The sequence below is a fragment of the Dipteris shenzhenensis genome, chromosome 15 (genome assembly GCF_047967505.1).
Source record: "Dipteris shenzhenensis isolate YYH24624 ecotype China chromosome 15, Dip_SZ_1.0, whole genome shotgun sequence".
Lineage (NCBI taxonomy): Eukaryota > Viridiplantae > Streptophyta > Polypodiopsida > Gleicheniales > Dipteridaceae > Dipteris > Dipteris shenzhenensis.
This window is the reverse complement of record NC_141610.1, coordinates 48,793,084-48,864,673: the sequence shown is the minus strand read 5'-3', so window position 1 is coordinate 48,864,673 and position 71,590 is coordinate 48,793,084. Positions and strand designations below refer to the sequence as shown.

The following is a 71,590-nucleotide window of genomic DNA, read 5'->3' as shown; positions in this document are numbered from 1 at the left end:
ACTCAGCCTACCCTAACCTCTCACAGGGCGGCCACGCCCACAAGCAAGGCCCTTTCTATCTACAGTGACATCAGGAGATGTTGACTTCTAACAACTACTCCCAAATTAAAGGTACAATATAAAAACACAAGAATATCCCCCCTGACTGGCTGCTCTGAGGGGGGTTACCTCGTACAAAGGTCTGCACAAATAGCCACTCCTGTGGTTTATAATGCCATATTATACTACCATTTGTGAACTCAAGGAAATGGCCTAGCGCCCATATACTGATAAAAGCCTCCCTCCTACGTCTAAGCTGCCTCCTCCTAAATCTATAAAAGACACACTCCCCCACCCTCATTTTGCACAGTTTTCTCCCCTCTTGCTGGATCGTACTCCCTGCAGCCTCTCCTTCTGCAGCAGCTCCCATAGCACCCCCTTCGTCTGCCTCTGAAGCAGCGGCAGCCCCGGGGGACGGAGGGGGGGGGGGGGATCTCTTCGTCCCTTAATCACACATTCATCTTTTCTCAAGCGATATTGTTCATGTCAATTTTCGTCTTGCATATCTATGAGTAAAGCAATATTCCAGCAATCTTAGACAAAACAATCTTTCCCTTCCCCTTTAGGAAGCACTAAGAGGTTTCATAATCCCACCTTGCCATTTGCCAGATGGAATCTCTAAGAATGTCACAGTTTGAGGCACTCAGCTTTATTGATCTAGCCCTTTATTCTATAGTTTTGGGCGCCTTATGCATTATAAATCCGTCACATAAGTACTCTCAAGTCAAAGACGTCCTGCACTTGGATCATGGAATACATAAAGAATTTGGAGCCATAAAAAATAACTAGCCTTGACACACAGTCTAGACTTGCAAAGTAGAGAACATCTATATTGTAGTTCTTCCATTTATTTTCTTCACCAATATTTATTGTTTCCATGTGACTCCTTTGTGAAAGCTTCTTAATTAATTGGATCCCTCTTTAACTTCCTTCCACATTCCGAAATACGGAAGCATCATGATAGAGCCTAGGAATTCATTTTTGAGATCAATTGAAACTTAATTCATTAACCATTGGCATTAAACTAAGGGAATCTGCTACCACATCAAATTTCGCTTTCTAATGCCTCAACTAAAAATTACATTGTTTCAACCCATGGAGCTTTATTTCCTTACTCCCTGGCTGGTTATGAATCCAATTGACACTTTTCTCATCAAATGGATTTTGTTTGGCACCATATATATAATGTTGACTAAAGCATATATCTCCTTGTCATATATTGAGTAATTTTACTTTGCAAGATCTAATTTTTAACCCTCAAAAGCAATTGGTCCACCACTTTGTAAAAGCGCTACACCTACTTTAAAGTTAGTAGCATCCGTCTCAATCACAAATGGTTCATTGAGATCCTCACTTCTAAGATTCTTAAGCCTTTTTCTTTAGGCTGCTTTCTAAATAAAGGTCTCATTAGAACCCAGTTTGGCATAGTCCTTCATGAATCGATACTAGAATCATGTAATCCTAGATTTTATATACTCACTCTCAATTCGTGGGATGTGGCTATTCTAATATGGCCTTGACTTCAACTATTCAAGTGCGAAGCAAGGCATTGGGTATCTCTTCTTTATTGTGACTTAATTAATGTCAAGTCAAGTCTGCATAGGCACATAGTACCATCCTTTTTCTTCACATAAGACTCATGAGGCCCGTGGAGAATTAACAGATTGAATTTACTATTTTTTTAGATATTTCGTTAATTGTTTTCCAAACTCCTCTTCTTCAGTTTTACTAAGCCTATAATCCACAATTTTTTCTATATTATGCTCTACATACAATTTTTTCTATATTATGCTCTACATACAATTTTTTCTATATTATGCTCTACATCTAACTCTCAAGGCAAACCATCAAGCAAATCACAAAACATCTTTAAATTCAACCAATAATTTTATAAAAGAAAACCTTGAAAAACTTGAAACTTGAATATTTACTTTTAAGTGCATGATCAACAAATTACCGAAAAAATATCACAAGGAAATACCTGGCATTCATCTTGTCGCAAAAATCGTTCTAATTCCATCAAATAAGTAAGTGGAGAGATTCGTAAATTATATTTTCCTTGAATTTAGAAGACCGAGATGACTCCTCTGTAAAGTATGCCACAAGCTATAAAGCATGCTCTTCCCAACTGAACATGTCATGTCCTTATGCATAATTTGGATATCTCTACCCTTGAATTTCCACCTCAACCCCATATGTCAATGTACAAAAAAAAATTGTCCTTGCCCTTAGCTAAAGATACAACCTACTTGTCTGCACTTGGGCTTTCTGACAAGTTTAATTTCTTAGCTAATGAATAGTTCAAGAAATTATGGATTGCACTGTCATCAAACATCACACGTACTTTATATATTTTCAATGCATCCTCACTAAATCACATGGTCTAAGGTGATCTTCCACATTGCAATGACATGCAACAAGTGGGGTATTATCTTCATGATCTTATATCTTTTAGTGTCTAATAACAATAACACCTAAACAATATGCTCTTTGGTGGCACTAAAGCCAAATACTTTCAAAACCTTTTACTGTAAAAGTAGAAGCGAGCATCTTTTTCTGATCCTAGAAACATTGTTCACTCCATTATAAAGAAGCAAGAGCATTTCCTTCTCTTTTTGGAGCTAGAAAAAGGATACTCCTGTCATTTGACCTCCATTTAAAGCTCCATTTGCAACAATCTATCTCGCCACCGTTTCTCTTTCGCATTGGTGCTCTAACTCGGAGCTCATTCTATCCTTTGCATCCCTATTCCAAATCGTTATCTGAGTAGGAAAGGTCATTGATGGATGGGTGAGAAACGACAGTGTCAGGCTCCCCTTCTTAGGTGGTCCTCCCATGAGAGTGTATTTGAAGTGGAACAATGTTGAGATAAATATTTGGTACTCGAGCTATAAAAGACAGAAAGTCACTTTGTAAGAGAAACTTAGCTTGCCATAAAATGCTATGATCAATAACAACAAAAAACCTTTCAAAAGCTAGCAGGCGATTGATCTTGTGCAGAGAAAAGAGAATTGTTTTCTAATCCAAATTCTCATTGCTGAAATGCTGCTGTACAAGGGATGCTAGGATTACTCACTCGCAGATCCATACTTAAACTAATATATACCTAGATGAATCCAGGAACATTCCCAAACTCATCCTCTAAAAACACAACATGGTGCAGTTTCAATCTCACAATAGTCACTCATAAGATTGAAAACCATAAACTCCATCACGCATAGCAAGGACTAGCTACTATGACATACCCACTAATGTCATCAGCGCCCAACAGTGGGTGTAGATCATAGTATAAAAATATGCTCACACATACAATCCACACACTCACAGATACTTCAGCATCCTTTTATACAAAATCTTCATACTGAGTTTCTGTCGGCACTCCGGAGGTGAAGGCCAAACTCAGCCATGATGAAGGCTAGCACTAAAGGAGAAGGCTAATCAAAAAGTAGTCCAAAATCTCTTCAGTCAAGCTACAACTGCTTGTGCATCTAAATCTAGCTGATAGGGCAACGCACCACTTAAAATAAAACGATAAACATGAAAGGAAAGTGAGTAAGAAAGAGGGAACAAGAGAAGACATTGGGTCCAAATGCACCCTTTTTTTGAGACTTGAAATACAGCTGAATGCTCTGATTCAATGCTGACAGACAGGCGCTCTTAAGCATTCCTGAATTCCCAAGCAATATCACTATTTGAATGACTGGAAACAAGTGATTGAGGGTATTATATTCGTCTGAATAGCTCAGAAGTAAATATGATTCTTCATTTCAGAAAGTGTTTCACAGGGAACAAAATTCAAGTGAAATTGCATTCACTAAATTATACCATGCTCTTGTTTGGATGAAAATTCCACTGCCAGCTGCCATTTGTTTGTTTCTAGGAGCACTCTTGAGAGTTCGACAGGTGGAGGTCTGGATTCCCATAATGAAAAAGCTTTTTCCACTTCATCAAATGTTCCCCCCAGACCACAATGGGGCAACCTTTGTACTGACCTAGCCAAATTAAATGAAACAAATGCAAAGTTTAATGACAAAAGCAGACTCCTACAAAGTCTTCAGGCGTTCCCTCCCATGGCAACAAAAAGGCTCCACAAGGAAAGCATTCTTGTTTAACATTTATCCAATATTATACAATGACGCCAACACATTGATCTTGTGTGTTGGAAAAGGTCTCCCGCTTCTCCGGGTTGTGACTAAGTCTCAAACCCAGACCCCTGTACCGTTTTGAGGTGATTATTGAGGCTATATCCACCATCTGACAGTTACTGGTAAGTGGTCTCTCTATGTCTGAACTTGTCAGCCTTTGCATCATCCAGCTGCTGCTTTTTCCAATCTTTGAATCTCTTCATTTCGTCTGGCTTCCTCTTCTTTTAGCTCTCTCTCTTTCCTTGCTTTCTCCTCTTTTTGCTCGTCTTCTTCTTCCTTCTCATCTTGGGCTTCAAACTCCTTCTGTGCAGCCATGGCCTTCAAAATTGGATCCCTTAGCTGAGAAATCAATCCACCACCAACTTTGTACTCCACTTCATCCCCGATCAGAAATACTCGTTGATCTGCTCCAGGATTGGCCACATCAATGGCCAATAGCTTGAAATCATACTGCAAGAATGAGACAATCGTCATCGGCTACAAGAAAAAATTCAGCACCAGAAATTCAGTATTCTTGTGAACATAACCGATGCTGAAGAAGGGAAAATGCATCATGATTCTTCTGTACGAAGACAGGTGTATACCTGTCCGTTCTTTTTCTTTACTTCAGCACTGACCAATCCTCGTCTTTCAGATCCTTGAATTGGAAAAATGAGGAAGCACCTTTTTTTACTTAACCTAGGCTTGAAATTTTTCAACCGTAAACCCCCACTAGACATTACATATGCCCTCAAATCTGTGCCAGTTAAAGGGGGCCCCAAGACCTCCAATGCAGCAGCTGACGTATTCAGATGGCGCATAGCGATTCTGTAGACTTTGTCAGGATTGATAGTGAATCTCGCCTTCAGATACATTCCCTGAACGCATAACGTAAAATTCCTCAGCCAACAAGATATGAGGTAAAGTACAATGAAAAGAACAAGTCTCCAATGAGGTTGCATCATGTTTGAAAATTGAAACACATGGATTTCCAGCACCAACCGTGAAGGCAACAGTTGCAGCCGCCATTGCAAGAAACCCAAACTTGGCCATTCCCTCCGAGAATGTGACAAAGATATTGGCTACCCCATACATAATGCGCCATAACAGAAAGCAGGCAAGTATCCCAACAGCGCCTACTAATATCAGAAAGTTCCGCTTCCAAAAGGCTTCCAATTGAATACCAACGGCCTCTTTGTACTGAGTCGCAGTTTTCTTGATCCCGTCTAGAGGCTGCTTTAATATATCTGTAGATAACTTCGCGTTTTTTGGAGGGATATCCGTAGATATGCATTGCCTTTGAATTTTCAAGTTCCGTGGAATTTGCTGTCGCAAAAGCACGAGAGATCTAGGCATCATCGGCAATAGACCAAGTTCGCTGGCAGCTTCTGTGGCTGCATTGCAGAGCCCCCTGCTCTGGGAAAAGAGAGATGTCTCGAGTAGCCAGCAGGCACTGGAGCTTCTCCCGGGGATACCAAGAGAGGAAGAAGAAATCAATTGTGCAAAAGGCCACTTGTGCTGAGAAAAGGCAGCAGAAAGGACGTCGCTGGGCGCGGAGATCGGATGTGGAAGGGGGGTGGTAGATTCCGAGAGAAAGCTGGAAGGAGGAGAGGAAAGGCGAGAACGTACCAGAGGAGAATGAGGAAGAAGGCGACGAGCTCCAAATCTGAGAAAGGCCATGATGCAGGGCAAGAAGAATGAAGCAGGAAATTCACAGAGAGCAGAGAGATGAGGAACTCAAAAGGGCACCATCAATTCCGCCATCCCCAAAAGCTTTCAAAGTCCACACAGCAAGAACACTTCCCTACGCCATTTACTTATTCACATTGCCGGTTAACCTTTCACTCATTAACTTGACCGCACTCTTTTACCCCCGGTTTCAACCCACACCCCCTCTCCCATCTCCACCTCCACCCACTTTGAATTGACCCATGTTCAATGAAGCCATAGAATGATGGCATGAAATGCTCGAGGACGAAGAGCTTGTTCCCACGCCTGCCATACCCTGTACCCATGTTAGGGACTTGTATGGCCCCATAAATCTTGGTGCTGCAAGTGAGCCCCTACAATGCCCTGTTGCAGACAAGGAAAATCCCTCTTCCCTCGGGCATTATGGGGTCCAAGCTAAAAGGTCCAAGCTAAAAATAATGATACTTCTACTAAAAACAACAATAGCAGCAAGAGCTTGTACATCCATCCAAGCTAAACTATTGCATGCATAGGCTCATGGAATAATTGGTGGGCTCTGTCAATGATTGCCAAGATGCTGGCATATTTGCTAGCCCGGTGGCCCATGGGAAAGCACTGACTCATTGCATACCTCCATCTGCCAAAATTCTCTGAAAGACAAAGGGTATGTGTTTCTTTCGCAGCGTTGTGGTTGTACTCCCAAGCTAAGATGCAGAGAAAAAGGTATGTGTTTCTTTCATGGAATTGTGTCTGGAGAAGAATATGTTTGCCACCCATGGACACTCTAGTAGGAAGATTTTATGTCCTCATTTACATTTTTTAATCCTTCTTAAGGTTCGCATGGACATGAAATCCCATCACTAAAAGCAATTCTTTAGCTTTTGCAATGCCGCATGTGGACACTTATTTCAGCCTCAATTTCCAAGCATAAACAAAAGGCACAAGTGGTGTAGAATCTTAAAATTTTAGCTCATAATTGTGCCCCCGTCCACCAAATAAGTCCCCTCGACATTGGAAAATTCGCATTACTATTAGCGTGCCTGGGTCCTTAAAAAATTAACATATGGCCTTTTATCAAAGGTTCCTCCTGGAAACTTCGAACCGCCTACTGCTCGAAATTTCAAGCCGCCTCTCCATCTTGTATATTAGCAACTCCTTCCTCCAGATGCTGAAGCTTTTGCTCCTCTTTCCTGCAACACATAAAACTCAGCTAAATCCCCTCTCCCCCTCCACTCAAATGCTCCCCTTTCTCTCAGGTAAGTCCCCCTTCTTTCCCCGCTCTGCCCTGCCTCCTTTCTCCCTCTCCCCTCAGTGTCTCTCCCTCACTATCTCACTCGTTGTATCTCTCCCTTACTATCTCTTTCACTAGCAGGAGACATACCTCATGTCTAGCCTTTTTTGTATATGTGATTGTCATATATAGAGAAGGTGTGGTGCCCTCTTGCCAACAAAGCAACCAAACCCCACATGTACAGTGTCTTATCATAATGTCCTCGCACTTGCACACTTACCTTGGGTTCAGATTTATTGGTTTCTAGTTTGTTGGTTTTGAGATCCGTTCTAAGCTTGCACATGTCAGATTTTAGATTCAATTGGTCTGGGTTCCAAGTTTAGTTGTTCTACGTTCTAGGTTCTAGGTTCAATTGATCCAGGTCCAATTATTGACTGGGGTTCAAGTTCACTTATTTTAGGTTCACTTGTTCTAGGCTCTTGATTCATTCGTGTTGGTATCTATTTTTTAGGTTTTGTGTTTTACTTGATTTTAGTTGTTTCGAGTTCAAGTTCACTCATTCTATGCTCTAGTTCACTTCTCCTAGGCTTTGGGTTCAATTATTAAAGGTTTGGGGTATTTCGGGTCGCTAGTTATGTTAAGCCAAGCTCAAGAGGTTTTGTTTTTCTGGGTTCCTCGTGCTTTGGTCTAGGTCCATTACTACTAGTTTCACTTGTCTTGAATAATGAGATTAAGAGTAATGGCTCTCACCTCATTCCTCCATTAGTTTTCTCTACACTTCTATTCTAAATGCCCTTAATTTTAATAAATAATTTCATACATTTAACTTAGAAAGAGAATAGGTTGTTTATTTCTTTCTTTCCTTTTTTTTAATAAATGCTGACTATATTATACTGTGGGTGATCAACCTTTTTCTGACTATATTATAAGGTGGGTGTTTTTTTCTTTCTTTCCTTTTTTTAAATAAATGTTGACTAGCGCTGAGCTGGCGCTGCATGGGGCAACCATCCTTCATGCTATAAACACTCTCTTATCTGTCTAAGACTACTACCAATCACCATATCTTTCTTGAAAGCAGCCCAACTAAAATCACGTATATTCGCCCTAATGAGAGAAATGACCATAGAATCCCTCCACCTAGCCGCTGCTATTTGACAACAAAACACTACCTAATTGTGGCATTCCCACACCGCAAGCATTACTGCCGGCGGCAGATATAGGGCCACACAGGCAAATAGAGTGGAAGGCATTCTGAATGTATCGCCCAGAATGGCAACTTGCCATTTGCACCCCAAGCTGAATTTGGACATCAGATCGGCCTTTCTAATCACCCCCATTGGTTTTTTCCACACATCCCTGGTGATCGCACATGACCACATAAGGTGTCGCACGTTTTCGAATGTAGCGTCGCATAGGGGGCATACCAGACTCATTTCCATGAACTTTGCTAGCCTCCCCCTTACTGGGAGCCATTGTTCCAGGACTTTCCAAAGGAGGAAACTGGATCTTCCCGAGGCCCCTTCTTTCCATATTGCTTGTAACCTGTGCCTCCACCTTGAAGGCAACCTCCTTAATTTCCACTTCCTATTGATGTCATTTGTGACAGAAAAACCACTCGCTAACCTTCGGTACACCCCTCCTCTCACAAAAATTTTGAGAAGCACCTTCTTTTCGAGGACCTAGTTCTTGCCTCTCATCTTGTAGGAACTTGCCATATTAGACGGCCATTTCTGCAGAATTCCAACTATCACTACTTGCATTAGGCTGACCTCACCTTCAGTCATCCTGAATTTGAGGCGCATATTCTCAAACGACATCAAATCTGCTACACGGCTATCCCACATGTCTTTCCACTTCCTAAGGCCTTTTCTATGTAGGCTCCTAGCTCTGTTCAAATCATTCCAAGCAAAAGCATCCTCCGGCCTCAGAAAGTAGTGCAACACTAGACCCTTTCCTCGAGACTTCCATCTCCCCTCATCCTGCTTATGGCCATTCCAACTCAGCATCTGAATCCCCTTCTTCCATGCCACGACTAGTCCTGCAATCAAATCCGAACCTACTATCCAAATCGAGAGCCTTGAGAAAAGCCTACACAATTGTCCACTTCCTAAGGCCTTTTCTATGTGGTCTTTTCTATGTAGGCTCCTAGCTGAAACAACACACCTAAATGTGGTCATCCTAGAACTGGGGGCAAAGGTTTCATTATAAGCTATCCCCTTTTGCTGAGAATAGCCCTTGGCAACCAATCTTGCCTTGTACCTCTCAATGGTACCATCAGGTCTTCTTTTAGTCTTGTACACCCACTTTGTCCCAATAGCTTTCTTCCCCATGGGCAAATCCACCAATTCCCATTTATTCTTCTTCATTGTGATTCCAATTCTACCTGCATGGCCTTCATCCAATGCTCATTGTCTTCAGCATCCTCGAAATTTATTGGCTCTTAGTGAACTCATACAAGCTGAATCAACAAAGTTTTCTCCACCTATCCTTCTTGAGCTAGCTCTATTCAAATCATGCCAGGCAAAAGCATCCTCCGGTCTTCGGAAAGCGGTGCACCACCAAACCCCTTCCTCGAGACTTCCATCTCCCCTCAGCCCACTACAGCCCTTCCAACTCAGCATCTGAATCTCCTTCTTCCATGCCGCAAGACTAGTCCTGCAATCAGATCCAAACCTACTATTCGAATCGAGGTGAAATGGTAGACTTTTAGAGCCTTCCTATGGGCAAAAAACAAAGGAAGGAGGAAGATGCATCTGACCCTAGGATGGCTTTCGAGATATTCAAATAATCCAACCCCATGGATAGGAAATCATGGTGGAATAGGGTCGTAGCAAGGGGGAAGGCTATTGTTTTTAAATAAAGAATTTCAATTGATTGTTTTGGTGAAAAGTTGGACAAAATAGCAATTAAAAGGATTCTTTTGAAAAGACTCCCCAAAATATGTCAAAATACAAGTCATCTTATAGATTGACCCTTTTTTTGCACATTATGCCTCCAAAAAACAAATGAACTTAAAAAGAAATTATGTATACAACAACTTAGAAAAAAACTAGCACTTTGAAAAACACTAAGGTGTGCCAATGGTATCGAAATCCTCACTTTAAATTGAGGCAAACAAGGTAGTATGTCCAATTTCTTAAAAACTCATGAAGTTTTGTACAACTTTGGTATAATTCAAATTTTTTCATACTTTTGCCTTGTCATCGTATATAGTGAAACTACATTATCTATTTTGAAATTACACCCTATAGTTTGTTACTATAGTGTGAAATTACACCCTATAGTTTGATATTGCTGGTCATTTGGAACTTCTGGAACTATTTATGTATTTTGAAACTACATTATCTAGTTTGAAATTAAACCCTATAGTAATGGTTATTTGGAACTTCTTCTTGTAAGTAGTTTTGGATAAATGCAACAGGTTGGGTGATGCTACCATTGACCCACTAGTTCGAAATTATGCTATAGAATGCCAAATTTCTAGCATTACACGATAGTAGTAAGTAGCATTAACTAATTTTATGTAGAGCATGATTTTTACTACCTTGTACTCTCTTAGGTAGCACTAGAGTACAAGTCGGTCAAGCAAACAATGGGAAAAAATAATCTTTAAGAGCTATTTTTGCACTTCATCGATGCTAGATGGGTGGGTGCCTTGTACTTGCTTGTCGATGCTAGCATCGACAAAGTGCAAAAATAACTCTTGAAAAACATTCTCTTCATTGTTCTTTTGACCCATGGTCTTTTTCCTCTTCTTTTTGGGTTTTGACTCTCTTGGCAATAGCATCGCCCAAGAGAGTACAAGCAGTAAAAATCATGCCCTACATAACAAAGGTGATGCTAGCATCGCCTAAGAGAGTATAAGGTGATTAAAGTTGTACTCTATTAGAAACAATAGTATTGGAGGGGGATGAGGATTTTGAGGGCTCTTACTCCTTGATTGATGCTAGCATCGACCTAGAAATTGCACAACCCTTTGTTTTTTGCTAGCATCGATCTTGTGATTTGAAGTTTCTTCTTCTTTAGGAAGGGAATGCTAGCATCACCCAAATGATTGCATCTATATAATTTAGGTGATATTAAAATCACACAGTGGATTGCATAAGCAAGAATTTATAACGTTAGGATCGTTTTTTCATTATTTTGATTCATTATATGATGCTAGCATAGTCCAAGCGGTTACATGCGTGCAAGTATATGTACCATTCTAAGTGTTGTTTCTTGTGTGGCCTAGGTATGCAATGCCATTATTAGCCAAAAGCCATGGATGGTGCTTGTATACATACAAGTAACCTACACTAAATACTTATGTTCATTTCATGCAAAACGCACAAGTAATCTACATTAAATGCTAACGTTCATTTCATGCACTAAGATGAAGCGAATGGTGCAAAGATGTTCTTAATTACTTATTCCCTTAGACATGAAGATACGAATGACTCTTCATGGACTCTATGCACACTAATCGCACTGGCAACATGATAACCCACTCCCTGACATCTATGCTCTTATATATAAGCCATTTGACAAGGTGGGATGGGTACCAAACATTCGCATTTACATGTATTCACACCTACTCGGTCAGAATGGTAGGTGCCATCAGGCCAACACCAAAATCCTGCAACACTCTTCTCATACAACCAACAAATCTTTGACATTGGGGGCCCTTATCTGCTTACCTTGGTGCACTATAATAATGGCTATCTCAATTTTGGGTAGTTGAAGACTATGTTCACTTGCATGAAGGGATCACCTCTTGCTTCACGTAGCTCTCCTTCTTCGTTCTTATCCCAAATATGTAAGTTTTAAATGAAAATTAACGAGTATTTTTAAAATTCTTTGCTAGCGATAATGCAATTTTTTCCTAGATTATAGATTTTTTCTCTTTCCAAGTATACAAAAGTTAAGAATTAACTTTTTAAAAAGTTTTAGGCGTAAAAATGCTTATATAAAGTTATCTTATTGCAAAGGACTTGTTTCACTCATAGATCATGGCACCTCCAAATCTTCATTTAGAAAGGGTTAGATGGCTCATTATGGACATCCCCCCCCAAATAAAACGATGCTTAAGTCCTTGCCACACTAGATGACAATCCTCATTTGGATGTCATGTTTTTTGAAGTGCACAAGAATCTTTGAAACCTTTATCTACACATAGGCTCAGTGCATTTGTGGCTCCTACACCATTGGTTGTTGCTTCACTGGATGAACCATTCCATTGTTGGATTAGGTATAAGTAACTTAAGAAGATGCCAAGGTATTCGGTAAATTGAGCATTTATTTGACCACTCATTGACTTGTGGGTGTGGCTGCCTACGAGGTGCAGGTGTGCTACTGACATTTGAGTGACTCATAAAGTTCATTATGATGAGTTGACCTCATGTAGTCTTGGATTAAACCTAAGCAAAAGAGATTCCTTGAAGGTTGAAACCTCCTTGAAGGTATTACTACTTTGTGGGAGGTTGTGACTATGCAAGGAGAATACATCGACATAATGCTTCCTAGAGATAGATCTTGATAGATTGACTTGATTGGGAATTTTTGATTCATGCTCTTCATGATATGGGCCTTGGTCTCATACCTATCAAATTCCTAAAAGTTGCTACCTGCTAATGCTAGTGCTTAGGTCTACATCAATGGAGCCATAGTCTAGCAAATAAAGATGTCCCATTACTCTTCTCCTTTTTGCAATTGCAATTGATTCACTAGGTTGGCTTATTCAACATCAAGTTCATACACATATACTTAGAGGGATAGAGCTATTAAATGGGTAATTTTTTAGCCAAAAAAAAATTTGTTGCTATACAAAGTTTACTACTAGGAACTCTCCTTAGCATATTGCATTGGTTTTTGGCTACGTGGAATACTTTTTGTCTTGTATATGGATTAGTTACCGATCATTCCAAGATAGAATGCAACCCTCCCTTGACAATGACAAGTCATCATTAGCACAAAAAGGATGCTTTTAATTCGTTAAAGGTAAGGGACAGTGATGGGCTTTGAAGCTTAAATAGAATATTGATGGAGTTAGATTCAAGGTTAAAAATAGAAACCTGGAGAGGCTTCCCGGTTAACCTTCAATAGAAGAAGATGGTACTAAATAATTGTATTTCTTTTGCCATCTACTTTTTGCTTTGCTAGCACCCCTTCAAAAGAATCTTGGTCAATTCATCAAAATGTGAAACTCTTTCCTTTAGGATATATTTTTTAATATTAGAAAGCTTTTCCTAGTTAAATCATCTTTTTGTACTAGACCCAAGTAGGAAAGTGGGGTTGTTGGGAGGACATTTCAGAAAAATAAATATGTACAGTCAATTGGTCTTTTTGTACTAGACCTAAGCTGGTTGGTGGCTAATCATTATTGGTATTCAATAATTAAACTTTAAGCTAAATTACCCTCATTGATATTTTATTGCAATTCTCCACCCTAAAGAATACTAGGTTAAACTCTTGTTACAAAATCTAGACTCAATCAGACCTTTAAAAGTGCCAAGATGGAGCATCATCATATGTCCTTTGCCCTTTGCAACCTTGAGCCTTGCAATACCAATGGTAGTCCTCTTTGGAGAGCACAGTGAATTTCCTTTGAAGCTTCAAGTATTCATTTGAGGTAAGGGTTCTTTATGAATATGTATTTAATTTTGGTCTCTTTTATTTTCAATCATGCTTATTTTATTAATTATCTACTTATAAGATGATCCATTTTTAGAGGTCTGGTAGATGTTTAAGAAAGGAAGAATTAAAAATGGAAGTCCTACTTGAGATTAGGAGCGAGTACAAACTTACAAATTATGACAAAGAGCTACTAATGCTTAGAGTTTCCCTATGGCAAGTTTAGTGTAATGCAAGTGAGATAATTTCTTATTTTATAAAAATGAATTTTGTTGGATAGAGAACTCTAATCACACCCCTCAAATTGACTCTTCAGAGATCACTTGTGTTCTCAACTAAAGGTGGAAGAGGGCTGTCAACATTTTCATTTTAAAAAATAGGTTTGACAATGACTGGCAAAAATTGTACACTTGAAAAAATTTGATGTGGATTATTGTGCATAAGGTAGTGTGGATTATTACTATAGGGGCTAGAGGAAAGGAAAACTGAACAATTAATGGTGCCATCCACCTGTTTGTTGCAACCAAGCTAATAGAGAAATCTAGAAATTATGCAAAGGAGAATTCTGGGACATGTAAATTGGGTTTCCATAACACTAGGTGAAGCATTAAAGATGAGTCTTGAGAGCACATGCCTTAGAGTTCATTTGGACAGTAAATCAACTTAACAATATTTCTATGAATACATAATTTTTATTTCTTCATTGGTTGGAGAAGAAAGGACTAAAATAACGGAGCAAATTCATAACTTGAATGGATAGCTTGCCCAACTCATGGAGTAACATCTCTGACTCATGGATAGCTTGCCCAACTCATGTAGTAACATCTCTGACTCATGGATAGCTTCCCCAACTCATGCAGTAAGATCTCTGACTACACTAACAAATCAACATGCTCTTAGCCAAGGTAGCTCAGGAAGGGGTCTTGATGCCACGATAATTTCATGTTTTTTACATAATGTATTCAAGTTCATTGGATGTTGTGTTAATCTTTATCCCTCCTTAGAGGTGGTCCTTTCTTGTCGTAGCATGAAAATTGCTGTACAAATTCCTTGATATAAATATAATACTATCCTTTTTGCCCAAGAAAGAAAAAGTTCCCACGAGCTCCTCTTGTCCTTACCATTGACTATGCTCAACTTAGGGTGATGGAGAACTATCATTTGCATGCCACCCCCTCTCTGCTTCCCTTCCAAGTAGGTCGAGCAAGGCTCTTGATTGTTTTCAAACATTGAAATATATTTCAATAGCTATTGCTACTTGAGATGTTTGGATTGGCTTCCAAGGGGGGAAACTCCAATGGAGTAGAGTTTTCATCTAATGACTCGTGGCTCGATGGTATTTCGCCATGGCTTGTTGATGCAAAGAATGTGTCCATAGTAGGGGTGGGGTGTCTCTGCCTCCTTTTTTGCAATTGCTTTTAGCTGCTTCAAAGTGGGTGGTTGGTTTGTTCATGGGATTTGGATGATTCTTATAACTTCTACAAATGATACAATCTAATAATGTGGTTATTAGTTGACATTGTAACTTTATTAAGAAATCATTATGTCCCCCTGCACATTGAAAAATGGGAAATTCCCAATAATTAGTTGTTGGGAAGAGAAGAGGGGTGAAAAGGAAGAGGGAAAGGGCATGATTAAACTAAGGGTTAAAGGGGGGGAGGGACCAAGACAATAGCACATAGATACAAGACATGTATAACTCTGCAGACAAGTATCGTTTTAGCTTATCAATGAGTTTGAACTGAGAGAGCTCCGTGGTGAACTGTGAATGAGGGACCATTTATAATATTTTAGTTAGCACTAGCTATGCTCTTCCACTCTATAGCTTAGTGGTAGGGCTCACATGTGGGATATACAAGATTGTGGGTTCTAATCCGCTCTTAAATAATGTGCACTCTTCTTAGACATAGCTAAAAATAAATTAATTAACCCAAATAAATCAATTGATCCTTGGACAAACATAGGATAATTAACCTCTATGGTCCAAAACAAATAGGAATTAATTAAGACATCAGATTGGATGGGTGAGTGTGTTTTCTTCTTCTCCCTTCAATTAGACTCTTCGGTGGAACAACATGGCCAATATTTTGCATGGTATATGGGCCTTGTTGTTTTTGAAAGCAATGCATGGAATGAGCTTTGTACTCATACGAAATCATGAGGCTTGGATGGGAGATGGGCCACAAGGTGAGAAAGCCATGATTGTGAAATTTTATACTCATTATAGCTTGCATGTCTTAATTGAATTGGATGCAGACTTCATTTAACCTAATTAAAGCAATAAGAGTGAAAAACTAAAGCTTTGGATCCTTGGCCTACCATCTTGCTTGTGATGTGGATTTGGTGCACTTGTTTGAGATGATAGAGGCAACAATGACATGGTGTGTTTCATTCAATTTTGCGAGGGACCAAAACAATGGTCTTATTATATTACACCATCTGATGTGAATGTTGTGGCATTTTACATAGTCAAAGGTCTACACAATGGGTTGATGAGTTCCTGATTGAACCACATCCGTACTCAGTTTTACACCCACACCTACACCCCACTGATTGAATATAAACTTTACTCTCAACAAGCCTATTCTAGGGGGGTCCTTGAGGTAAAAGGGGATGTCTAGCACCTAGTCCTGGTTATGGACATGTCGATTTGGGATTATTTAATAAGGCCCCCTTTGAGTTTGTAATATAGATGGTGGGGGGTTAACGATGAGGTTGAGGCAATGTTGGGTTGAGGTGCAAGATGAAGATTTTTTTCCCCCCATACTCAGGCTCTTTATAGCCCACTTGCCCACCCGCCAACCCCAAAGACAGGAGCACTTTTCCACATGGCAATTAGTGTCGAAATTCATGTTGCTTGCCCAAACTTGGGCAGCCAAGACCCCTTGCCTAAGGGCTTAGGCGGGCCCGCAGGGGGTGTAAGCACCCCTTGCTCTCCCAAGGGCCTTATCATTCAAGCTTGGGTGGGTGGGGCAGTGGAGTGTAAACACTCTCATACACCCACACACACATGCGTGACCAACTAGGATCACAAGGTTCAAACGAACTCCCTAGTGCCTGAGCATGTGGGAAAGGTGAAGAGGGAAGTTGAGGTCAAGTTAATATAAGAAGGTGAGGTGAAGAGGGATGTTGTGGTCAAGTTTGTGGTCACTCCTCCCTCTTCCTACTTGACACACAACAAGCCTCCCCACAAAAAAAAAACACACACACACAGAGACAGCATTTGTTGTTGCTATTCTTGAGGGACAGACAGACACAGAGACAAGACACTCACTCTACAAGCTCTATGATATTAAAGGGTGATGGTGGAGCTTCTCAGACGATGACCTCCTAAACCCTCTCTTGGTTTTTCCAGCGCTTCCCTAACTTTTCCTCTCAATCGGACTCCATCGCATTCAGCCATGGGTTCAGGTACTCCTCCCCTTCTTTCCCTCATCCCTTTTTCATCCATCATCCTTCTTTCTCGATCGCTTCGCCTTCTCGTTTCCCTCACCTCCTGCTATACAATCGTTACCTGTATATACCTCGCTTTCGGCTTTTTTGGCCCTGTCAATTGAGCGTAGTTGCGCGGCCTGTATGGTTGCCCTCAGAACAAGAACGATCACGGATAATTGTGGCTGCCTCGTCCTCCCCTAATCCATGTTAGTCGCCACCGCCAGTTATCATGCAGTTGCAGGTGGTTAATCTGACTAGTTCCGTGTTCGAGACTGTACAAGACGCCACACGCTGGCTGCTTGCCATCTAGCTTTGTATTATTTCTCTGAAGCAAATCTCGAACCTCATATTCCTATTCTCGCCATAATTTGCATGGCACCCTAAAGCAGAAGAATGCACTAATAGTAATGCTATTGTCTAGAAAATCCGAAAAGGAACAGACAATCTCGAAGCTTTGAACATGTACTTGTCGAACCCACATAAACCGGATGGCTGCTATTGACAGCTAGATTTCATGAAGTTAATAACGTAATGACTTCAGCTTTCTCTTATTGGTTCTCCTATTGGTGCTTTCCTGATCTTTGTAGAATGCTATCGGTCATCTCAGTGATTTGAAGCTTACGTTTTTTTTGTTATAATTTACGACCTGGCAGATGCAGATATGGAGGATTATGGATTTGAGTACTCTGATGAAGAACCGGAAGAGCAGGATGTTGACATCGAGAACCAGTACTACAATTCAAAAGGTACGTACTCTTTGCAGGAGTCCGCCAAGGATGAAGGATTTATCACAACCTTATTTGTATATTTGTTTATGGGGAGATACGGGCTAGAGTTTGCAAAAAGATGTAGATGTTAAATCTTATGTTATGATCAAGGATCAAGTAAATAGATTGACGTCTTTCTTTGTGCTGATAACTGTATGTTGAAAGGACCTATGGAGTCTTGATCCTTCTATGCGACAGTTTCGTTAAGGAAACCCTAGTTTTATTGCAAGCTGAAACCGTTATAGAAAGGAAGAAAGCTGTTGAAGACAGAATATCAACATATTCTGATATTGATAAGCTTTCACTGCAGGCTTGGTGGAGACAGATCCTGAAGGCGCATTGTCTGGCTTTGATGAGGTGGTTAGGATGGAAGGGGAAAAGGGGGAATGGTAATAGTTTATACATAAATCCTCGTTTTAGATATGCCTAAATTAGTTTCTTTGGCATTGAATTCAAATGATGTGCTTATCACTGTCATTGTCCAGTGATTTGGAGATCATCTGTTGAATTCCTTTAGTTTTACCTTACATTGTTCCCTTACGTTCTTCTCATCATTGCACGTCAAAACTTCTGGTAAATCTAAAGGAGCAAAAATGCCTGCTGGTTGGCAGGGGTTTCAAAGCCTTAAAGCAAACAGTCAAGCTGCACTACCGTTTGGCAAATTACAAAGAAATGATGGATGCTTATAGAGTGATGCTGACGTATATAAAATCAGCTGTCACTCGAAATTACAGTGAAAAATGCATCAACAACATTCTAGATTTTGTGTCTGGAAGTGCTAGTCAGAATTTGGAACTGCTTCAGGAATTTTATCAGACTACCCTTAAAGCACTAGAGGATGCAAAAAATGAAGTGAGAACTTGTTTGCAAATTCTCTCTCATATTCAAATTTTAAAGCGTTTTGATTTGTTTTGTGCATGACGAATAAACTCTTGTCATGGTTTCATTCTTATCATTACAGAGGCTTTGGTTTAAAACAAACTTAAAGCTATGCAAACTCTGGTTTGATATGGGGGAGTATGGCCGCATGAATAAGGTTGGCGTTCATTTTCATTAAAATTTTTGTCTTTTACTGTAGGTACCTGCTTGTTTACGTTCAGTTTCAAATGTAATTGGAAATGCATCAAACTTTTTTGCTGGCAGATATTGAAAGAGCTTCACAAATCTTGTCGGAGGGAGGATGGCTCAGATGATCAGAAGAAGGGCACACAGTTGTTAGAGGTGTATGCCATTGAAATACAGATGTACACAGAAACAAAAAACAACAAGAAATTGAAGGTCTTCATTGGAACTCTTCCTTCAAATTTCAATACATTTCGTTGGCTTCCCGGTCCTCCCATGTCTGCCCTTCCTCCCTTTTTGCATGTCTTCTCTCCTGGTTTATTGGTTTTTCAGTGCTCTCAATTTGTAGAAAGGGGTTGTATTCGAGTATTAGAGGTCTTCACATGTGTCTATTCTCTGATGCATTTTATTGATTTCAGAAGTAATTTTTTGGTGGCTTCATAGATCCTCTTCTTAAACTTATCCACCAAAGAGCTGTGCATGTTGCTTATTAAGCATCAGTTCTGGTGTTTGGAAATTGAACTTTTTTTTAAAAATGGCAATATTGTCATAATAATGGAATTACATTTTACACATACACTATGCTAGCATTTATTGGCCAAAATCCTATAATGGGATTTCGTATTCATTTCTATGTGCTTCTTAGATATACATAGATCCTGTCCCTATGTCAAACATATAAGTGTACTAGAGTTTGGTAGCAGCTCCAACTCGTATGCGAATGGTCTTGTATGTATTATAATACCTGTCGGCAAGGAGGCACAGCGACAAATCTCTAAATCAAAATTAGCTTCCTTTTTTCCCAGCTACACAGCACTTTCCTATGATCGTGAGTCGTGAAAATTTAGGAGTCGAAGTTTATCAACTATGAAAAGTGATGGCTAGATTGAGCGCTGAAAGGCCATTGGTGTGAGTGTTACCATTTAGAGGAAAAGGTCCTAGGGAATGTGAATCGCTATGCCCAAACTTAGACGATGTTGGCAGGGTTATCCTAGGGCAAAGGCACACTGATGGCGACACTTTGGTGAGATGTGTGGGCAGGGTTATGACCTGCAACAGGACCAGCAGAAGGTGCATCAGATGGGGCGGGGTGGGGCCAGAAAAGAGGGCTGCAAAAGAGCCCTTATATAGGGCTGAGGGCTGGCTGGTCTGCTGGCCAACCAGGCCAGCCAGCACACAGCCCCACAGAGGGTCCCCACAGCCCCATAAAAGGGCTGGTGGGTCGGTTGAAAGACCTGCAGCAGTTGGCTATTATGGCCCTGCTGGGTCGGTACAGATAGGGGGCTACCAGCCCCTATAAAAGGCCCCCCTTAGGTCCTCACTATTCATCCACCAGGGCAGCCTTCAAGGAGCAGATTTGGAGCAGCAGACTTGGGGCCTACATCCTGGAGGACCAAGGGTGGCTGTGCACTGCAGACAAAGCTTGAAGAAGGGCTGCACACCTAGGCTGACGCTCAGGGCAGCAAGGTGCGGGGGATCAGACACGCAGACTAAGGTCTACATACGCTCATCAGGGAGCATGCGGACTTAGGGATCTAGGAGTGTCTCGGAGGTAGTAAGACAACATCTTTTGGTGAGGACAAAAGACCACAATTTGGTGGGACTTTGGCCCTCTGTTGTATTGTGTCCATTGGATGGAAATATTTTGTTGGTCCTATACCTCTTTTGAGCATTGTCTATATGCTGATTTGCACATATATGTGAAGCACATTAAGTAAGTCTGTGATTCGACCCACACCACCACGGTGTGAGCTCTTTGGCTATTCTATCGGTCTTCCGCTGTGTGTACCCTCTGTTTGGTTGATTTCTAACAAAAAGGCCTTCAACTACGCAGACATTGGAGATACCTTACAATGCATATAAAGCTGTGCCAATCTTGGTAACCCTTGTTGCACTAGTAGTAAGGTTACTTTTTTCTAGTTCTTTAGGACATGTTGTTATTGCTGATACTTCAGTCCTTCCTATTGTCTTTCTCAGGGAGCTTTTCTTAAAAGGCACAATATATTAAAAGCCATAGAGAAAGGAGTTTCGAAGTTTGCTATCCGCATTGGAGAAACCTTACAATGCATAGAAAGCTAGCGGGCTAGCCAATGCATATTTAGCCAATTTTAGTAGCCCTTGTTGCTCTTGCGAAAAGGTTGCGCCTTTCATTGATAACATTTGTTATTGCTGATACTTCTGTCCTACCTATTGTGGTTTTTAGGGAGCTTTTCTTAAAAGGTGCAATATTTTTACTTTCTTCTTCTAAGGATTTGTGCCTATTAAAAGCCATAGAGAAAGGAGTTTCAAAGTTTGCTATTCAAGTATAAGAATCTTTAGGGCTCCAAGGTCTCGTATCACACAGTTTTGAATCTAGTTCCTTCAAGGAGAAGTTCCTTTAGTTCGCATCTTTGATAGTGATAGCTCTCTCCCTTTAAAGGATGAGTCGTCCTTGGGTAAATACCAGCTCAAATACTCTTCACTTGTAAAAAGAATTATTTGTAATCTCTGCTAGGAGAGGTTAACTTTGCAGCAAAGACGTATGCTAGTTGTTCTATCCCTCAAAATTATTTGGATTTGAAACATCAAAACTTTTGTAAGTCTTAAATTGGTGTCTTAAAGTTGTTGAGTTATTGCTTCAAGGCCAGATTACCAACTGTCCATGAAATGAAATGATATTCTAATAGATTTAGATTGGATTTTGAATGATTCGGTGGGAGTTATTGCAGTCATAAAGTTTTTAAACTCCTCTCCCTAGTGTAGAAGAGAACCATACTCCAATCTTGCTTGAAACATTTGATTTTTACTAAACACTATACTAAGATAGATTTGAATTCACGAATAGGAAAGCTTGAAAAAGATAGGTGCAAATTTCTAAGAGTGAAAAAATCAGCCTTGCATCTTCTTTTTTGTTAGATGACATGTAAAAGCAAGACCTTGATCTGGAAAAGAAAAGGTGCACATATGTTGTAGATCTTGAAGTTGTCCTTTGTTGGTTAAACTTTCTTCTAAACAGTTCCGAATGGCACTAATTGCGCTATTTTCCTACTTTTTGCTTATGAATTTCAGTTTATGCAATGATTGATCTCTTGTGAGACTTGTCAAATCGTTCTTCATAAACTTCCTCAGAGACAAGTATGCTGAGATGTCGACTCCTTGAGCTTTCGGGCTCATAGTTGGGGCATTGACCCTTTTTCGCCAATGATGTGTGTGTGTGTGTGTGTTATATTCCCTTATTATACTAAAAAAAAGTGTATTATATTCCCCCGCCCAATCCATTATTTTATAATTTATTGTTGTTTTTAAATTTAAAATAAACAAAAAGAACTACTTAAAAAATAATTCTTATAATTGTTTCCTTTGGTTTGCATTGCCATCTCATTTGTTTTCTTTATATGTACGTTGGTTTATCTTTGTTTCCTTGTGTTAGCATTTGTTGTTGTTTGTTTAAAATAAATAAAAACTAAAATAAAGGTGTGATGTGGTGGAAATTTAACACCTCTCTCTCTCTCTCTCTCTCTCTCTCTCTCTCTCTCTCTACCCCCCCTTGGGCACTGCCATTGGTGCCTTCCTTGAGTGGATGTACTAGCTGGTTTTTTGCTGTCCAAGAGACCTGTTGGTCTCCCTTGGACATTAATAGATTTTCTTCTCTCTCTCGCATTTCTTTTTCTTATTTTCTGCTTTGTTTCTTCTGTTTTGCTATCGAAGGTTTTGTTGTTTGGGTTGGGATTTCAAAGCTTAGTAAGCACTGGGTTTACCCAAGAGATTCTGGAATCTTTCAAAACCTAGATGGCTTGGATACTGATGAGAACATATGCATAGCTTTGCTTACCAAGTTATTTTTATATTTTATTTTCCTCATTTACTCATAACTTTGTTTATCGTGAACCTGCTCCCCATAATCCTAGGGTCTCCTAACCTTGTTGGATTAAGCTTACTAATTTGAGGATTAGCGTCTAGGAACATAACATTCTTTCCGTCTTTTTAGCGTTTACTCGGCAACAAAATTGAAAAAGTTTTGCTGCAAACTGTCAATTCACTGTCCTCAGACCTATCCTTCCACTTAACTTTGAACTCCGGAATTAACTTTTTCCGAAGTTTCCTTTCCCTGAAATGGATAACTCTTTCAGGTTCACGCGGAGCATAGGTCAAATCCTCAACTTCCACAAGTTCTTGGGGCGGAATAAGATTGTGTCCCCAGGGCCTCTTTCAGTCTACTGGTATGAAAAACCGCGTGAACTTTTACATGTGGAGGCAATTCTAGGTTATTTGCAACCTCATTAATCTTTTTCAAGATTAAGAAGGGTCCACAGTACCTAGGGCATAACTTTTCTACCAACCTGTCCATAATGTCTTGGAATCCTTTAGTATTCACAAGTATAAACAAGCATTCCCTCACAAAACTCTCTGGATGAAGGCTGTCTAAAGCATAAAACTGTACTCTATCTTGAGCACTCCTGATAGATTCTCATGTAGTCACTAACAACTGTTGCATGTCGCGCAAGAAATCTTTAGTTGCATCTTTTTGGATACCCTTCAACCCAGTTGCCACAGCAGACTTGGGGCTACCATTGGGATGTACTTCTCTCAATAAGATGGCCTCGTGGAGATGTATGCTCGAAGCATATCTTCTAAGACTTGATTCAGCCTTTCTGTCTGCCCATCAGACTCAGGATGAATAGCCAAAACTCAAAGTGGCTCCCAATTTCTTAAACACTTCCTTCCAGAAGTGCCCAATGAATAGCCAAAACTCAAAGCGGTTCCCAATTTCTTAAACACTTCGTTCCAGAATTTCCAAGAGAACTTCGGATCTCTATCAATTGCTATATCACGGCAACCCATACAGGCTAAACAACTGCTCAACAAACTGATGAGCCAGTTCAACAGGCATTACATTGTCTTTGTAGGAGCCATCTGCGTCAATCTATTCATCACAACCCATATAGCGTCATGCCGTTGTTGGGTTCATGGTAGTCCCACAATGAAGTTCATGGAGATACTTTCGCATTTACTTCCAGGGATGTCTAGAGGATGCAACAATCCTCCAGCTCTAAGGCATATTTACTTGACGTTGCTGGTATTTTACCACATAGCCAGTAATCTCGACTTTCATTTTAGGCCAGTGTAATGTCCGTTTTACTAAACCTAGGCTCGCTGAATGCTTAGATGACCTGCGGTTTGAGTATCATGACATTCATATAAGATCTTCCTGTGTGGTCCCTGTCTGGACTTGTTGATTGTCGGTCCTACATAGCCCTCTCATGGAATCATAAAGGTCAGCTCCTATCTCGATAAAACTTAAAGGGTTTGCCACACCCATGTGAGTCAAAGCATTAGCAACCTTGTTCAAGCAGCCCTTCCGATATTTAATCTCCATATCAAAGTCTTGCATCAATTCTGCCCATTGTGCCTTCCTTCCCTCAACTTAGGTCTGTCACATATGTATTTGATAGGCTCATGGTTTGTCAATACAACTGACTTGGCTCCAGATAGATAATGTCTTCAAGTTTTCAATGCATAAATGGCCCGCATAATATTCCTTCTCCTAAGTAGGTTATCGAATCTAAGCATCATCTGCTTTCTACTTTGAAAAGCTATAGGTCGGTCCTCTTGGAATAAAGTTGTGCCTACCGCGAAGTTACTAGCATCAACCTTGACCATGAATGCTAGGCTAGGATAAGGTAAAACCAATATAGGTGGTTCTCTCGCCTTAACTTGAGAAATTGGAAATCCTCATCAAGTTGAACGAGATAGGTTTGTTGGACCGAAGTCCACGCCCCTTAAGGAGAATTGTCAAAGGAATGGTTAGCTTTGAGTAATCCTTCACTAACTTCCTAAGGAAGATAATGAATCCTAGGAGTGCACGAAGTTGCATTGTTGTACGATTTACGAAAGATATCGTTCATCATTTGCTGGAAGGTCGCTGGAGCATTTGTGAGTCTAAAAGGAAGTACTAAGAACGCATACCTAGTTCATAATCCTCGGCTATGCCTATGTTGTAGTAACTTGAGTACAAAGGTCAATCTTTGCAAAATAGGCAGCTCCTTGCAACTTATCAATCAAGTCATCTGCTCTAGGAAGGGCTTATCGATTCTTCATTGTTACTTTGTTGAACTTTTTATAATTCACACACATTCTCTAACCTCCATCCTTCTTGGGCTTCAATTGCGTCGGAGCACCCCAGGGAGATTTACTTTTCTAACTTGCCCCAAGCATATATATTGTAATCATTGTCGAGACATCTCATCTTCTTCCATGTGGCTCATCCTATAAGGTGCGATGCTTGCAAGTTGAGCTCTTGGAACTAACTCTATCCGAAGGTCTACTGTCCTAAGGGGCTGGTAAACCAAGCGACAACTCGGATGGAAATACATCAGCATATTCTATTTTTATTTCAGCAAGTGGGCATGTTTCCCATGCATCTAACGTGGAAGATTCATTCACATTATTAACTTTAGATGCAAAAGCATGTAACACATTGATACACTTTATACTAGAAGATAAATAGGATGACGGTGATGATTGATCAGCCTAGCTCAGCTCAGTTTTGTATGCTGATTTGGCACCCATGTACAAGAGTATCTCAGGGCATTTACACCATTAGTGTAAATAAAGCAGTGTACTAGAGTTAGGTAGATCTCTGGTGTCCCTTGTATGTTCATCCAATTTCCACACAGCTAGTCCCCGCTTGTTACAGCCTTGGTGGTTTGGATGTCTGTCAGTTCTTACTGAGATTGCACAGCAAGTTATAAGAGAGAATGCAAAAACACTGTGCTGGGCCTGGTACGATGGCTATTGCCTCGCAAGAGGAGGATTTATTGGAGTTTGACACTATCAACCTTGATGATGGTATGGATACTGATTCCATTGCTATTGCTGGTTACTCTCATGCAAGGAAGAGGGCTAGGCAAAAGGGTGTTGCTTTTGCTACATCCTCACCGTTGCCCACTGCCATACCCACCGTCTGCCATTGTTCGACCATCGAAGACACGCTTTGCATACATGCACATTGTTTTGGAGTGCCTTCTTGCAGTGCATGCAGCTTTTCGGCAGACAGTGGTGTCTCAGAGGTGGTTAGAGTGGGCTAACTCTACCAGGCAAGAGAGCATGAAAGTTTAGAGGATGTGCTTGGACCAGTCATTTTGGAGTGACTGTCCAAAATGAGTGGTCCAAAGACATCCTTTGTATTGTCATGCTCTCTGATTTGGTAGAGAGTCGAGCCACTCTAACTGCCTTTGAGAAAGAAAGAAATTTTATTAGAGTCTTCGGAAGACCGATGGGTCTATGAGACTGAAAGAAAACCTGATACAAATTACAGTAAGGGTGGAGCTACTAAAACGAGCATCATCACCCGTGCTGAATCCTAAGTCTGATCATACATAATCAAATACATCTGGGTGTGACAATGAAAAGAAAAAAGACTGGTGCGGAGCAGAATCCTCCATATGTCATGTTGCCCTGGATGGTGCATAGCTGATGATGGGACGCTGGCATCCGTCAAGGGGTGCCGTGCGTCTCGGTCTCCTGGAGGAGACTCGACGCAAGACCAGAGCCACCGTGACTCCCGTGGGATGTATCCCGGGTCTAAACAATGACGGGAGGTCTCCCAGAGTGATTTGTGTGTCCCCTCGATGTCTCGTGTGTCGTGCTGCGGTCATCAGGTCGAGGTCTTTGTCACGTTTGCGGCTAGAGACTGGACGATCTATGTCACTCGATGGGAAGAGCTCTGTGATCCAGCTTTGAGAGGTGTCTGATGGTGTGGCCAAGCCCCATCGCATGAGTAAATACTCTTTGTGTTGGACCCCCTCGTAAATGAAGGCCATGAGGCATCTGTGATTTGGGTAGGCGAGGAATCTGGAAAGGTGTCCGGAGCCGTCTCTGAAGAGAGTGGTAGCGGCCTCGGATCTCGTGGTATAGTGGGCACGTGAAAACAAAATGCTCCTCCGACTCAACCTCCTGATAGTAGCACAATATGCATATGCGATGCTCCCTAGGGATCCCCTTTACTCTGTCGCTCTCTATGCGGAGATAATACCCGAAACTGTCCGATGGAGATCCGTAGTGAGTTGAGGCATATGAAGCTCAGTGTACCCCGGTGGTGTGATGAATCCCTCCTTCAAAATACGAAGACAGGAGTAGGCATTTTATTTGCAAGCGTGTTTCTTTTTCAACCGTAGCTTTAAAAGCTTTGAACAGAGCAGGATGCCTCGAGATGGCGCCTCTGGCTTTGGGAGGGTATGCCTTTGAGGGAGGTCCAGTGGATCCGGGAGAGTGGTTCTGGCTCTCCAGGGGCGGCCTTGCCGAGCAGGTGGACGAGGTGCCCTTCTTTTCGTACACCACACGGATTGGCAGAAGGCTTCAGATGGACTCTTCGATGTGGACCCCTTCGAGGGAGAGGCATTGGGTGGCCCAGAGAGTGCCCCGAGATGTCTGCTCTAGGTTTTGGGCGCGGTTATGGTCTAGTTTACGGTTGAGGAAGATATCCCGCTTGTTTTGGTTGGCCGCCCACGAAGCTTGCCCATTAGCCCGTGGTTGGAGCAAATGCGGGTGGAGGGGCAGTGTCATTGTTGCTCTGCTGGTTTTCTGGAGACGAGATTCCGCATTGCCTCTGGAGCTGTCGTAGCGCAGCAAGGATTTGGATTGGAGTCCTTAGGATCGTGACCCTTATGCAGAGTCTTCAGAGGGACTACACTTGGGGGATTGCGGCCTGGTTGACTGAGGGAGGACACGCGTTCCAAATTGATGAGATCTCCCAGCCTACCGGATATAGGGTCAGAGCATTCAGAGGATAGAGCTCCATTTGGCGGTCTCTCTTGATAGCCTGGCTCCTCCTCCTCCTCCGTGGGAGGTAGTAGCCAGTATCACTGCGTGGAACATTTGGGTTGCTCACTGCAGTCTAGTAATGGGTGATCATCCGGTTCCACCGTCGGCTACCTTGGTCGCCATCTGGCAGGATATCATCTACACCTTGTCATCTACACCCTACGCTCCACCTAGGAGCGTGGGACCCCAGGCTCTATGGCGATTGTCGCGAGGTGTGCTCGATTTTGCAAGGCTTGGCCTGCCGGAGTTTTTTACATTTTCACTCCGCGAGGGATTTGCTAGTTGTATAGTTCCCCCACCTAGCTGGTACAGGCCGCTTTTTTCTTTCAGCCTTTTCCCAGTTTTTTTCCATACTCAGCACCTTCGGGGCTGCTGTTTTGTATGAAGTCTTTCAAGCATTAATAGAAGGTTCCTTTCTTTGCCCCAAAAAAAAAAAAAAAAAAAACCAACCTCCAAAAGGGGGAGTGCCCTCCGTCCAATGGGCTGGTAGGGGGGATCCGGTCGGCCATAACAGGCTGGCTGGTTGGTTTTTTCAAGGGGGGCATATAGGGGGGCATTTGTGCCTCCATTTGGCATCACTTACCACGGAGTAGGAAGAGCAATAGAAGGACCATCCTTGGGCCTATATTCAGGAGGAGGTGGAGAGCTGCAGACTTAGCCCAAGAGAGGCCGTCCCCCTAGGCTGACTACCCGGGCAGCAAGGTGGAAGGATCACTGAATAGAGAGTCCACATTAGCTAAGAGGAGCACGCGGGCTCAGAGATCTGGAGGTGTCAAGCAGATAGCAGGATGACTTTTGGTAAGATCGGAGGATCACGGTTTGGTGGGACTCTGCATCTTTGTTGTGTTGTGTCCGGTTTGGTGGGACTCCACATCTCTTTTGTATTGTGTCCGGTTTTGGACAGACGGAAATATATCAAGTGTTGCTTCTATATTTTGTCTTGGATGCAATGTCTATTTATTGGCTTGCACACACATCTATAGTTATGAAGTACACACAAGTTAAGAAGTCTGATTCCATAGTGAAATATTCTGCATGTAATTCCTGGGTTCATCAATTAGTCTTCCGTTGCGGGATAACATCTGGTGGGATTTTCATTTCTAACACCTCTTGCCCATAAAGGAGAACTTGCTAAGTGATTGGTCATTAGTTGAACTCTAGACGTAGCTTGAAAGGACTTAGTCGAAAAAGATTCCACTGCCCACAGGAGCGGTTTTGGTCTTCCCCTCCTTTAGTTGGTGCTATTTGGTTGAAGTGACTTAATGTCCTGTGTGGATTCACAAAGGTTGCTAGTTGCATGCCTTTTGCGAAAAGATAGAAGGGTTCCTAAACTATCAACATGTGCTGCCTATCAGGGCTTAACCAAAATGGGGGCATTTGGGCTAAATAAGGATTTGGATTAGATCTAGATTGATGGAAGGTTGAGACTTGTGCTAGTGTGGAAGAGATTTAGACCCCATGAATAGAGAAGATCAAGCTAATCTACAAAAAGCAAGCTATTTTGGGAAAAGCTAGGCTTTAAAGAAGAGTAGGGCCCTTTATGGAAAGTGAGCTAATCTGGGGTGGCTTCTAAAGTAGGGTGAGACACTAATGATAGCCACATCTAGGCTTATAAATACAAGCTAGTGTTGGCATAAGGCTCATTAGGCGATGCTAGGCAATTAAGCATGTGATTTGAGTGCATGGGAGGTGACCTATTACGTAGATCGTTGGTGGTGATTGGCCCATGCATGAGAGAGGAGTTGATTGGTGACTCTATGCATGAGAGGACACTTGGCGAGCGATGGCGCAGCTACTTGACGAGGAGACTTGTAGAAACAGTGGCGGTTTCTATATCTATGATGTCTACGACAGAGTCGGTCCTTTTGTCGAAGGCTTTGAGCTTGTGTATCGAGTCTAGCTCTTCGTGAGCTCTAGCAGCTGCTAGTAGAGTCTTTTAGGGTCCATAGAGAGTCTTTAGTTTCACGGTTGTGTTGCCAAAAAACCGAGTACGGGTGAGGCTCTAGATCAGTGTTTTTTATGAGTTCATAGACTCTGATTTTGTGTCGCCATTTCGAGTCTCTTTGTTGTTTATACATACTGCAGCATCTCGTGATTATTGAGCACTTGCATGCAAACTCGACAATCAATATCCTAACAGTAGTATCAGAGCAGTGTTCGAAGGTATTGTGGAAGGCGGTAGACTCTGATTTTGTGTCGCCATTTCGAGTCTCTTTGTTGTTTATACATACTGCAGCATCTCGTGATTATTGAGCACTTGCATGCAAACTCGACAATCAATATCCTAACAGTAGTATCAGAGCAGTGTTCGAAGGTATTGTGGAAGGCGGTTCGGGGAGCGTGCAAGATCAGACTGCTTGTCGAAGAAATCATATAGAGCGGCGCTTTCCTTCAAGTACACAGTCAGGTTCTTCCCTCAAGTGCACGGCTCGTAGTCGAGTTTGTAGAAGACGAAGAGAGCCAGTTGATCTGATGGCTGAAGCTTGGTTCAGAGCTATTGTAGAAGGTTCCTAAACAACGCAATGGATTATACAAAGAAGGAGAAGTCGATTGATGGTTCCATCATAAAGCTCAACGGCCGAAACTTCTCCTCATGGCAATTAGCCACTCGACTTTACTTGATGCAAAAAGGCCTCTGGGGTCTCGTAGATGGTACAGATAAGAAGCCAGACAATGAACGTGAAGTAGCATCATGGAGTCAAAGAAATGACAAAGCCCTAGGACTGATTGGTCGTGCTCTGGGAAGAGATTACTTTCACCACATTGATGTGAAAAAGTCGGCTGCTGAGAATTGGAGGATTCTAGAGACTCTATTTGGGGTACGTATGAAGCACTCGAAAGCAATACTAAAGCAAGAATTGTTTGATCTGAAGATGGATGATAGTGAAAATTTGGGAATATTTTAAATAGAATGTCAGTGATCCAAGTTGCACCATGAAGTAAGCAAATTTTTGAAGATCGAGATGTGGATATGGAGATGCCACTACCAATGCTGGATCCAATTGATGAATCTAGCGAAGAAGATGTAGATCACCATATGAGCCAAGAGGAAGATGCGCATAATGACATCGCATGGGAGAAGGATGGAGATCATGATATTGATGAAGAAGACAACAATCATCAAGATCAATCACCACACTTAATCTTTATTGAAGAAGATGATCAAATACTTTTAGGTGAACGTATGATGCTAGAGTACGATGATGATATAGGACATCAACTCGGTATAGAGTTGGAGATAGACTTTCTTGGCACCTTAGACTTGGCTCAAGATGAAACAGTTGATGTAAATGCTCTTATTTGATTTTTCTCATCTCAAACTTGGACATGAATATATGAGCTTCAAAGGCTTGATGTACATGCTCTCATTTTTTTATTCTCTATGAGCTCAAACATGTATGAAAATTTAAAAAAATTTGTCATTGGAAAAAACTAACTTTTAAGGCTTATAAAAAAAAAAAACACCTCTGTAAAAACGTTTGAAACAGTGAACCTATGGCTAACTTTTTGGCTCAACCCTTATGGGCTCGGTTTCTTCATGTTGCTTGCACTAATTTATTGTTCAATTAGTCTAAGGATCTTGAGTCAAGGTAATTATCCCATTGGTAGGATCTAAAATTGGTAGTGTGGGCAAATCCTACTGATCTTTTAGCTTAAAGTGCTTCTGAAGTAGTGTTTGCTTGCATGCGCTTTGGATTGATGGTCTAGTTTTTGTGAAGGCCAAGAGCATCTTAAGCTTCAAGGGAGAATTGTTGAAAGCCTCCACGGTTTGAGTTCTAGGTCAGCCTAGAGTTGGTCAATCTGGAAGTCTCTTGTACGAAAATGAGTATGTCAAGACAAGATGCGAGAGAATCAAGATGATCTGATGGCATCCATGTGCCAGGCACATTGTGAATCGATTGTATGTACCACATCGGCATCAGGTGGAGGACTTGTGTCTAGATGGCACATGGTTGCACTGCCACGAAACAGTTGGCCAAAGTCGGCTAGACATTGGCCCCCAAGTCATGCTTGGTTGGTAGACGATTGTTGGTCCTCTGTTGATGAAACATGTGCTAGTCCTTCACATCTCGGCACCTCACTTTGAATGCTCAGATCTCAAAACTTGTATAATTTGGACATTGGAGTGATTTGACGTTGCATGAGAAGGGGCTACAACAAGAATTGAATGTGGGAGCATTAAACTTCCCGGGAGCACAGCATTCAATATGTAGTGAACTTATCGTTGTGAGTTAATTAAGGTAATAGGACTAAAACTGTGTCACAGGTCATGAGAGACTTGAACGATTAGCTTTTGTGGCTAGAAATCGATGGCCACCATGTGTATGCGACGACCACAGACCATTGAGATGGTTTATAATCAAAAAACCTATAGGACAATATTGAGTGTTAAATGTGTGGAACTGACAAAAAGAGTTATGTGAGCTAAGCATAGATATTATCTACTGGAAAATTTGGAGTGTGGAAATGTCGAGTTCATCTCTGTCAGTAAACTCATTCAATTTGTTATCTTGTTCATTGCATAGAACTTATTTGAGGTACATCGCATTGTGTAAAAACATGGTGTTGCAGATTTTGAAGTATATGCAGGTTTAAGTAAGACAATTAGGCTAAGCTTCCCTTTCTTTTTGTTGCAGCAATTGTATCAAAAGGCACTGAGCATCAAATCTGCAATACCGCATCCTCGCATTATGGGAATCATCCATGAGTGTGGAGGGAAAATGCACATGGCAGAGAGACAGTGGGAAGAGGCAGCAACAGACTTTTTTGAAGCTTTCAAAAACTATGATGAAGCTGGAGCACATCGACGAATTCAGTGCCTCAAGTGTGTATTGTGTTTCTAGAAAATTTTATGCTGCTAAGTTCTATTTATTGCTTGCAAATGGTCTCTTTTAGCTCGGGAGGAGGTGTTACAGAGGACTTAAGAAATTACTTTTTTCGAGTCTATCTATCCTGGCTTTTTTTTCCTGCGCCACCACTACCAAGCTGACCTTTCTCACAATTTTTGTTTTTTTGTTCACTATCATTTTTTAAATGGATACATTCAAAGTTTCCTTAAACAATTATGTCTATGAATAATCATTGTTAGACATTTTATTATGAATATTTAGCCTCATGTAATGATGAGTTTACCGCAGGTACTTAGTGTTGGCGAACATGTTGATGGAGTCCGAAGTCAATCCCTTTGATGGTCAGGAAGCTAAGCCGTAAGTCCATTCACTTTTCGTTTAAAAAATACAGATAATGTATCCCTTTAAGACCCATGCACACAAAATATACATACATATGTTGGAATATGGAAGCAAGAACTAGAAACTAGAAATGAAATAACAGAATTGAAAGACAAGAAATACCTTGAGAAGAGTGTAGACAAGACACAAGCTAGACAGATAGATTGCAATGATGTGACCCATGAATTTATGGGCCAAAGTACAAGACATAAAGCAAGAGTGCTTATGGGATAATTGTAGAGGTGCCACATGGCACACACTCAAGACACAAAGACTAGACTAGACTTAGACAAATGTAGACTAGGAAATAGTACACTTAGTGTGCACTTATCTCCAACACCCTCCTTAAGTGGACACTAGGAGTAAGACAGAAAGACAAGACTAGAAGACAGACATAAAGACTGATAGACTGAGAGACAAGATAGAAGACATGACAGACAAAGATCTTGAGACACCCCTCCTCAAGTGATATCCTCATATGGGTCCACAAGGGTAGGGACAAGATGGATCTAAAACAAAACATAGTCAGATTGGCAGACAGATAGATTGATAAGACTAGATAGACAGAAAACTGACTGTAGTCAAACAGAAAGACCAAGACACTAGAACCCCTTGACCTACATCATCGGTGGTCAAGGTGGTAGACAAGAAATAGACGTAATCAGAAAGCCCACTTCTCATCATATGAGGAAGGAACAACAGGATCTGTTGATGGAGATGCTGCAGCAACATGGGCTGAGATAGATGCAGGGGCTGATGTAGAGGGTTTGGAGTAGCAGTCCCTCTCCCGGTGATTATCACGGCCACAAATGGTGCATGGATGAGCCTTGAAACAGTCCTTCTCCATATGATTAGTTTTGCCACAATGGGTGCAAGGCTTTCTTACCTTAGAACTTCCTTTCTTTGCTAAAAATGCAGTGTCAGTTATCTTTCGTTGTTGAGTTCTTTCTTCCTCTTGGAGAGCATTGATGATACCCTCAAGAGAAGGATTATTGTGATACTTGAAGGTAGTGACAAGAGTAGCATAGGTGTCAGGTAAGCTTTTGAGAAGTACAGCAATAGCAATATCTTCGGAGATGGGAGACTTGACTGACGCAAGCTGAACCATAAGATTGCGAAGATAATTGACATGAGAGGCTATAGTAGCTCCTTCCTGCATATGTCGATCAAAGAATGAGATCATAAGTGCAATCTTAGAGTTTTTAGATCGGGGTCCAAAAAGGGTATCCAAAGTGATCCATGCTTGAGGAGCAGATTGTATGTCGGAGATGTGATGAATGTAATCATCTCCAAGGCCAAGCAAGATGATAGCATAGGCTTTGTCATTCTTGGCAGTGACAACTTGCTCAGTGTCGGGACCTTCGGGAGCAGCACGGTGAACAATGTCCCAAAGACCTTCTTTCATAAGATGGCACTTGATTTTGATTTGCCAAGTATGAAAGTTGGACCCATTGAATTTGTCGATAGATATGAGAGAATGAGAGGAAGATGCCATGGGGGAAGGTCTTACCTCTTGCTAGGATGCAAGTGCAGTGTCTATTCCCTTACAATATTTGCAGAAATAAATGAAAGGAGAGATCCAAGAAGCCGGTTCTCTCACCACTTTGTCAAGGCCATAGCATATGACAGCCCATCGAAGTAGGAGGAACCAGCAAAAAAAGAGAGACTGCTCAGCAAACTGAAAGAGGCAAAGCACAGTACCTTAATCCTAGGCAGAGGCAGAGGTGCAAAAAGGGGCGCAGTCCAGGAGGTCGAACAGATGGCGCAGATCTCGAACAGCAGCTGGAGAAGTGCGGCCTGTGCAGGTACGGATTCCGTACAGTCGTACGGACTGTACGGACACTCTCGTACGTTGATGCAGGTGCAGGAGCGGGTGCAGGAGCGGGAGCTGATGGGCGCAGATCTGGCACTCAGATCTGGCAGAGATGGTGGGCAGATCTGGAGCGGAACTGCACAGATCTGGCGCGCAATGGCGTGCTGTGATGGCGGGGCAGAAAGAGGCGGGCAGATCTGAGCAGGAACGATAGCAGCGAGTAGAAAATGGAGATGGCGACCAGCTGAGCGGAGCAAAAGTCTGAGAAGAGGCGGCTATGGCTACAGCAGAGTTTTTATTTCAAAGGAGCCCCCAAGACCTAGACATGTGAGTGCATATTTTTTTCATTAATAAATATTAGCAAATATCACATTGTTTGTTGGTACCATCTGTACCATTTGATCACATCAAGGCCTGGAGGCTCCGTCAACAGCCCCAAATCGAGATCTAAGCCTGAACATAAGGCTGTCTCGATAATCATATCAATAATTACAATTCATCACATAGCCATGGCAGTATTTTTAAATGTATACCATTGTGGCATCATAAATGCCCAACTAACATGCATCATCAATATCTCCAGTCCATCAATGTAGATCCCAAAAAGCGTGGGGGATAGAGGGCACCCTTGTTTTGTTCAGTTGTTTTGGGAATTGGTGTGGAAAGCGTTGTTGCTAAATGCCTCTTACATGATCATATAAAGTTGTGATCTCCTGATTGCATTCTTGAAGCTCCCTAGATAGGGCATGAGCATTGCCTCCAATACAGTAGTCACATGCCTTCTTGAATTTTACAAAGCAACAATTTATGATGCTTGGCCTTAACCATGAAGGCTCGAAGGGTAAAGATGCGATCCAATCTAGGATAGTCGTGCTTCCTATAATGTATTCCTTTTCCTTTTCCCTCATGACTAGGACACCTTGTGTCTTTTTTCCAAAGGTATCTTGGTGACTGTGACCATGGTGCTAATGCCACCGAGTTTGTCTGAAATTGATGTGTGTGAGGAGGCCATAGCTGGTGGAAAGTAGCAAACTGTGATACACAATTTATGTAGTGTACATGGCACTGTGGCAATCCCATCCTCCCAACAAAGGATGGGTTACTCTGCCTAGACCACGTATCTCTACTTGAAATGGCTGTGAACTATGCAATATTTTAGACTTCCAATTGCCCCATTTTCCTTGCATCAGATACGTGCTTCGCTCAATGGCAAATCCCAATGACCTACACCTCCATAACTCTATAGCCACAAAATCTTTTTTCCTTGAAAACTAACTCTAAGACTCATCATGATTATGGTGGTAGGGGAAAGGTTCGCCCAATGACATAGTTGTGTTCTCTTAAAAGTTACCCTACCGAATTTCTATGTGGTTGCTTTGGTATGGGTCCATCCCTCTGTGGTCATGTATTGATCTATCCTCTCGCTGGGTCTCCCTAGCAGATAGACAAGAAATGACTAACTCTAACACCCCCTCTCAGCTCCTAGGTGTCGGATTGACCCGTGTATTTGGAACATTTGCAGAAGAAGCCCCCTCTCGGCTTAAGACCCACTCATAAAGTTTGCCTTAGATTTTTCACCATGTGCTCCCAAGTTTGGGGTACAACAATTTGGTTGCAATCAAGATCCAACTGAGGCTGCTGATGCAGCAAGATCATACAAAATCTTGTTGGCTAAGGCCTTTGCATCACTGAGCTCATCAGTTCCCTCTGGAGATTTCGGGTCCAATCTGGTATGCCACAGCCAGATCAATGAAACTCCACGGTCACGAAGCATGTACCTGCTTACAAGGATCAACCATGTGATTGTGATGTTCAAGTCCCCATGTTTGCATTCCCTTCGAAACTCGAGGGTCTCCTAGGAACTCATAAACCAACCATTGTTGGTGACACCTTTGGGTCTACTAGTCCTCAATGTCTGAACAAAAGATGGTTTGCACAAGTTCACATGAGGCAGCGGGGAACCGACTCCTGTAGTCTCAAGACCTGCTTGGGAGCTTGCCTCAAAATTGCAGGCACAACAATGTCCATGCGTACTGCCATCAATTGGCAAGTGGTACACCATTTGGTACCGAATAAATGGGGCGTATTTGCTGCCAAGTGCCACTCATCACCATCCTATCCATTGGTGAGGGAAGATGGAATGGATTGTTTGTAAACATCTTTATCCACTCTCTCACCCCAAACCACCTATCCTGTGTCAATGTCCTGGATGGCCACGTAATGCTTAACGAACAGTACTCATTTGCTAGTCTTTTACAGCTCATGCACTGACAACAATTGAAAGGTCAGTCATAGTACAAACAATTTACGAGTCTTGCACAACTTGTGCATTGACAACAACTAAAAGGCCAGTGATGGTATAACAATACTTTGGAGGAATGCTTTTCCCCTCTGCCACTTGGAAGGATCCCCCTCTCCACCAACTGGAATTGCGGATGTGTCTTCGAGGAACATGTTGCCTGATTGCAACTAAAAATCTTGGAAGTGAGCCGGTCATGAGACATGTGCCGAGAGGCACCACTATTGAGAATCTACTCCTTGAAATCACCAACTTTGATTTCAACCCCCTCTTCCTGAAGATGATGAATAATCCATGACTTGCAAATGAACAAAGGCGGGGGTGATAGGTGCAGCCGAGGAACTGCTAACCTGGCCTTGATTTCTCTTAGGGCACTTGCTCTAGTGACCCTTCTGCCCACAATGGTTGCATGGCCTTCAAGGCCTCTTTCTATGCATTAGTCTTCTCTGAGGATGAGAATGAAGAGTCCACTTCCCTTTACCTTTGTTCCTTCCTTGGTTTTGTAGGGCTCACATCTCCTCCTTGTGGACTTTTGAAAATGTCCTCTTGATCAAGCACCATTGGCAAGAGCTGTTCTCATGTAAGAATATTCAACCTCCCACTAGTGTGAAGGGATGAATAGAAAGCTGAGTACTGGGATGAAAGATGGGAGAACAATGTGATGGCCATGTTCTCAGATGAGGTCTCCTTCTGATGAAGTGCCTGGAGCTTGTTGATGTGCTCCCACATTTTGGCTGACTTGGTGGGATCCAACAATCTCTCAAGGAGACTCTTGGGATCAGGGAGACTCAGGTGTTAGAGGGACGCCAGGTGCTCCCATATCGCCTTGGCCTGCGTCATGTGCTTGACATGGTTGATAATGAGGATGATAACGAGGAGTGCAATTCAAGAGAATAAAGGACCCAATCTCAGAGCTGGGCCAAGGTCTCGGCCTCCTCCCGCTCAAGGATCCCAAGATTCTCTACAAGCGCATCTGGCTTGGCAGCACCCACAAGGATGAAGTCAGCCAGGTCATTAGACTGAAGCACAAACTCCATCATTCATCTTCAAACCCCCCACAACTGATGGAAGGTGGTTACAATGGGATCTTGACCTGTTTCTCAGCCATCCTGACTAAATTGCCATCTCAGAGGGGTGGAGAAGTAGCTCTTATAGAAAAGGGAGGGTGGCTGGGAAAAGAAGAAGAGATAGGAGGCTGGGGAAGAAGAGAGAAGAAAGCTCGAAGAGAATATTGGAAGGAAGAAGAGGCTGCTCCGATGCTTGCTGCCTTGAACACTTTTCAAACAGTGCCTCGCTGTCCACACCTTGCAACACCTTCTCCAAGAAATCGCCTTCGACCCCAAACTGGCTTCGCCTTCTTCAACTCCTTTGCACCCGATTTGTACACATCTTCCAGCAGCTAACTCTGTCAGCCCCAACTGGATCTTTACCGATGGTTTCATCCATGCGCGATGCAGTAAGGGTGGGTGGCATGGCATAAGGGCCAAAACGATATCCCCGCGTCATCCTGAAACGCCGGTGAACTGTCCGCACCTCAAACGCATGCAAGCAGCAGTCTCCAACAGTCCCTCGATGACCTTCCTACAGCAGCGAATTTCCTTCAAACTTGTTGCTTGCTGCTGCAGCTCTCTTGGTCCGAGGTTCTACTCGTTTTGCTGCTTTGATACTGTGTTAAAGTGCAGTGGATTTGTGAACAGAAAACAGAGCGCAAAAACATTGTCATTCTCTGAATCAAAGGTTGTGTAGGATGAGAAGAGAAGTCAATCATCTTGGGCAGCTGTTCTTTGTTACTAGGCATATCAACCTGTTCCATTCAGAGGATTTAAGATCAAATATAGCATTCATTATCTGCACACTGTCCCTCAAACTCTTGGGATTCTCTTGCATTGTCTGCAACTTGTCTCTTGGCGTTTGTATATCTTATTGCACTTTACCTCTTTCCTTGTTTTGCATGCTGTCCGTTTACTAGATGATGCTACTTGTCTCTTGGCGTTTGTATATCTTATTGCACTTTACCTCTTTCCTTGTTTTGCATGCTGTCCGTTTACTAGATGATGCTGGCTCCTCTTCGCCTTGAACTTTTCATATTTGTCTCTTGTAGCCCAGTGTTTGCATCCTGCTAGAGGTGTTTTTCTTGCTGTTTATGCATATAGATCAAATAAAGTGGGCAGCCTTGCACCCCATCTTTCATCTTGAGTTAATGTCATTGGGCAAATCCTCTGAAACCCATCTTTCATCTTGGCCCTGCAACACACATGCTCTCATAGTTTGGCTGTGGCAGTTACTCCTAGGCACTCCTATCTCTTCCATTCTCCCCCACTGGTTCAGTCTAGTGGCTTAATGATTTGTCAAAAGCTATCCTAATGTCAATAAAGCAACAGTGTGGACCTTCTCTCTCTCTCCCTGCGATCGGTTTTCATCCATGACACTTCGAATCAAAATTGGTGGTTGTATTTTTTGCGAAACCCTGCTTGCCTCTTCGCTCTTTATTGATTTCCTTCATGCCATTTTGATTGATGGGAGGGTGGGTTCTGTGTCTTCTTATTTTATGACTATTTTAAAAATTATTTAGTACGTCACGTTTCCATCATTGGTTCTATCTTTGACGTGAATAGAGGGTCTTGTTTGACATTTTGATGCTTCTCAACAGGTACAAAAATGATCCAGAGATTCTCGCAATGACCAATCTTGTTGCAGCTTACCAACGAAATGAAATCTTGGAGTTCGAGAAGATTTTAAAGGTAAATGTTTGAGAGCTGCCTGGTTTTTCACAATCACAATCAAAGGAAAACCACTGGGTTTCAATGTGAGAATATGCTGCATGAGTGGCTCTTTCATTTGGTGTAAAGGAGAAGGATCACATGTTTAGGGTTTTTGCTTTGATCTGCAGAGCAATAGAAAAACAATCATGGATGATCCATTCATTCGCAATTATATTGAGGATCTTCTGAAGAATATCAGAACACAAGTTCTGTTAAAGCTTATCAAGCCATACACTCGCATCCGTATTCCATTTATCTCAAAGGTCAGTATCATGGAGACTCGCCACTTGTGAGTGATTGCATACTTTCAAGCAAAAACATCAAAATATTTCCTCCCCATGATGTTGTCAGTGATCTCACAGCTATGTTGTTTTAAATGCTTTTTGGTATTTCCAGGAATTAAATATTCCTGAAAAGGATGTGGAACAACTTCTGGTTTCGCTTATTTTGGATAATAGAGTGCATGGGCACATTGATCAGGTCAACCAGCTTCTGGAACTTGGGGACAGGTCAACATTTCTGTTCCTTTTCTCGAATAACTCTGTACCTCGGCAATTTCTCACGATGCTTTCTTAAGTGCTTTCCAGGAGTCCAGTGATCTCTCTTCTTTTCAATGTTTACACCACCTGTATTGAATGAATGCAAGTCGTAGTCACTTAATTTACATGTTATTTGTATGAATCTGCAGATCGAAGGGTTTAAAGAAGTACACGGCCATTGATAAGTGGAACACTCAGCTACGCTCGTTGTATCAAACAGTCACAAACAGAGTAGGTTGATGCCATTATCCTGGCAGCTGCATCCTTTATCCTGGCAGGTTCACCTTTTATGGGTGAATATTCTGGCAGGTTCACCTTTTATGGGTGAATATTCTTTTCGGTGGTTCTTCACATGCACAGCTGATGAGGCATTCGACCACGGATGGATCGTCGGACTTGTATATTTTGAGTTTTGTACGTTCGTGGCTGTTTAACATAGCTATTCAGTAAAGTCAATGCAGATTTTTTTGTTCCTGCATAGGACTGCCTCATGGTCTGTATCAAGTACACACATTGACACTCAGTGATTTTCTAGTTATTTCTAGTTGCTGGAGTGGGAATGTGTCATTGCAAAAGCAACTCTTTCAGTTGCTGTGTGGTTTAAGTGACCTTTTTGGTATACTTCAGTATATTGTCTTTTGATTACTGCACCTTACAGAATGCTTGAAGAAAGATCTCCTATAATACACTTAACTAGAGAGATTTGTTTCCAAGGTGAGACGGTGAGAAGTACTATATGTTTAACGAAGTTCGAGTCAAATATGATGCTGCCTGCAACAACCAAAGTAAATTCATGAAAACCAGTACTATTACAAACTGGGGTTTTACTTTGGAAATTTGCTAACAAAAAATATGAAGGTGAAGCCTATCACATGGATTGATGCACGTTTCCTGAAGTATAAGAAGACCTTCATACTGAACTGTTTCTAAATGTTAGTACTTATTCTCACTTGAAATATGTGCAGATTGTGTATTTGCTTACTTGAGTTGTCACTTGCTTTTTTTTTGCTTTGCCCCTGTAATGGATTACAAGATCCATCTGGTTTGTGCCTAGTACTGTTTCAAGAGTCAATGATGAAGCTGTGCTTGAATGGACTGCCACATCCAATTATTTTTAATCAGGAAATCAGGTCAATCTGTCCCAAGGAAATTGATTTTCATTAAGATGTGAAGTGCTATAAATGAAAACCTTTGTTAAGCTGCTTTCCTTTGAGTGGAATCTTGTATTCCCGTGGAACTAGACTTGTCAGAAGGGCTATTATCTACAAGAGAAATTTTGGATCTGAGATGAGGTCAATTGGTCTCACTTGAGGTTGTCAGCAAACACATGGATGAGGAGGAAGGATGCTGCTGTTACTACTTTCCATTCAGCTTTTTCGAATCTGCGAATGTAGGTTTGCTTATCGATACCTTCAATTATACTTAGATCATGGGAGTAGTGACTACAAAGTGTTCATTCCTGGCATCTGGAGTCTCTATCATGTGGAACAAGTCTCGGATATTAAACTCATTTATATAGCGAGTTTCTCTTCTCCAGAATGTCACTGATCCACAGTGAAGTGTGACAGGAGTGTTGGACGATTTGTGATGCCTCAGAGAAGCTGCTCCTCAGGTGGTATAGTGCTAAAAGAATTTGGGCATGGAATGGCTAGGCAGGTTAGGGCAAATTTGTGGTTAAGGAGATATGGGGGGGAGGGAGGAAGCAAGAAAACATCCCAGAAAGAAAGATCATAACTGCAAAGATGTGCACATATAAATAGAGGAGAACTTGTTCAAGAAAGTTAAGTAAAGCTCTCACACATTAAGATCCAAAAAGTTGAAACATAAGGGAAACAGAATGGGGGCTCACATTTGACTCTTTCTTGTGCATGAGACATTGGAACTCAGATTTGGTGTAATGTCTATTGGAGGTAGGTGGTGCCTACAGACAATTGCATTCTTTGCATGCATGTAGGCAACATGTATATAACCTCTTGTAAGGGCACATGCACATGCTTGCGAGTGGTAATGTAGGGATGTACTTACGAGGGCATGTGCGCACGTGCACACACATGCATGTGTTCACACATATATTTCAACTTGGCAATAGACAAGGTGCTAGATTAGACAAGATTAAAAAAAAAGCATATACGAGGCTTTCAAGATCAAAAGTGATAGCAAGGAAGTGCCCTGAGAATGGGGATACATATATATATATATATATATGTGTGCATCACCAAAAAATAGTCTATGGAAAAAGTACTTATTTTCACATTCTCTTGGGAAAATTTTTTACTTATTCACATTTGCCAATATTTAAGAATGCATGTCTATGTACATGTATATTTATGTACGTGTACGTATATGTATAGATATACATCTATCTATCTAGATACATCTTTGAGCACACATCAAAGAGGATGAGAGAGGTAACACAAGTTGGCTATACAAAATGTACTCACATAAACCAAAAAGAGAAAGATGATACAAGATATACACAACCCAAGTGGATCCATAAGGATTATTCACAAAGGGACTTAGTATCCCTCTAGAGAATTCTATACACCTATCAATCTACCCATACATACAACATATGAACATATATCGAACCATATATCAACCATCGCAATGACCCTATACTTCAACACTCCCCCATCATTGGAGGCAATGCTTGTAAGTTTGACTTTGCATGTTTGCAAATTGGTCTCCTTAAAGTAGGTCATTACTTGGTACACACCCTTGAGGTGCAAGGTTTTTGGTCTACTAAGTGGAATAATATTTTGCTTGAGCTTGATTCAAAAATTTAGCCAACACTTAGGGTGTTCAAGTACTTGTAGCCTCTTTTTTTTCCTTGAGTTGATAACTCCCTCTTCAATTAAGAACGTTTCAAAAGAAACTTTTGGGTTTTTAGAAGGTTAAAGTGAAGAGTTGGGTCTCTGTATATTTTTCAATTTGGGCATATGCTCACATTCGTGTGTTGGGGTTTATGAGAACCTTGGAGGAGATAATGTTGTAGAAGATCTAGGAGATACTCCCCCATTCCATGGATTGCTCCTACTCATGCAAGGTAGCATGTCATCAAACATTTCCATTAATGTCTGTAAATCGGCATCTCTAGCGTTGTCAACCATTTGATTTTTTGCTGTTCCATTTGTTTCTGCATAACCATGATGGCAACTAGCTTGCTTTACCTTCTCATCAGACATCACATCACAGGAAGCAAGCATTTTGTGTGTGGCAAGATTATATAGCTTGTAAGCTTTGTGTTCCTCTGCATACCCAACGAAAAATGCATTTGTCACTCTTGGCATCAAACTTGCATCTCCTGTTCTTTGACACATGAGCATAGGAAGTTGATCCAAATACTTTGAGATGTTGGATATTTGGATTATGTCCACTGCATGCTTCCTCAGGTGTCATATCATGTAAAACATTTGTAGGGGACTGGCTTAACAAATAAACCACTGTGTAAATCACTTTTGCCCAAAACTTGTCAGGCATGTCCTTTGTTTGGATCATGCTTCTTGGGCACTCAACAATGGTGAGGTTCTTCCTTTCCACCACTCCATTTTGTGGTTGTGTTTAGGCAAGGAAAACTCTCTACGTATTGCCCATTTCTTGCAAGATCTAGTAAACTCTTTGGAGGTATATTCTCCCCCATTTGATTCGACAACCCATTTCATCTTTTGCCAGTCTTGAACTCTTTAAACTTTGAACGTTGTTGAGACCTTTCTTCATGGTGTAGACAAATATTTTCCTTGTATAGTCGTCAATAAATGGGACAAAATATTTGCTACCACCAAGTGATGGCATGCACCTTGAAATATCAGTATACACTAACTCTAATGGCCTCTTGGCTCTTTTGGCCTAACCCTTGGGAAATGCTTCCCTATGTTGTTTCCCATAAAGGAATTGTTTTTTTGAGCGGACGCCCGGTATGGGTATGGTAGCTCTAGTCTGAGCACCTGCCGGTTTATGGAGTTTTAGGGTGGTGAGCTGGAGGCTTGGGGGTCGAAGGCAAGTCCCGCATGCCTGGGTTCATCAGGGCCCTGGTATCTTCTTTGCTCTATGGTTTTTAATTTTTGAAGAGGGTCCACACTTGAGGTGGCACCGAATAAATAAGGCGGGGGAAAAGGGTTCTCCATGAGATGTTTGGTGGGTGTAAGCACCTCACACAACAAAGCTGGCTCTCAAAACAAAACATAAAGGAATCCTTCACACAAATCACCCTCTTTGATTGAGGGGAGTCCTTTCACCATGTCCTTGCGTTCAAGCAACTGCATGGATTTCAAATTGAGATGCCCATACCTTTGTTGCCATAACGGAGAATCTGTGTGAGCAACCGTGCATACTCTTTGATTAGGTTTTGCGACTTCCAACTTAGAAAAACTTCCATCTCTCAACCCATGTCCAATGAGAGCTTTCCTAGTGAACAAGAGCACCTTCTTGTCATAAAAGAGCGTTTTGATCTTTTGATCAACACATTGGATCTTTGAAAATAGATTCATGGCAGGTCTCAGCACATAAAGCACATCACAATGAACTTATCATATAGCTCACTTGAACCTTCACTTGATATTATGCTGGTCCGTTTGACAAACAGATCATCTGAAGACTTTGGTTGGTCTCACCATGTCAAACATAGACTTGAGATTTACTCTTTCCTCTTTTATCTTGCAAATGTTTGAGGGATGGATAAGAACAAAAATGATTGAATACGTCCATTTTAGTAAAAGTATCCATCCCGAATGTCTCTATCAAAAACAATCTTGCCACTTTGTTACTTATCTATTGTCTTTATTGATAATTAACTTTGCCATTCTATTATCACATATTTGAGACTTTTAAACTAGATTTCTTACTTTGTTCCCTTTTGTTCTTGGCTTTAAACTCCCCTTATGGTGATCTACTTGGATCTCTCACATGATGGATAGTATGAGGATGATGGGACCAAAACTTTGCATAGGTTTTTTCTATCCATGGTTTATAGGTTGGATCTACATCCTCAAGGGTGTGTACAATATTGAGCTTGCAATTGGATTTGATGTTCTTGGGATTTGATAGAAGCCCAAAGGTCAAAGGACTGCCAAGTTTTTCCACCACGGTTGCACTACTTCCTTAAAATGGACCCAATAATCATCAGTCGGAGCAAATAACCTAGAATATTACCAATGCAAAACAATAGTATAAAATATCATGCTGCATCATTTCATTCAAAAACCACTTGGGAGAGAAGAGAATCAAACCTACAGGAGACCAACTAGAAAAAAATTTATGTTAAGGATGTTGCAAGTATCATGAACCAATAAAAGCCTTTTTAGCAACCATAAACATTCAAGTATCATGAACCAATAAAAACCTTTTTAGCAACCATAAACATCAACCTGTGGCTCCATCCTAACCACAAGAGGTTGCACTCATTTTAGAGTGAGCACAACAACCTAAAAGATGATGAGAGAGAAAAGGATAGCATTCCTAGCGATAGACATACACAAGCTAAAATATTATCCATTTCTTCCAAGATACATGCGATACATTCTCCAAAAGATACATGCTTAAAAAATAGGCTAGAGAGTTGGTAACCACAAAGGTTCACACCTCGTCACATATTCATATAGTGTGAATGTATTTTGTTAGTGAGTTTTCTCTAACCTTAGAGTGAGTGCATATTTTTAGCATCTGACCAACTCTATCCTAACAAGTGTTGACCTAAAATTGGTTGATATCCAAAACCATCCATTTTACAGGAGCATTGTTGGGATGGGCCGCTACTAGATGCATTGGGCAACTATTCATCTACTACGCAAATGCGCAAGAAATGAAGGATGTAGTAGCTTAATCAAAACCTCTTATTGCAGAAAGTGATGGAATGAGGCCACTCTCTTCTCCCTTACACTCCTTATAGTAGCTTTACTAAATGTGTTACTTAGAGTTGCCCAAATGTTGATTCTCCTTACAACATAAAAACCCAAAAAACTATCTATTCCTACTTGCGTCGCCATGTCTAGGGTCTATCCTCATGCTTTGATTTCTTTTCTTGTTAATAGTGCCCACCCATTGACACCTTTTATACACCACAAAATAGTTGCCCAATGATGGTTTTGTAATTTGTGAGACCCTTAAAACATAGGTGATTGGTAGATTTGAAGGGTGCCATCACCGGGAAACGAAGCTCGGTTGCCCACACAAGGGTTGGAAAGGGTAGGTTATGGAGTCCACATAGGATTGGAGAGTTTGGTCATGGGCAGTGGCAATAGTACCCAGCATGTAAAATCTTCTTAGCTGTATAGTCACTGGCATAGGCCTCCTCAAAATCCATCATGGTAATGCTTCAATACATTAGGTGCTTCATCTGCATCAATAGCCCGTCTTAGTACCCCATCCATACCTTGGCGATACAACACCCTATCAAGAGAGTGTAGCACCTACTATCTCTACGGATCTTCTTTCTCTCATAGTAGCTAGTACTTTCTCGGAGCCATGGGGGAAAGGGAATGTGAGGGGAGAAGCGTTAACATGGAAAAGGAAAAGGAATTAAGAGGGGTGGGGATGAAGAAGGGGACTATGGCACAAGGGGGAAGTGAGAGGGGGAAGAGGAGCATGTACATTATGGGAGGGGGGATGTAGAGATGGGACATCAAGGGAAGAGAGTCATGCTTTATTTGAAAGGAAGGATGGGAAAATCAAAATACTAGCATGGTGGCTATACAAGGATGAGTGTGTCACATCAAGAAATAGCCCCCTTCTTTTATAGCCAAAAGAGGGGGTCTCTCCAAATAAATGCCACCCCCCCACATGCATGGTGTGAGAGGAGGTTTCTTCCATGTGAGCTTGGTGGGTACAGACTCAAGGTGGCGGCTGTGGGCCACGTGTCAAGCCCACGCATGTTGGCGACTTGCTCTGCCCCTGTGACTGTACTTGCAGTCCACTTGACAACCCCACTTGCATCCCTCCCTTGTTAACTTTTTGGACATGCCTTAAATGCACCGCCTTGCCACATTTTGAATTTTGGGACACATGGCAGAACATGGTGCTCCTCCACGTTTGGTGGCTTTCTTCCCCAAAACCATGGTATTCCTTTCCTTTTTTTTAAACTGAACCCACCTTTTTCAAATTGAAACCACCTATGACCTAAGCATAGTAAATGCAACATGCCACCTCAACATACCATTGCCCCGCACAAAGGAGCACTCTCATTGGTAGAACTCAAATCCCTCTCTAATCCCTTGAGATTAGGAAACACTAATTGGAGGCCCTTTTGAGACCCCATTTCTCCCCTAATGATGGGGAAAAAATTAGATGATGATGTGGAGCATGAATTCTTGGATGCCAATTCGTTTGTGATCCCCATTTTTGAAGTGGATGTTTAGAAATAGTCAAATGGTATGATTGGCCCAACACATTACACCAACTGTCTACATGGTGGCATCCGCTTCAAAAGGTGCCACCATAGGTTCTACTATCCATTTGTCCCTTCTTTGCATTTAGTATTTGTGGTTCTAATTAGGATTCACATGGTTTTGGTCTAGATTTGTGAATCTTCTGGCTATTATATGTACTTGGCAAAGCAACCCTTGGAGATGTTTTGGAGCCTTTGCTATGGTCATTTCCATCAAAATCCACACACATCCTTCTACGAGAGAGAGAGAGAGAGAGAGAGAGAGAGAGAGAGAGAGAGAGAGAGAGAGAGAGAGAGATTTATTAATGTCTGTAGAAGACCTCAGTGACACGGGTCTATGAGACAAAGTACCAGCACCAAAAAATGACTTCCTACATCTGGATAGCCAGAGAATTGAGGGAGTGGACAAGGCCAACTCGTCCCGAGTTATTATAGAGTGTAGCTACATTCTAACACTATCATAAAGTGGTCTTTATAACATCAGTTTAAGACTGAGAGTCTTTGGGTTTGGATTTAAAGTCCCTAATCAATGCGTGCCTATCTCGATAAACTACCCATTTGCGTGCTTCTTGTACCTTGGTGAGTTCACTGTTTCTTTGTTTGAGATGGAGCGGAGTGAGCTCCTCAAATATCCAAATCTTTCCCCTTAAACTTATGTGCTTAAATGAGAATTTCGATTCTTGCTACCTTCCCTTTGCTATAGATTTGTGTTTTTGTGCCATCCCATTCGATTTGCGATACTTCCTTCTTAAGGCATATGATGAGAGAGAGAGAAAGAGAGAGAGAGAGAGAGAGAGAGAGATGAGCTAATAGAGACAGTTATGATGAGTGAGTAGAAATGGTTTCAAGGGACTGGGATAGGTTCGTGCAACTTCTTTAATTTAAATAATATTTTCATCGAGCCTTTTTAAAATTGTACACCTTGAAAATAGCAATGTCTTGCACCCAGCTCTTTGGTCCATTTTAACTCCCTTCCATGTCTTCTTGTTCTTACGATGTAGCTAATAGAGAAGGAATGGAAGGAAAAATGATGGATTAGGGACAAGACGAAAGTAGGAAGTAACAAAAAACAAAGGAACCAGAACCCCATGAGACCTTTCCTCTTTTTAAGATTTGCTTGCTTTCTTGCTTTATTATTGAATGCAAAGAAGGTATCATGTATGACAACCCCATGAGGGCTTTCCTATTTTTAAACATTGATTTATTATTGGAGTGCTTTGCTTGCTTTATTATAGCAGTGATTTGCTTGTTTGCATTATTATTGAAGGTAGAGAAGGAATGACAACTTTCCTATTTTTTAAGCTTTGTTTTATTATTGGAGTCCTTTTCTTGCTATTGTCCTTCTTTTTGCCCCCCTATGCTTTACTTTATGGTTTTACATGCCCCTATCATTTGCTTTATGGTTTTTTAAGACTAACGTGCCATGCATGTTGTTTTGTATGTCCAGAGCCTTTGCTTTATAAGACTAACATGCTAGGTATTTTGTTTTGTGGCCTTCTCTTGAATGGACCCTACTAGCACCTTTGTAGACCCACCAACACATGGATCTCCCTTCTTTTGGCACATAACTATTTTCTCTTGCATGGACTTGTCTATTTTCAAGATAATTTATATTTAAACTTTGCCATATCTATCTCCACTCCTATGCTTTTATTGCGCTTTCTAAAGGTAAGTTGTCGTGCTTCTATATATGTGCAAGCAAGCTTTTATGGTGATGATGCATTGCAAATCATGAATTTGAGATGCAATGATAGAGCTCGAATAGAGGTGGTTTGCTAAGGCTGCACATTGTAAGTTGAGAGGATGGGAACAAGGGAAAAAATATTTTCAAGAGGGCCCTAGCAAGTGGAATGAGCAGCAACATATTGTAATATGCTTGCATGGATTGAGTGATGATCAAATTGGTCAAAGGTAGAGTAGTCATAGCTAAAACAAAGATTGATGCCATGATTCTTGATATTGAAGGATGAGCTATGCTGATCAAGAGAGATGCTGCACTACAAGAAGAACTTTATATGTCTATATCGGCAGAATGGCCTTCTTTAATGTTAAAAATTTGGGATGAGTGCAGATTACATTTTAAAATTAGTATAGAATTGTATCATCGAATTCATGGTTGCTCTAACTCATGGTTAAAAGTGAAGCTTCAACAGGGCAAGGAAACTCGACCATTGCCTGATGCTGCAAATGGGTATCTGAGGTAGATTATGGGACAAAGTGAAGGTGCAAGTCATGGACTGAATTCCACCTGGCCTTGGAGGTTCTACACAGTCGGTTCAAACATGGAGGGAATGGAATTTATACATAATGTGTACCAAGAGCCAATGGCAATAGGGGTTGCTTTTTTGGATGTAATGTATGGATCAAGCAGAAGTAGAAATTGGAACGAGGATCGCTTTGAGTGTTTGTTGAAAATTTTGATCTTTCATACAAAAAGGTGGTAATGCCTTGATTGGTCATCGTGCTCCACACTACCTTTGTTTTTTTCTTAAAGGATGAAAAACCAGTGATGCACTGGCTGTTTATTCTCATGATACAACATGGAAACCTGAAGAACCTTACGGTCTCTTCACTTCAATCCCGAGCAAAGAAATGCATCCAGTATGGGCTCCTATAAAAGCATTCAGCAAGAAATCTAAACCTGGTGAAATAGAAGGCTTAAAATCTTTTATTACATACAAAGAGGAAATGCTTCATAGATTTCCTAATTGGAAGCCCTCTTGGAAGGAACAAACTGCTATTGTAATTAAGAAGACCTATCAATTGATAAAGGACCTTGAGAAAATGTGAGCAGATGATGCTAAGGCAAAAAGGCCTTTATTTTGGCCAAATGTTGGTAACAACTTGTGCCCATCGTTTAATGTCTTTGAAAATGAGTTTAATTCGCTACTCCCACATCCATATTGTGGTATGAGAAAGAAAGAGTGTATGCCAGAAGTAGACATAGACATCCACTATTTTGTTGCAGTTCGACCATCAGACGATGAGCATGAGAATGTTAAGTTCTGGGTTGCAAAAGTTGTGGACTTGAGCATGGATGACCAAGGAAAAGTTGCAACATTTACAACACTATGGTATGAGCCATGGTTAGGAAGGAGAACTAGGATAACAATACATTGTATATTGGTTGTTTGAAAAAGGAATGGGTCTCAAACCATGAAGCAGTTTCAGAGCTTTCCATAGAGATAGTCATAGTATCCTGGAAATCAAGGACAACGAAAACAAGGAAGCACATGGGATATGATGTAGTAGAAGAAAAAAATAAGAATACCGCTACCAATTATTTTGCACATTACAAAGTTTTTGAAGATGCTCACTAAGGAGGAAGTAGAAGGAGATCTAGTGCAAATGAACAATGCCCATAACAATACCATTCAAGCATCAATAGAGATTCCAGATGACGGTGCTCTAATGATGGTGTCATGCCAAAAATTGATATTTCTTATTTGGCATTGGAATTGTTTTTCTCTATGTTTGATAAGAGTTTGAGTATCAGGTGATAGCCTAGCGGCTCTCACTTATTTCTATTTTCTAAGATATTGTATGGGATTGAGAGGATGTGTGGAATGGATCATTGTAAATACCATGTGTATGAATGACAAATACCTTGGTATGGGGTGAGAGTTATTTGTGTATGGGATATTATGGGGTTTTTAGAAAATAGGAAGAGTGAGTCATATAAAGAGGTGGGCTCATGTCCATGTGTTCCAATAATATAAGAGAGGCCACATGCCAAGTGTGTGGAAGGCATGTGGAGGAGTGTGGAGTCAAGAGGAATCCTTCTAGAATTCCTATGTGGAATAAGGAGGATGTGGACATATGGAAAAGAGAGGGTCCCTATGGGCTCCATGTGGGGAGACTCTTGACTTTCTCAATATTTTAAGAGTCTTGAGCATCTTTTGATGGGACACATGGCAAGAGTAGCCAAAAAGGACATGGATGGTGACATACGAGCTTATGTGATTGATGGGGAAGGGAATCTACAAGCAGCAATTGTAAATGGGTGGAGGGTGACAAAATCTCTATAAAAGGAGCCCTCCTCTCCCTTGCTCATCATCTCTCTTACCATTAGGCCTCATGTTGCTGTAGCTCTAGTCTCCTCAAGCCTCTTCCATGAGCCTTCTCTCTCTCTTGTAGATATTCTCTTATGTAGACTCTTGAGTCCATCTCTCTCTAGTTTATTCTCTCTCTATGAGTAGTCTTGGAGCTTCTGCTCTCTCTTGTATGAATGAAACCTTTCCTCCTCGCTTGTCTTTCTAGTATATTGAGTGTATTTGAGTGGAGTCTTACTCTCATGGCAATGAAAGTCACTTCTTATCATTTTCCTTGAGTCTCCATTCCTATATTCTTTTCTCTCTCTATTCAAGTCTCTAAAGTACTTCTTGTTCGGCCACTCACTGTGCACACATGGTCCATCCGTTTCTCGAGCCACCATGCAAGCTTCTTCCTCTCTCTTAGGCAAATTCTAGGGGTATTGGATCGTTGATAATATTGGAGCCTTGAGGGAGTAGTTTGCTTAGGCAAAATCTGCATGGGCAGATGGTAGTTAATATAACAGTTAGACCCCCTGTCAGTATTTGGCCTATAACTTTCTCCTCGGTGGTCCGATTTCAATGAAACTTATATCAGCACAAAGCTCTTTTTAAGGGTCTCCCTCTCATGTAATTAGTTTTTTGCATTGGGTATAGGACAAGAAGTTATGAGTCTATGTGTATGATTGTTTATTTCTATGGCAGTTTTTACCCCGTTTCAGTAAACTGTCCATATCTCTTCAATCGGTTATCTATTTTCAATGAAACTTATATCAGTACGAAGATCCTTCAAGGCACATCCCTATATGTACTTTAATTTTTGATATCAGTTCTTTGGTGGAAGTTATAGACCTCTGTGTTTTCTAGTAGTTTGTAGAATGATTTGAGCCATTTCTAGAGGCTTCTGTGGAGGAGGTGCCATGTTTCCCCAGAATTTATCCATCCAGCCAAATCAACCCCTTCAAGCCCCTAGATATATATCATTTCATGTCATGTTGAGTCGAAAGATCTTCTTTCAACAACGCATTGCTCTTCTCTTTGGTGCCGATCGGCTTGGTGAGATAATGGCCTCTGCGGATCCTTTTCTTCTCCTGATGCTGGACTACAACATCACTTGGGATGTTACCATATTAATTCTCCTCTAAGGGAAGCAAGGAGAAAGATATGTTGTGGTTATCTTTGCATGAAAATATTTCCTTCATCTCTCTTTGCAAGCGATAAGGGTCCCTATTATTAAGATTGGGAAGAGCAGGAAGCTAGGAGGTGCATGAATTTTAATTAACCCCAACTTCATGTCACATCTTTTTGGTGGAGACGCCGGCTCCATTTGGTATTAGATTCATCCCACCTTATTAAACTGTCTCGGGTGTACTTGATTGCATGTTATGCCTAGTATTGTGTTTTCTGATGTGATAAAGAAGATGCTTGGAAGAACTCCGTTAGAAGAGATTGCAGCCCATTTAAGAGATATTGTGAAGGTGATGCTCAAGCTATTCACACGATCATCATGATCATATCCTTTATGTTTGCACTCTTGAATATGTTGGTGAATCAACAATGCCGGCAGTAGGCACAATGATAGATTGGGGATTGTTTCATGCACTAGCAGCTTGGTGTGAAGAAGAGTTGAGTCTTTGGGTAGTTTTTGACTATAATAGTGGAGTGGTGATTCTCAATGCTTTCAACTTCTTTTGCTATGCAAATGATGAAGAGTACAATATCTTCAAGCTATTATGTGCACTTCCAATTGTGAGAAGGGTGATTCTTGAATGCATGTATGCACAATGTTTTCATGGTGCTGGTTGGTTACTTATTTTTGAAGATTTTGTTGAGGATCACATTGTGGAGGGTTTTCAACAAGTGGTTATGCATAATAAGTTGGTCTTGGTATACTAAGGCTCTGTGGGATCTTGTTTGGGATATTATTTGGATCTTGGTGTTTCCCTTTTGTGTTTCATCATGGTGAAGATTCCAATGTTTCGTGGGACCCAAGGGGAAGATCCGAAGTCTTATGTTTGGGATTTTGTTCGAGGATGCCGGCTTTCTAGATAGTCCATGAAGGATCGGGTGGAGATTTTGCCCGATTTTCTTGAAGGTGTAGCCTTGAGTTGGCATGAGGCCTTGCCGGACTCTACCAAGGAGGACTGGGACTAAGTGGTGGCAACAATGAAGCAGAGATTTGGGGCAGTGGAGTCGCCAAATGCTTTGATGTTGCAGTTGGACCGGTTCTATCAAGGAGAGGGTGAGATGGTCTCTGCATTGGTAATCCGATATGAAACTTTATGGATAAAGTATAAAAGCGGAGCTTTGTTAGCTGTGGTATCTGCATCATCGACCCCTCAAAGTCTCGTAGGGGTGGAGCACTTAAAGATGAGCAAATTTGTTATGGCTTTGGAGCCTCGTCTTCGCTCAAAAGTAATGAGTAAAGATCCAACAACATATGTGGAGGCACTTCGCATTGCGACCAAGAAAGAAGATTCTCTAAAGATCGAATCCTCTTTTGTGTCTTCAACAACTTCAACTTCTAAGGTGGAGGTAATGGGCCCTCCTCAAGTACCAAAGTCCTCTGAGTTAGATCATAATATCTCCCAATTAATGGTAGAGTTTGTTGATTTTAAATTGCATTTGGTTAATGCACGACAACCTAGAGCACCAAAGAGTGAAGATAGGCCTCGAGATAAAGAGTGGGGTTACTTGCTATGAATGTAATGAAAAAGGTCACTATTGCCCCGAGTGTCCTAGATTGAAAAATTAAGAAGAGAAACAGGTATCCTTTTTAGAAGCTTCTTCAAGGGATGAGGAAAGAGAGGTAATGATGGCTAAACGGGGGCGTGGTAAAGCAAAAGAAGAAGAAGAAAGCAAGGAAGAAGTAGATGAGGAACATCTGGAAGAGGAACACCGTAGTAAGAAAAAGAAGGCATCTAGAAGGAGAATTAGCTAGTCAGACTTTCCTTTAGGACAAGGAATTGGAAGCTATGACTTGTTGTCCGACCTTAAAGAAAAGGAAGCTCATATCACCTTTGGTCAATTACTTGCTTTGTCTCCAAAACTACGGAAGGAATGGGGAACTAGCAAACACAAGAGTGTCAAAGAAGAAAAAGAAGAAAAGTACCATTCCTATTGTTCAAAAGGTAGATATAGAGGTTCGTGATGATGTAGCTATGGTTGATGTGATCATTGATGGACAAGTGATTTCTAATGTTTACATTGATGGAGGTGCATCGATTAATGTCATGAGTGAGAAGACCATGATAGATGCTGATTTAAAATACTCTAGTACTACCTCTCCTTATCACATCAAATTGGCTAACAACACTAGGGTTAAGACCTTGGGAGTTGTGAAGAATCTAGAAGTGGATGTATGTGGAATTTTGTGTCGACTACTTTTTAGGTGATCCCTACCAAGCCAAATGCACGTGCCTATCCATTGATTTTGGGACGGCTAAGTCTTGAACGCACGTGATATAGAGAGTTTATACATGGTGACCCCCCCCAGCGAAGTACCTACAGTGTCCAGCCATCTCCTCACAACCCTCCTCTGACTGTCAAACTTTCGGGGATTGTCCCTATACTCCTTCTTCAAAAACTTCCAGTCATCTTTACCCGCCTAACTGGGTTCAAGCTTCTTCTTTGCGATGGAAGTTCCCAAGATTAACCTACGATGCTTCAAGACAACACACATGCGCTCTCGCATATAATTATCAATGAACTTCCAATTGAAGGGGTTAGCGTATTGTGTTTTCAATTCCTCGATGAGTGTCTTCTTCTTTTTATCATCCTAGTACCGCTAGTCAATATTTATGCCACTCTTGAAATGGTGGCTCATCAACCGCCTGATGGTGGCCAACACTTCTTTGCCCTTTTTTATTTTCTATGATCTCTCATGGTACAGGCCCTAGGGTAGGAAAGGGGGAGTGTGGGAGTGGGTCCAGAGGGCAAGGGACCTGACTAGTACAGGTTCTCACGACCAAGTGGAGACCTATAGGGATGTCAGTGTGCTGACTCATCTACATCCCTCGAGTCCACACAGTAGCCTCGACCCTTCCTACACTTCCTTCCCTTATGGTGGGCATGCCCAGGTGATGACCCTTCAGTCAAAGGGGCTAGAGGGGATAGCTGTCAATTAGGTCTAGCTGTCGATGGCCCGAATCTATCCTCGAGGGGCGTAGGAATAGTCGAGGTCCTCTAGGATAGCAAAGAAAAGAATCTCGCTACGTTCGTATCACTCATTTGTGCGACAAACTCATCAGGACTCCCGAGGAAGCCATGGGCTACTAGCAAAGGAGTTCCTCGAGGGGTAGTCGCAGTGCTAGGCATGAGAGGAGTCGACGCAGGGGTAGTCGCATGGGTAGGCCCCTGAGGAGTTGACAGAAGGGAATCAAAGTCCTCTAGAGAGTACATATAATGATGTCTCCTCCTATGAGGGGTTCAGTACTCAGAGGACGTGCAACGTGATGCTGTGTCTAATTTGGGGGGATCGGACAAATGCAGACACAAACATGAAGGGGTAAGAAATGAAAATACAATTTACTTAAAAGACAATTTATTACTTCAAACTCAAATTCAATTTTAATAAAACTATGAAAAAACAATTAATTACTTAAGACAATTATGAAAAGACATGAATGCAAAAAGGACAACTATTTACTTAAGACAATTATGAAAGGACAAATATTTATGAAAGACAAGTGGAATCCAAGGAGGTTTTCGTATATAAAAAATAACGCAAAAATAACTATTGTTAAACAAGAGTTCTCATATACAAAAAGAGAGCACAAAAAATAGTATGCTTAAGCAAAATCTGTCTCCAAAAGAGACATTCTCCAAAAATGCCAAAATAGCGGAGGTCTACTGCTCTGCATTACTATCCAAGGTACTTTCCTCCTCCTCACTGCTAGGCGGGTCACTCGGTACCTCATCTTCCACTTCTTCTAATATGAGGTCATACTCTTCATGGATTACATACTTTTAGTCCATGAAGACCTCTACACAACCCATTATGTCCTTTATAGTTTCATCTTTGTAGGTGGACCAGCGGTCGTGCCGGTCTCTCCAAAACCTATGGAGATCTCGTAGGTTGTTTCATGCTTGCCTCAGTCGTTGCTACTCCACGCGTCTTCAGTCAAGGCCCCACTCAGGTGCACGCACTTCAACTTTATACTTCACCCAATCTGTATCATGCGCAATCTTCTCTGGTACATGTGATAGCAGAGTTTGGATGTCCTGAATCACTCCAACGTGGGGAACTGGGTTGGGGTTTTGGGAAGACAACCATGGGTGAGGGCATGGGCATTTCATTTAGAATCTGTTTGAAAAAAAAGAACCAAATACGGCTAAGGAGCAAAAGAAAAAATAAGAAAAGGTAAGAGAGGACAAGATAACGTGCCATTGAGCAAGCATTTACAAACTCGATCATTCTTTTAATTAGAGTGACACAAGCATGTATATGCTTGCTCAGTGTCAACCCATTGAAGCTTCACGTGGGTGGAAAAGAGAGAAGGAAAGAGAGGAAAAGAGAGAAAAAGAGAGGAAAAAAGAGAGGAAAAGAGAAGAGAATAGAGAGGAAAAGAGAGGAGAAAAGAGAGGGAAAAAGAGAGAATGAAAGAGAGGGGAATAGAGGAAAAGAGAGGAGATAAGAGAGGAAAAGAGAGGAAAACAAAAACACCATATTAGAGAATTTGGGAAAATCTTGATAATTTGGGAATTTTTGAGGGGTTGTAATTATGTAACATTCAATGTTTTTCATTGATTTTTCCCATAGATTTGGCATTCCATCCAAATCTCACAAATGTGCATGGTTTGCATAAACAAAAATAAAATGTCAAATGTTGAGGTTTTGACCAATGCATGGTACTTTTTGAGGGGTTGAAATTACAATTCATTGAGTACACTCCATTGACTTTCTCCCTGGATTTGGCCGTGTATATGAAACTCACAATTTGGAGTGTGCATGTTCTGCATTAGCTAGGAAAAAAACATCATATGTTTAAGTTCAACCAAGCATTTTTAGCCTCTTCTCGAAAAAAGGTGGTGTTCAAAAACACCATTTTAGTTTAGTTGGCAAAAAAGTAAGAATGCAACACTAGTCCTTGATATTTTGTCGAGTGTGCAAAACTTGTAACCACAAAGCAATGGTCTGCAAAATAAAAGATAAAGAAAAAAGATCAATGTCATATCTTCCAAATATTTGTCAGTATTCAATTAAATTACCATTGTGCAAGGAAAAAAAAGTCATGCTTTTCAAGTACCTTCACTCCATTGTGGAGTTAGCATCGGAATCGGAATCTACTTTCTTTGAGAGGTTACCTTTTGGAACCCATGACCATACAATAGCATCAACAGATTCCTAATGTGGAGGATCACCTTTATTGCACATCCAAATCTTGTTCCAACAATCTGCATACACCTCCTCAATTTGTGCATTGCGTCTTTTGCATATAGGTGCCCAATATTGTATGAAAACCTCCTTAAAATTTTTAGATTTATTATCCTTCTGTACATCATTTTGAGCAATGCCTAGCCAAATTGGGTAAATTTTTTCTATTGGTCGGGGACCAAAAGAAAGTGTCCTTTTTCTACATCAACCATTGGATCAAATGATTGTTTTGGCTTTCTCCTTTGAGGTCCACAGTAGTGATCATTCAACTCTGCAATTCCTTGAAACTCATTATTTTCATTAATCAACTACTTGCACACAATAAATATGTTGTGTCTTTGGCCAAAATCTCTCATACATTCCCTCTACACTATTGTTTGGTTTATCAAGCTCATCAATCATGTTCTTCCAGTACTTCATTACCAGCTTGTAAAACTTTGTGAAAGATGCTTCTAGACCTTGTATGTGCACCCATTTTTCCCAAAAGCGTACATACTCCTTGATACCAACTATCACATCTGAGTGATCCTTCACATACTCAAACATGGGTACACAAGGTGGCTCTCCACTTAGTAGCATAGGATGACCATCTGGATGTTTGTTCCACAACTCAATGCCACCTTCACTTGGTTGCCAATCTAATGATCGTGGATGCACTTTATATTGCATGATAGGAACTTCATTTCACATAAAGAACCAAAATTGGAGAGGCTTTGAGTGTCCCACTAAAGCATCTTGCCCATCGCATAGGCATCCATCAACATAGCTCTTGAAATCAGGGACTTCCGTTACCAAAAATGGCATTGGAGAAGACTCCTCACATTGTCTAAAAGTATCCATGAGATGTGCAAATGTCAATGTTTGGCTAGTTCTTAACCTCTCTGAAAACCTGCTAAACATTGCATCAATATCCTCATGTGTATGCCCAACCATCAAGAATCCCAATTGAATTGACTTGAAAATCCCTCGAGCAACAAGTAATGATAGGTGTGCAAAGAAGTACCTATTCTTGTTTTTAGAACCACAATTATCCAACTACAACAATAGGTGATCGGGTAGTCTTTGTGCAATGGGCCATTTTATTAAGTAGATGGTATTAATGCCTGATACATCACTATGATACTTTTCAATTCCCACACCCAGATTACCTTACCAAGCATCTCAAAATTTATAGGTTCAAATGGGTAGACATACAAAACAACACCCTCAGCAATACTCTTGGTTTTTTGCTCATCCCATATTAAAACTTTCTTGTCCTTCCATGATTCTCGAATGGAAAACTCATCATATTCACATAGAGGTTCAATGTCAATGGTATTTGATGTTATATCATTCATTGGTACAATAGCTCCATTGACATTGTCCACACAACTCATTGATTGTGCTTTCCAATGAACAACACTACCCAAAGCCTCATAGACTAAGAATGCATCCATTGTAGGAAATGGAAGAAGTGCACTTTCATCCATACAAATATCGACCTCCACCGATACATTGTTTTCTCCCAAGGGCACACCTTGGCACATGTCATCATGTGATGTAGAGAATATTGTCCCAATGGCAAGAATCTTTCCACTGATAAGCAAGTTGACTTCAACCCCTACTTTCAATGTGGCACCTACATACATAGCATTTGTTATACTTCAATATTGATATTTGATGGTGTGACTTAGGACGAAAATGCTTTACAATATTTCATTGCATGACCAAATCTTCCTAAAACTTTGTGCTTTGAATTTTAGCCAGCAAAATCTAGTTACATGGATAAATCTTCACAGACCATGGTGCTTTGAAAGGGAGATAACAAGATTTGCCCACACAACCAAATCTCCTGAGACATTGGTGCTTTCAAGAAGCCATCAAGATTTGTCCACACAACCAAATCTACTTAGACCTTGGTGCTTTGAAAGAAGCCAATTCTCCACATACCCTAGTGCTTTGAAAGAAGCCCACAAGATTTGGCCACCCGATCAAATCTCCCCAGACCCTAGTGCTTTGAAATGAGCTAACAAGATTTGGCCACATGGCCAAATCTCATAAGACACTAATGCTTTGAAAGAAGCAATAAGATTTGGCCACATGGCCAAATCTACTCAGACCTTGGTGCTTTCAAAGAAGCTAGGAAGATTTGGATGCACGGCCAAATCCTTCGAGACCTTGGTGACTTCTTTCAAAGCAATGAGAAGATTTGGTTGTGGTGTTCTTTCAAACTTGGGGAGATTTGGTGGTATGGCCAAATCTTGTAGGCTTCTTTCAAATCACTAGGGTATGGCCATGCAACCAAATCTTGCGTGCTTCTTTCAAATCACCAGGTTCTAGGAGATTTGGCCGTGTGGTATTAGCTAGAAAAGAAATCAAGACAAGAGGCTAGAGGTTAGGTATGGCGATGCTCGAGGGCCATAGAGGAATAGGGAATGTGAGGGGAGGAGCGCTAACATGGGTGGGGAAAATGGATTAAGAGGGGAGGGAAAGAAGAGGGAGATGGAGACATCAAGGGAAGAGGGTGTTGCTTTATTTGAGAGTAAGGATGAGGGGAAATATCAAAGTACTAGCTAGGTGGCTTCACAAGAATGAGCGTGTCACATCAAGGAATAGCCCCCTCCTTTTATAGCCAAGAGAGAGGGTCTCTCCCAATAAATGCATCCTCCCACATGCATGGTGTGTGTGGAAGAGTCTCCCATGTGGGCTAGGTGGTTATGCACTCTCAATTGTGTGCGATAACGCTTGGCCACATTTTTCCACATATATCAACTCCCATATCCCAAGTCTATGATACTCCCTTGGTCTCTTACCAATTTTATAATACGTTAAAACATCTAGGAGGACAAGTGGAGGGTTGGCACAAGGAATTTTGCCACCTCATCCTACTTTCCCCATTATTTAACTTGCACTCTTGGACCTTCTATACCTCCCCCACATGGGCCTCTCCTATATGGAGGGAATAACCCAATATAATATCCATCTCTACCTATTTTATATTACTTCTCCCATGGACTTTGGGCCCTATCTCACTAAATGCAGGCATGGGACCACCTAGGTGGAGGGGTGGCACATGGAGGAGCCATGCTACCTTAACATTTTATAATATTACTACCATGGATTATGTACAACACACCTTATGGGTCCTCTTACGTGGAAGGGTGGCACATGGTCATGCCCTGCCACCTCAACCCTGGGCCCTATTTTATTATACTATTGCCACACATACAAGCACACACTCATATTTATGCCTTTTTACTTTGGTCAAATTTATCCATAACAGTTCCCCCCCCAGGCAAGGAATGCACAACATTTCCATGCCTGGGACCATCATGCACAAAGAAGGGCTTGAGATAACGCTTGTTGATCACCTTCTTGCCATATGGCTCATGCAGCTCCTGAACTTGTACAGACCCATTGCTATGTTCCTTGATGACTTTGTATGGACCGGTCCACAGTGGCAGAAACTTCTTATCCATTTGGTGGTCCAATCTGTTATCAAAGCATAACACAACATCCCCGTCAGTAAAGTGTCTTTCCCATCCCTTGCAAATCTTAGCATCCAAGCGGGTCTTTTGTCGATTCTTTTGGATCTCTATTTGGTGTAGTGCAAGGTGTCAGGTTTCATCTAACTTCTCAAGTTGTACCAATCTGGCCTTTACATGTTCATCTTCTATCATCCTCTGTTTTTCTACCAATCTCAAGGCCAGAATCTCTATCTCTAGTGGTAAAACGGCCTCAGTACTGTACACCAACTCAAAAGGAGTGTGACCTATAGATGTTTTATGAGTGATGTTGTAAGCCCATACGGCTTCTGTGACCTTCTGATCCCACTGGCTCCTGATCCCACTGGCTCCTGTTCCCTGTAGCCATTTTCCCCATGGTTTTACAAAGGAGGCCATTCGTCTACTCCGTTTGTCCCATGGACGCTGGATGATAGATACCAGAAGTGCGGTGATCAATACCCATGCAATTCATGAGCAATTGCACTGCTTCATTTAAGAATAGGGTCCCATGGTCAGGTACTATTTCCATGGGTGTCCCAAACCTTGTGTAGATACATTCAAATATGAAATTCGAAACTGCCTTACCATTTGCAGTGGGGAGGGCGATAGCTTCAACCCACTTAGTGACATACTGAGTGGCTACCAAAAGATACTTCTTTTTGCGGGCAGTCATGGGCAAGGGCCCGACAAAATCTATTCCCCACTTTTGAAACGGATGAATGGACATCACTGGGTGATGTTTCCCAGGATGCAAATCCTTCCTACCAAAGAATTGGCATGGTTCATAGGTTTTGCAATACAAAGTGACATCCTTGAACAAGGTCGGCCAATAGTATCCAGCATGTAAAATCTTCTTAGCTGTATAGTCAGTGGCATAGTGGCCTCCTCAAAATCCATCATGATAATGCTTCAATACCTTAGGCACTTCATTTGCATCAATGGCTTGTCTTAGTACCCCATCCATGCCTTGACGGTACAAGACCCCATCAAAGAGAGTGTAGTGCCTACTATCTCTTCGGATCTTCTTTCTCTTATAGCTAGTACTTTTTGGAGAGCACCAAAAGACATGTGTCCTATCTTCCAATAGCCGACTGCATCACTCTTTCTCAACCATGGTCTCCCGAGTATGGCTGGGTAACTCCTGCCTGTATCTTCGATGTCCACTACATAGAAATTGATGGTGGTGGTCAACCCATTGATAGTGATGGGCAAATCCTCAATGACTCCCAGGGTGGCGAGTCGTCGGCCATCTACTACCTTGATTCGAGTGGAGGAACACCTTCTGCATTTCAAATTCAATTTCTTCATGATTCGGGGCACCATGATATTACATACAGCTCCCCCATCAACACACACACTTTTGACACGACAATTATCTATGATGATATCTACTGTATGTGGGTGTCGATCAATTTCTTCAGAGATAGAAGAGACCTCTCGTACCTTTCCCTTTTTCTTGCTCCTCCTTGTTGAGAGCCCTTGCTACAGTTCACGTCTCACCTTAGGCTTAATGCTATTAGTTGAGGGAGCATGATGCTCAAAGATTGATGAGCAAGGTCCTAAACGACCGAATAGTCCTCTTGCCCTAAGCCGATGGGAAAATCCGAGGGCGATCACTTACTCTTGCAGGATCTTTTAGACTTCTCTATTGGTGGGTCTGCCATCTCAGCATCTAAGGGCTCTGAGAAGGACACCTTCTTCCTAGGGGCGGCGTGGTCCATGGTTTGAAGAGGGGTCCGAGGTGATATGACTTCTTTTTCCGAGGTCTAGGATCTCTACGTCAAAATCCTCAGTGCCTGATTCACTTAGAAGATTCACCCTTGGAATATTGGGACATTCCATGCAATAATGACCCTTCTGGTGGAACTCGTAGCACACAACATTGGCATGTTCTCTTGGAGGGTGATTGGATTGATTTCTGATGCCCACCATCGCAATCATTTAGGGCCTTGGCTAGGTCATTGACTCCGAGTGCCTTAGCAGGAGGGGCCAGGGGAGTAGGAAGGAGGAGGGCTCATGGGTGAGGTTGGGAAAATCTTCCAGGCAGAGGTTGAGGATATACTCCTTGTTGAGGGTAAGCATCTAAGGGAGGACCATACATTTGAGGTGGAGGCGGTGGATACATCCCTGATGAGGGGTGAGGGTATGCCCCTAAGTTAGACCCCCCCAAGTTGTTGTTGCAAGAATTGAGGGGGTTGCAGAGGGACAATCATCTTCTTTGAAGTGGGGTCAGATTGAACTTTATCAAACTTTTGAGCAATCTCATGTGCTAGCACCATAGTTTCTAGATTCTCCCATTTAAGCTTGAGGCGGAATTCGTCACTTGCTCCTGCTACAAGGTAGCCCATCACATGCTGTCATTCCAGCTCAAAATCCGGCATTGTCCTCCTGCGTGGCAATTAAATGGTCCAGGAGCACGGTCACTCGATCCACATATTGACGTGCCATCTCACCTTCTAACTACTTCAAGTTTGCCACCTATATGTATACATTCTTCGACTCCTCTTCTTTGCTGAAATACTCAATCATCGCTGCTGTTAACCTTGGCCAGCTTTGGCGAATGTTGTCAGCCTACTTCTCATACCACACTTGATCCAAATCCTCTAGAAATGTGGGAAGAACCAACAGCCATCTATCTTCAATAAGAAAGTTGAGAGAAACACAATGGCACTTGAAGGCCACAAGATACTCATTTGGATTTTCTTCAACCCATCCACAGAACATGGGAATGTCAGCCATGCTTGAAAAAAGGAAAAGAGAGAGTTGAAATGAGGCTTATCTATTGGCAAACAATGGAAAGAGATAGCTTGAACTGAAAATCAGGTGAAGATACATCCACAAAGCACACAGGCAGGGTAGGGTGTGACTGGTGTATTGTGAAATACTACACGGGAAGAATCTTCAACATAGAATAGCTCATAGACAATCTTAAAAGGACGAACCCTCATGATATCGCATCCATCTTTACAAAGAGAGGGTTAGAGACACGGCACTGCATGAGGTTGATCATCAAGGCAAACAAGAATGCCATGACAAATGTCAACAGTTGGAGAGCTTGCACATCACCTTCAGCTTCTTCCAGTTCTTGTAATCGCCATGCTATTTCTTCAAGGGGTGTGCGGTCTGGCATCCTTCTTTTGAGCAATGTCCTTGAGGACCTTTCTGATTATCTTCCAAAGTCGGTAAACTCATATCAAATATGCCCAACACTTAGTTTCATGATGACTACAGCCTTTGCATTCCTTGCAAATGATCACCCTCCTTCGTGGCTTGCGCTTTGTTAGGGTGGTGCTTCCACTCGCATCATGCGTGATTGAAGTACAAGCTTCACATGCCAAGAAATTAGAAACTATATTTTGAGCTTGAGGGATATGCTGAATTTTTAACTCTTCAAATTGTTGGCATAGTTCCAATGCTTGTTGATGTCGTGGAACCAAGCCTTCGCTCCGCACCTTCCACCTTCCACTAACTTGTTCATACATGAGTTGAGAATCTCCTTGCACCTCAAGTTGCTTGATGCGATGTTCTTGCGCCGTTTGTAGCCCAAAAATGAGTGCCGAGTACTCAGCTTGGTTGCAAGTACTTGCTGGTGCAGACTTACTATAACAATACACCTCACCCCCTGGTGAAGTGAGCTTTACACCACCCATACCAGTAGCCTTGGTCGAAGGTTTGTATGCGCCGTCAAATTGGAGGAGCCAAGATGTCATCACACCAAGACTAAAATCCGAACATCCCAAGTTTCTCTGTAGTCCAAGATAGGTAGAAGGAGAGGGTGGGGAGAATTCAATACTTGAGCCAAATGTTCAGCACCAAATAAACTTGCAATCTTTTGTTGATAATTTATCTTTAGACCAAAAAGAATTACAACTTGAAGCTCAAAATGAGGCACAAAGGGTTGATTAGGTACAAAGGGATTCCTTGGTCGAAACATTACTAACCATAGCCGAGCCCTAGAAACCTTTGTAGTGAGATTGAGAATAAACCATTCAAGACGAGCTTATCCACAGGAATTAATAAGCAGATGTGCCAAATCCCCCCCAAGCTTGGGGAGCATCCCACCCTTCGAAGAAGGACACCCTTTTAATTACCTCCGAAGCAACAAGTAGCTCGATCATTGCACAATGAGTAGAATTAAAATCAAAGTCCTCCCAGCATATCACTAGTTCTTCACCTTGAATCATCCATGGTGTATCATCCCACCCGTCGTCTCCTTGAGCAATGCACTGTACAATCAGTTTTTGAAGATCGACATGAAGATCAAGAAAGAGATCTCGCCCATTGGTAGCTGTAAGGCACAGAGGACCAGGCACCAAATCCTTAAACTCGTTGAGAAGTGATATAAATATCCACCCTCCTCATGTGGCGTGCGTCCGTGAAGTGAACTTGAAAAAGTTTAGAATCTACGATCTAGTAGGAGATATGAGTAGAGCTAAATCGTCAATCTTGCATCGACGATAATACTAATGATTTCACACTTAAAATTTTCCTTTGCTTAATTTTCTTTGCTTCCCCCCCATTGGAATTTATGTCCCACATTATCCAATATCTTGTATTACGAGATGTGTTTATTTCCCTTCCTACAGGTAGTGAGAACCTTTCTCATGGAATTTTTGGAGCTACTTGTGAAACTCTCTTCCTTTCCCTCTCTAGGATTTGCATACCTTTAGAACCCTAGTAGCCTATTCTAGCCCTCACTTGTTTCCATATTTTCAACATCATGCTAAATACTAACCCTCACTTGTTTCCTACACTTATCCTTACATTCTCTTTGAACTCATTGTAACTTAAACTCTAGACCTATTATGGGTTTAGGAGCTACTCTCTCTTTAGGGATTGCAAATGTCCTTTGCATTACACAATGAATTCCAACCCATTTTAAGCCCTTTATAAGAGTTGAATCCATTCAATAATGGTTAAAATCTCCAAAGCATTGCTGGAGGAATGAAGAACCCATCCTTTCACACGAATCACATATTTAATTGTGTATCGGTACTCAACAATGTTGACTAGTAATCACAAACACTTATAATGGTCTAGAAAATGGTATAGCTTTATAATAATACACTTATAATGGTATACAAAATGACAGAGAGAATGCTCGTGTATATGCAAGCAAGTGTAATATTCGAACAATGGCGAAGGAACGTTTAGCAATAGCATTCTACAATGAGAAGGAACGTATGGATTCTAGAATGAGAAGGAATGCATAGATTCTAGAATGAGAAGGAACGTATCGATTCTAGAATGAGAAGGAACGTATAGATTCTAGAATGAGAAGGAATGGCATAGATTTTGAACGTCATATGTGGAGTTTTGGAGTTTTGGCTGCCGAAATTTTGAACAGGTGCGCAGAATGAGCATCTAGCAGCTAGCATGGAGCTGCAGTTGAATTAGATTTTGGACGTCATCTGTGCGACTTTGGCTGAACCATTCAGTTCCGCCACCTTCTGTGACTGATCTGCGATCACGCCCGCGGTTGATTTATCCCTCGAGAGAACTATCTGATAGCCATCGCTCCAGTCGTCCATTCCTTCCGGGAACAGTTGCCATACTAGACCCCCTGCGGCTGCTCCCCCGCTGCTTGCCGATGCCAGTATGCTGCTGTAAGTTGCCGCCAGCAAACTGTCCCTGTTGGCTACGGTGAACCCGGGATTTCTGTCGGAAATCCCAAACTCCGCAAAGAGAACCGGCATTTCTAATGTCTGGCTGCTGCAATCGGCAACGTGGGCGGCTATCCAACTCTGCATAAAGGAGATTTGCTGCTGAATGCTCGCGTTGCTGCCCAACCTTCATTACATATTGCAGACGGATACATGTGTAAGCGGACTGATCTTGCACGCAAACAATGTTACACAAGGAAGATCCCACCTTAAGAGATGATGAGAGAAGGTCCTTATCTCCCAAATATGCTTACCAGGAGTCAGGGTAGGCGTGGACGGAGGCGTAATCGATGCCAGGAGTTTGGTGGTTTGTGATGAAATCGGTACCCAATTGTTGGCAGTAAGAGTTGGGGTTTGCGGGAAGCCTTGCGGGGCTCGAGAGACCGTAAAATCCTTCTAGACCGACTTGAAGGAGATGATTGGAATCGATCGACTTGACGTGGCAAGCCATTTCCTGAATCCATGCCTGCGCCACCAAAAATTCATCCATTGTGTGATATCTGTCAGCATAATGCGTTCTCATGTCACTCAGAGAGCACATATTGCTGCCGGTATCGAGCTTAAAATTTCACATCGTACCTGCAAGGAGTTTCCTGATTGATCACTTAAGCACCGAGGTTCGTTCATAAGTTCCCAAGAGAAGATTGCGGGATCATCCTTGTAAGCGACTCCTGTGATGGTGTTGAGCCTTGTGATTATTGTCTGGGCAGGGGAGAAAGCATGAGACACGGTCAGTACGTAGAATCGCTTTCCAACTCCGTTGAGGATTGCCACTTTGTGGTCCAAGCTGGTAAAGTGAACAGCTTTGACCTGAACAAAGCCTTACCCGGACATGGTTCTTGTAAAATCCTTTGACAGTGGTGTCTGAGAAGAATGCGTCTTCATTGTCCAGGCCCGACACACCCGCATTGCGAGCCCATTGAACGTATTGCGCTTTACCGCCGTAGTCGCGCCAGTTATTACAGAAACTGAGAATCAATCGTATTCCCAGGCGCTTCGCTTCGCTGAGCACAAAATCAAGGGCCTGGAGTGGCCAAGCAAGTTGGATCAGAACATAAGCAAGTCACAAGAGATTTAGGAACATATTATGCAAATGGGTCGTAACATTTCTGGCATAGTTGCAATCGGAGTAATTTCAGGTCTCATTCAGCAATGTAAGAAGAAACGCAATGCCAATCGATGTTACCTGAAAAACCTTCTCATCGTAAACGCCGGGAGAGGTTTGAAGGGACTCGTAACCAGATCCGTCATTAAAAGCCCAGGTGCGGCACACATTCAAGCCCGCAGCTGCAGCTTCTTCCAGCAACGAAGTGGCCCTCGGTCTGGAGTAGGAATCGACGCTGATAGCCATGAGAAAGTAAGCATTGAATCCATTGATGTAGAAAGCGTGGCCATCTACTGAAAATTGTGTTCCTTGAGTGACAACGAAGGAGGACGGGACGTTGAGAGCTGCCATGCCCAAAGCCAAAAATCTTACAAGCAACTGTACTACTACAACTGCAATGCAAAACAGTCTTTTCGTGGACTCGGAGCTTGGATGTGTGAGCATGCAATTAAAGACATTTATAGATGGAGCCTGCAATTGATTAATGAACATGTGACTCACCTTCAACTTTACGTCTACGGGAGTTGCAGCACACTTCAAGACAAAGGGCAAATGTGAAGGAAGCAAATAATTAATGTGGACGACAAACCAAAGTTGGCTCTTTAAGTCTAAGGAAGCTTAGTTTAGTGGTATCAAGTATTAAAATAGGGCTTGTTTATAAACGTTTGATAGCCTTTCCACCCTTGAGACGCACCTACTTGTGAATTGCTCTTCGAGTACTTAGTGAAACGCCCTAGAGAAGATCATTTTTTGAATCCCATTTGTGAAAATGATTTTGATCCCCATGAGAGGGTTGTAAACATTTGCAACCAACTCTAAGCCTTGACATTCAATATGAGCTTCCCTTTGATAGCATGCTCTAAATTGGCACCATAAGTTTAGGAGCTTTTGTCTCTTTTTCCCCCCACTTTTCTTAAAGCAAAAAGGTAAACGCCCTTCTTGTTGGATACCGCTTGGTGGGGAGAACTAACCCTTAATGTATTTCGGCCAAAACTAGATTTGCAAGCCTAGGTTATCATAATCTATGGCAAATGGAGGACTATATGAATGGGGGGCTTGCTCCCTAGCACAAGGGAAAGGGTGGAAATCCACCTCTACCCTTAGAAAATAATGAGTAGCCAGAGAGAAAAATTCTTTACAATAATAGCACTCTTCACCTGCATCATTAGCCACTTACATCAAGATGATTGTATTATCTAGGCCCCAATACTTGAAAATGCAACACCCACACTCTATGTGGCTATACTTATTTGCATATTCCATTAAATATAAGAACATGCTCAAGTACTTGCAAAATGGGATTTAGTAGAACAAAAATATAAAAAAAAGTATTTATTGTAATTAGAAAAAATTATGATCAAAGAAGCTAATTAGTCCTGAATGTTCATGTTTTCATGGTCTAGGCCATGATATGTTATTGATCACACAGCACTAATGAGTATCATGATACCTTGACTATCACTAACTTAGAGATTAAAAAAGAACCCTTGCTATGTGTACATTTCCTTTCCTACCCATCTGTATATTTATCTCCCATTCGCCATCGTCCAATTGACTCCCTCCTTCACTTTCTCTTGTGATGCCTTGCAAGTCGTCAGTCAAGATATGGTGCGCCTCGAGAATCACTTACAATCTTGGTGTGGCTCCTAGGATGTGAATCTCCACAAAATGACATCTTTGATATTTTTTGGAGAGACCAACGAGATATTTTCTTCATATTGTGCTCTTAATTCTCTCTGAGTTGAGCTTTTGCAACGAATGAAAGGAGAAAGTATTAAACCTCCTTAGTTTTGATCATAGGAGGGACTAAATTCTCCCACTTGAGTCAAAATTTCTTCTATTTTCCCCATATTCCCCCCCCTTGTATTTTTATTCCCTGTGCTAATTTCATTCCCTTCTAGTTACCTCTCCTCTTTGTTGCAAACTTCACCACCATCTTACATTTTACTTTCCATCTTCAACTACTCACCTTATTGTGTACTACCCTTCTCCTCTCTCGGCTAAACAACTCCTTAGACCCTTCTTCTTCTCTTAATCCCTCCATCCCCTTCACTACTTGACATACCTTCCCCCCCTCGCAACACTCACCTCTCTCTCCATACCTTACTATCATCGACCATATTTCTTACCTTTCGTCGCTTAAAATTTCCATGCATCCTCATTCGATCATGAGGAACAAAAGTGGGCTGCCACATTGCTGATGATAGGCAATACCTATGGGTGATACCTTTACCTTGGTGTACTTTTCAATACGCATAAGTGGTACCTTGGAATCCCCCCCAACCTACATCCTTGCTTGTAGAGTACAGATGCAAATTGGGCTAGCAGTGTTGATGATAGAAGATCTACTAGTGGGTATTCATTCTCCCTTGGAAGTGGTGTGATTAGTTGGAGCAGCAAAAAAAAAACCATAGTTGCATAGCACGGAAGCTGAATATAGAGGGGCTTCCATAGATGCCCCTCTATATTCAGCTTCCATAAAGGCTAATCCTAGATGAGTTGCGTGTATGCATTGATGGTCCAATTACGATACACTATGACAACATAAGCACTATAGTGCTGGCCAAGAATCCCATTTACCATACAAGGACTAAACGTATAGAAGTCCAATATCACTACATCAAAGAGAATGTGATAAGTGGAGAGATTGACATGAGGTATGTTGAGTCAAATGCACAGGTTGTAGAGATCTTTACCAAGTCAATGGGTATCACTTTTGTATTTTTAGAGAGGGTGTAGGCCTATATGATGACAAGCTCATGCTAAGCTTTTGAGGGAGATATTGTTGATGTATAGAGAGTACATAGATGGATGTGGAGTGTGGGTTATGTCTTGATGACATGGAATCTTTAAAGGAATCGTATAAAAAGAGTTAAGGGCCTTCTTGTAAATGAGGGGTATGAAGAATGTAATGAAGGTGTAATGAAGAGGGGCATCCTGGTAATACAGAAGCATAGCTCGTGAGCATCTCTCCCCTCTTGTGCGTCTTCTCCCATCAACTTGCAATTTTCCCTGATGTCTTGGGAATTTCTCATGGTTTGTTGTAGAAAGGGAGTAGCATCTTTGAATTTGAATGGCGTGCAATTGCATCTAGTCTATGAAATGGTAGAAGCATGTGTCTAGAGCCTTTCAAGTTCTTTGGAATTA

At 41.6% G+C, this 71,590-nt stretch overlaps 3 protein-coding genes across 7 annotated transcripts; 1 reads left to right on the top strand and 2 right to left on the bottom strand.

The window, feature by feature from the left end:
• Positions 1–3,679: 3,679 nt before the first annotated feature.
• On the bottom strand, positions 3,680–5,959 carry LOC147893925 (uncharacterized). 3 transcript variants are annotated; one of them, XM_087386542.1, is made up of 4 exons: positions 5,793–5,952; positions 5,166–5,622; positions 4,769–5,041; positions 3,683–4,634 (listed from the first exon to the last, which is right to left on the bottom strand). In XM_087386542.1, the coding sequence occupies exons 2-4, from the start codon at positions 5,520–5,522 to the stop codon at positions 4,347–4,349; spliced, it is 918 nt and encodes a 305-aa protein (XP_087242668.1). In that variant the 5' UTR covers positions 5,523–5,622; positions 5,793–5,952; the 3' UTR covers positions 3,683–4,346. The 3 variants fall into 3 exon arrangements, with proteins under 3 accessions (XP_087242669.1, XP_087242667.1, XP_087242668.1); XM_087386543.1 differs by lacking the exon at positions 5,166–5,622 and having other exon boundaries at positions 3,680–4,634; positions 5,793–5,959; XM_087386541.1 differs by having other exon boundaries at positions 3,682–4,634; positions 5,166–5,959.
• A 10,900-nt stretch (positions 5,960–16,859) lies between these two features.
• FUS12 (proteasome family protein) lies at positions 16,860–41,055 on the top strand. 3 transcript variants are annotated; one of them, XM_087385594.1, is made up of 13 exons: positions 16,860–17,106; positions 17,784–17,876; positions 18,208–18,286; positions 18,509–18,749; positions 18,859–18,933; positions 19,041–19,175; positions 32,399–32,586; positions 32,900–32,968; positions 39,755–39,845; positions 39,995–40,129; positions 40,263–40,375; positions 40,555–40,689; positions 40,721–41,055. In XM_087385594.1, exons 1-12 carry the CDS (start codon positions 17,097–17,099, stop codon positions 40,643–40,645), a joined length of 1,320 nt encoding a protein of 439 aa, XP_087241720.1. In that variant the 5' UTR covers positions 16,860–17,096; the 3' UTR covers positions 40,646–40,689; positions 40,721–41,055. The 3 variants fall into 3 exon arrangements, with proteins under 3 accessions (XP_087241720.1, XP_087241721.1, XP_087241719.1); XM_087385595.1 differs by having other exon boundaries at positions 17,790–17,876; positions 40,555–41,055; XM_087385593.1 differs by having other exon boundaries at positions 16,861–17,106; positions 40,555–41,055.
• Positions 41,056–66,879: 25,824 nt separating this feature from the next.
• Positions 66,880–68,852, bottom strand: LOC147893923 (mannan endo-1,4-beta-mannosidase 1-like). Its single transcript, XM_087386517.1, has 5 exons — positions 68,525–68,852; positions 68,165–68,362; positions 67,918–68,040; positions 67,593–67,804; positions 66,880–67,465 (listed from the first exon to the last, which is right to left on the bottom strand). Exons 1-5 carry the CDS (start codon positions 68,792–68,794, stop codon positions 67,069–67,071), a joined length of 1,200 nt encoding a protein of 399 aa, XP_087242643.1. The 5' UTR covers positions 68,795–68,852; the 3' UTR covers positions 66,880–67,068.
• Positions 68,853–71,590: the final 2,738 nt, after the last annotated feature.

Excerpts from the sequence above, each read along its gene's own strand:
- FUS12 (XM_087385594.1), top strand. Across the intron at positions 18,287-18,508 it reads GAAGGGGAAAAGGGGGAATG|GGGTTTCAAAGCCTTAAAGC; the intron begins GTAATAGTTTAT and ends GCTGGTTGGCAG. Across the intron at positions 40,376-40,554 it reads CTTCTGGAACTTGGGGACAG|ATCGAAGGGTTTAAAGAAGT; the intron begins GTCAACATTTCT and ends ATGAATCTGCAG.
- LOC147893925 (XM_087386541.1), bottom strand. The coding sequence starts at position 5,843 with ATGGCCTTTCTCAGATTTGGAGCTCGTCGCCTTCTTCCTCATTCTCCT. Across the intron at positions 5,042-5,165 it reads CTGCAACTGTTGCCTTCACG|GGAATGTATCTGAAGGCGAG; the intron begins GTTGGTGCTGGA and ends TTATGCGTTCAG. Across the intron at positions 4,635-4,768 it reads TAAAGAAAAAGAACGGACAG|TATGATTTCAAGCTATTGGC; the intron begins GTATACACCTGT and ends TCATTCTTGCAG.
- LOC147893923 (XM_087386517.1), bottom strand. The coding sequence starts at position 68,794 with ATGGCAGCTCTCAACGTCCCGTCCTCCTTCGTTGTCACTCAAGGAACA. Across the intron at positions 68,363-68,524 it reads ACGATGAGAAGGTTTTTCAG|GCCCTTGATTTTGTGCTCAG; the intron begins GTAACATCGATT and ends TGGCCACTCCAG. Across the intron at positions 67,805-67,917 it reads AATCAGGAAACTCCTTGCAG|GCATGGATTCAGGAAATGGC; the intron begins GTACGATGTGAA and ends TTGGTGGCGCAG.